The 72,089-nt window shown below is 40.3% G+C and overlaps 1 protein-coding gene across 6 annotated transcripts; it reads left to right on the top strand.

Annotated features, from left to right (window-relative positions):
• Positions 1 to 68,073: 68,073 nt before the first annotated feature.
• LOC136205401 (vicilin Cor a 11.0101-like) lies at positions 68,074 to 70,748 on the top strand. 6 transcript variants are annotated; one of them, XM_065995970.1, is made up of 8 exons: positions 68,081 to 68,488; positions 68,785 to 68,926; positions 69,050 to 69,114; positions 69,531 to 69,688; positions 69,783 to 69,949; positions 70,020 to 70,103; positions 70,207 to 70,324; positions 70,405 to 70,748. In XM_065995970.1, the coding sequence occupies exons 5-7, from the start codon at positions 69,800 to 69,802 to the stop codon at positions 70,294 to 70,296; spliced, it is 324 nt and encodes a 107-aa protein (XP_065852042.1). In that variant the 5' UTR covers positions 68,081 to 68,488; positions 68,785 to 68,926; positions 69,050 to 69,114; positions 69,531 to 69,688; positions 69,783 to 69,799; the 3' UTR covers positions 70,297 to 70,324; positions 70,405 to 70,748. The 6 variants fall into 6 exon arrangements, 5 of the variants coding, with proteins under 5 accessions (XP_065852042.1, XP_065852040.1, XP_065852043.1 ...); XR_010675929.1 differs by lacking the exon at positions 70,207 to 70,324 and having other exon boundaries at positions 68,074 to 68,488; positions 69,044 to 69,114; positions 70,405 to 70,746; XM_065995968.1 differs by having other exon boundaries at positions 70,207 to 70,748.
• The last annotated feature ends 1,341 nt before the right edge of the window (positions 70,749 to 72,089 follow it).

The following is a 72,089-nucleotide window of genomic DNA, read 5'->3' as shown; positions in this document are numbered from 1 at the left end:
TAACTAATCAAATAAAAAAAACTATAACATAAAAAATAAATAGAAGAAGAGAATAAATAAAATAAAATAAAAGAGTCTAGTCCTCGGATAATACCTTAAATTCGGTATCTGACAGTCGAAGTCGATTGATTCCACGAGTCGTGATTTTCCGTTTTTTGTATTTTTTTTGGTAAAAATTTAACTTTGGGAAATTCGGAATTTTTGAGAAAAAAAATATTTTTCTCAAAAAAATTCACTTTCTCTCTCTAAAAATGTTTAGAGTGAGAAAGGCTCCAAAAATCCCCCCCCCCTTTTCCATTGGGATCCGTGCCCCTTATATAGGGAAACGGATCCCGCAGACTTTGGGCGTCGTCCAAAGCCGTTGGGCGGCCGCCCAAGGCTTGTTGGGCGGCCGCCCAACACCACGTTGGGCTACCGCCCAACATTGTTGGGCGGCCGCCCAACAATCGTTGGGCGTCCGCCCGACGTGGTTGGGCGCTCGCGCCCGTCTACCGTTGGGCTTCCGCCCGACGCGGTCGGGCCCTCACGCAGCGGCCGCCGGGACGCGTCTCACGTCGTCGGGCGTACACGTCCCGCGGCCGTCGAGCTCGCTGTTAGACGAGGTGCCGCGGCCTAATCTCCCGGGCGGACCGGGGGGTGGACAACCTCATGGCGACGTAAGCGGTGATTGGCGCCGAAAGCAACCAATCATGGAATCAAGCTGCTCGGCAGGACCGGAGCTCGGAGATATGGAAGAGTCGCCACCCACGAATGGGAAAATGAACACCGATCCCTTGCGGGAGACCGGTGTGGGTTCGGGAAACTTAGGTACGAGCCGAGAAGGCTAGCTCCTTTCCGGAGAAAGGCTACTAGGCACCCCGACATCGCCCGGTTATGAACCACCGGCCTCCTTCTCAGCATGTTAGGCGATAACGGACTAATTGTACACTTCTTTAAGTTTAAAATTCATTTGAAACCTTTTCTTTCTCATTTTGGAAACCGTTTTGAGCATATATTATTGAAAAGCCACATTAGTAAAGAATCACCCATTTACATCAATTTAATATACATACAAAGAGAGGGGGGAAGAAAGAATTGATTTAGTTACAACGTGATTTACATGTCGTGTTGCGAGTTAATTCTACGCTAACTTATTTTCCAAAACGAATTTATTTACATGGTTCGCACCTTAATCGCCGTTGGAACGATTTAGGTGCGTTTTAAAACCCCGTTTGATGAAGTTCACCCGAATCGCCGTTGGAACGACTCAAGTGTTTGAAAACGTTGAGATAAAAACCTTTAATAAGAAAACGTGGTTAAACATACAAGTCAATTTTATTTTTATACAAATCTTTTAAGAAAACGATTCAAAACTTCATTATTTACAATGAAAACGATTTCAATTACAATGTTCGCTTAATCCGTCGTTGGAACGGACTAAGGTTTTAAAACGTGGCGTTTGAGAAACGACTTGAAATATTAAGAAAACTCTATTTATCTACATTAGAAACCTCTAAAAATTCATTGATTTAAATAATCAAGTTGAAAACTCTTTTTGTGATTTATTTTCCCCTTTTTCTTTAATGGATTCTCTACTTGTCATAATTACAATCACAAACTTATTTAAACCAAAATTCACACTAAAATAAAGCCCATTTGAAACATGGACCCATGAATGATCCAAAAGAATAAAGAAAGTAATTCTAGCATATATATATACATTTAAATCAAAAAGGGAATATGAAAATAAAAGTTAATAAAAGGAAACCATATAATACATATATGAAAATATTAGATAAAATACATTTATACTTTAAAGATGTGAAAATAGTAAATAAATCTCATAAATAAGAACATAACATTTACTCAAAATAATTTCATTCAACAGCCAATAAAATAACCCAAATATCCCAAAACTACATATATACATAACTATTATAGTTTTAAATATCAAAAAATAACATATACTAATATCTATTGATTATTTCCCAAAATGCCCAAGTAGATACCCTTCAAAATAGAATCTAATATAACTCAAATGAATAAAATAAAAGAAAACATATATATACATATACTTATGTTTAAAAATTGAATAAAGAATGATATACAAACATCCTAAATAATTATATACACTAAATATCTAAAATAGTTTGAAAAACATAAATTACATAACTATACATATATATATATTAAGGATTAAAAGTTTAGAAGTCGAGAAAAAGGGACTGAAATGGCATTTTTTACGTTTTGGCAGATTTACCGACGGAAAATCCGTCGGTAAACAGCAATTAGTGACAGAAATGGCAAATTACAGCAGCACTCTAATTGTTTCCAGATTTATTCAAAAGCTTTAAATTAAATCTAATTCAATCGTTTTGGATTTCCGAACTACCAAAAATGGACATAGTCAATAACGGAAGTTCCTAAAACGATGTTTTTATTTTAAAACATTATTTGGAAATTTCTTTTAAATTAGAAACTTATGATCTCAACGTTTTTCGATACCCGAACTACCTTTTTATCGGATCACGGTTCGTATTGGGATATCAAAACGAGGTTTTCTACTTTAAAACAAAACCGAATTTTATTCGACACGAAACGAAAAAATAAATGCGCTAATCAAATAAAACGTGATAAAATAAATAACTAATCAAATAAAAAAAACTATAACATAAAAAATAAATAGAAGAAGAGAATAAATAAAATAAAATAAAAGAGTCTAGTCCTCGGATAATACCTTAAATTCGGTATCTGACAGTCGCAGTCGATTGATTCCACGAGTCGTGATTTTCCGTTTTTTGTATTTTTTTAGTAAAAATTTAACTTTGGGAAATTCGGAATTTTTTAGAAAAAAAATATTTTTCTCAAAAAAATTCACTTTCTCTCTCTAAAAATGTTTAGAGTGAGAAAGGCTCCAAAAATCCTCCCCCTTCCATTGGGATCCGTGCCCCTTTTTATAGGGAAACGGGTCCCGGAATAATGGGCGACGCCCGAGTAAAATCGGGCGTCGCCCAAAGCCGTTAGGCGGCCGCCCAAAGCTTGTTGGGCGGCCGCCCAACGATTGTTGGGCGCGCGCGCCCAACTGCCGTTGGGCGTCCGCCCGACGCGGTTGGGCGCTCGCGCCCGCCTACCGTTGGGCTTCCGCCTGACGCGGTCGGGCACTCGCTCAACGGCCGCCGGGACGTGTCTCACGTCGTCGGGCGTGCACGCCCCCGCGGCCGTCGAGCTCGCGCTCCGCGTCGTCGGGTGTTCACACGTCGTGACCGCCGAGCGCGTGTTCCGCGCTGCCGGGCGCACACGCCTCGTGGCCGACGAGCGCGCGTCCCGTGCCGCCAAGCTCGTGTCTTGCTCGGACACCGAGCGCGTAGCATTCATGGTTGGATGCGTGCGTCCGACAGACGTCGAGCGCGCGCTTTGCGTCGTCGAGCGAGCGTCCGACTGTCGTCGAACTCGCGCCGGCCGCCGCTAAGCACTCGCACCGTGCCGTTAAGCATTCCTGAGCTATCCGATCGACAACAGCGACCGACCGTAACTTATTTATTTTATTTTTTTGAAACTTTCGGAATCAATCGCTTCAACCGTCTTGTTTCTAGGTTTTCGTCACAGGTCCTCCGACTCGGTGTTTAGAGTTGCCCCTACTTTTCTATTTTGACAGTGATGTGTGTGTTTTGAAAACGTTTTTTTGCTAACGTAACACATGCAATGTAAAACATATAAAAGTAAAAGACACGTAAAGAGTAGGAGGAAGCATACCTGACCTTCGCGCTACGCGCTCTGGTGTCATTCTCTGATTCCTTCCGTCGTTGTCTTTGGAGCGACCGTCGACGAATGTTCTTTTCTCGGAATCTAGCGTACGTTGGTTATGGGTAAGAATGGCTCAAAAGCAATTTCGATCTACGATCGTAAGTGAAATGGCTCAAAAGCAGCTCCGGTCTGCAACCGTAAATAGGATGGCTCAAAAGCGACCCTGGTCCACGACCGCGGGTAAAATGGCTCAAAAGCAACTCCGATCTGCGACCGCGAGTCGGATGGCTCAAAAGCAACTCTGGTCTACGACTGAGAGCAAGATGGCTCAAAAGCGACCCTGGTCCACGACCGCGGGTGATATGGCTCAAAAGCAACTCCGGTCTGCGACCGCGAGTCAGATGGCTCAAAAGCAACTACGGTCTGCGACCGTGAGTCAGATGGCTCAAAAGCGACCCTGGTCCACGACCGCGGGTAATATGGCTCAAAAGCGACCCTGGTCCACGACCGTGGGTAATATGGCTCAAAAGCAATTCAGGTCTGCGACCATGAGTCAGATGGCTCAAAAGCAACTCCGGTCTGCGACCATGAGTAATAGGGCTCAAAAGCAACTCAGGTCTGGGACCATGAGTCAGATGGCTCAAAAGCAACTCCGGTCTGCGACCATGAGTAATATGGCTCAAAAGCGGGGATTGTTTCTGTATTTTCTTACAACACTGTTGTCTGTATTTTGTCATTGGAGCTATCGTCTCGGGGGTTTAATGGGAACATGTTTTAGTCTGAAATGATATAGACTAACGATTGTTTTTCTGTTGACTATCGTCTGTATTTTGACTGGTGTCACTGTTCTGTAAAAATTGGCTGTTGTCTGGAGTTCATATCTTGACAATATTGGTGGCTGTCTGGGAGAAATACAGACTTAAACAGACCGCAAATCGGAGGTCTGGGCACCCGGTAATTAACTATTTACTTTTTACCTTTATGTCAAATCGTACATTTTTTCACTATTTACGGGAATGCCATTCCCTCTTCCTATATAAGGTGGTGGGGTTTCATTTCAACCCCACACCTTCTCTCTCTTATTTCTCTCTCTCGACTTTGATTTGGATTATTCTCGGGATGGATTTAGATGAATGGGATGGCACTAGAGGCATGAACGAGGTTTACGTAAACCTAGATAGAGTGGGTCCCTTCCACGACCCTACAACGCATCTGAGCCGGACACGCTGCAACGAGGTAAGTAACTTCTTCACTTTTATTTGATTCAAACTCTAGGCTTTAGCATTCCTATCCGAACACGACTTGCATGCTAATCTTTAGATTGCCTTAGAGGACTTTAGCTAGAAAACATGAATTTCTTCACTTACAAGTGACACTTGTGAGAATGCGTGCTATATGCATGTGAATAGTGACACTATGAATTTATGAATGCTAACAGTAAAAATAACGTGAATAGTAAAAACGTGAATAGTAAAAACTTAACTAATGCACGTGAATAGTAAAACGTGAATAGTGAAAACTTAACTAATGCACGTGAATAGTAAAACGTGAATAGTGCACGTGAATAGTAAAAACGTGAATAGTATAACTTAACCTATGCTCCTTGCCAATGCGGACGAGAGTGGATTAAAGAATGAACTAAACCTTACATGAACGACCCTAAAGGATAGATTTTTACAGGAAGTTGGTCCTAACTGACCAGATGTCTCTAGGTTAGATCATGAAAGAATACTTAGTCTTAACGCGTTCTCATCAACCGTATGCTTTAGGAATCGCATTTAAATTTTCCTGTCTTGTTCTTTTTAGTTTGTTGAGATCTCCGGGACCACCGCCGAGGTTCACTCGTGGTATGCTAGGCTGGGTGCCGCGGCGAGAGCCCACGTGCGTGAGTTGGGCTTCGAGACTTTTATTGCAGCGTTGCCCCGCACCAACGGGGTATGTGACCGTTTTGGCCTACGCGCCCTATGTGAGCGGTGGGTTGACTCGACCCACACATTCCACCTTTCTTTCGGGGAGATGACCATCTCGCCCAGAGATTTTTCACTGCTGACAGGGTTGCAATGGAGCAGCACTCCCGTTCCCTTTTATTTTGATATGATGCGACCACGGGTCGACCTTGCTAGGCTCGCTGCCTTGATTGGACCGGGGGTTCGCCCATGTGCCAAGTCTACTCCAGCGAAGTTTATTTCCACCGCAAGCCTTTTGAGTCGGCGAGATTTCTGCGAGACCGACGACACCGACTTGGCGGTTCGTAGTTTCTTGGTATATGCTCTGAGTGAGACGATTTTCCGCACGAAGGGCGGGAAGGTACACGCGGGTCTCATTCAGGCACTCAACGATATGGATGCGGCGGCTTCCTATGATTGGGCGGGGGCAGGCTTAGCCTTTCTCTACAAGTTTTTGGATCTGACTTGCCGGAAGCGCAAGGATTTCGGTGGTTACACCTTTGCTCTGCTGGTACGTGACGCCTTTTTGACTTGCCCGTCTTATCTTCTTTGCGTTTTTCACACTCCTAATCCTTGTTTTTACCACAGGTTTGGGCGTATGAGAGGCGGATTCTTCCCAGCCGGTCTCGACCTCGACCGAGAGTACCGAGGCCGCCTCTCATGACCCGATGGAGAGATTTCGACTTGGGTGCCGAGAGGATACGGACGGTGTCGCGACTGCTAGATTGGATCGACTCGCTGACCCTGGGACAGGTAGATATCTTCTAGTCGTGCTAGATTCTTGTTTGAACCGTTCTGACTTTCTCTTTTGTGTATATTTTTTAGATTAAGTTCAGGTGGGACAACCTCGACTTCGGTCCCGATTATATGTATGTATTGGTGATCCAGGAGCAACAGTGCGTGCTTACCGGCAACTGTGTGCGGGCATGGTATTTGGGGGACCGAGGCATCACCGGGGTTAGTGACGCACACTGGACACCGGGCGAGATTCCCGTTTCCATGTTCGCGGTGCGGACCATGCCCCTGTCGGTCATCCGTCGGGACTTGACCCATCGGTTCGTTGGTCGAGAGGTGTGGGTTCACGCCGGGGGCCGCGCTCCTTACTTATCTACTCTGCTGAGTGCGAGGGATGCCCCGGCGGCAGCGATGGAGGTGGATCCGGTGGCTGATGTATTTTCGAGGGAGGCTGTCGCGGCAGTCTTTGGTCAGGAGGAAGTCCCGGTAAGTGATTCCGCCCTTTTTTTACCTTTTATTCATGAGATGATTAGAGGTATTTATCGTGTTTTTATTTGCAGGAGGGGTCCTGGAGGAGTGCCCATCTATCTGATTTCTTTGACGGCACTCGAGCTCAGACACCTGTGTGCGAGCCACCCTACTACGTCGGCGAGTCCTCCAGCGCCGCCCGACGGGAGAGGTCTTCCCTAGGTGTGCCTGTACTGGACTACGGGAGAGACTTTGCCACGGTGTGTTATGATGAGTCCGGGGTAGCTTATGCGGGATTCGAGACAGCTCCTTTTATCTTTACCTCGAGGGTCCCGTTTGATCCTTCAGATGCTTCTCTGACTACGAGGGAGACCTGTTCGGATTATGTGGGGCCGTCTGGTTATCTCCGAGACCGCCTCAGCTTGCGCTGCGCCGATCACCTGGTATGTATCATTACTTTACTTTAGTGTAGTGGAATGTATGCATGTATGTATGATTTATGTTCTTGCCTATGCTGTTTCTTATTTTTATCTGTTTTTCCCTTCTTTTTCTTTAGAGAGATCTACATGCCCATGAGCGGAGACAGAGCGAGTTGGTGCGGGAGGCCGACGCCCGGGTTGGTCAGGTGTACCAAGAGCGGAACAACCACTGGTCGGGGGTGATGCGGCGGGAGACTGAGGGTTGCCTTGCTGCCGAGGAGAGAGCGCGTGATGAGTCGATTGGATGCCTCGCTGCCGAGGAGAGAGCACGAGTTGCCGAGGAGAGAGCACGAGTTGCCGAGGAGAGAGCACGAGTTGCCGATGAGAGAGCGCGAGCTGCCGAGGAGACACTATCTGCGGAGCGGGCATCGCATTTGAGGGAGTTTGAGGCCTATTGGGACTTCCCTCCGTATTAGGCTCATTATGTATTGCTTTGTAGTTTTTTATTAGCGTTACCCCGATGTATAGCTGATGTATAGGGAGCGGGGTGGATAGCAGGTAGGCTTTTTTTTTGTGAAAAGTAAGATAGGAAATGTATAACTCATGATTCATATTACAATGCATTCAGTAGATTATGATGATTCCAATCATTCTCGTCAAATATATTCATGCCCTTTATTTATTTACAAACAACAGAAATACTTAGCCTCTTATACATTGTTTTTGTAATTGCTCAAGTTATAACTATTGTTACCAGGACCCGCCTTTCGGTTTTCGGATCCTGGCGATTTTTCTCCTCTCCTTTTACTATCCCGGAATTTTCAAATGAGTGCCCTTTCGGGTTTTCACCCATTGGGATGTCCCTGACTGTTGCATAGGTCGCCCTTTGCGGGTTTTCAACCTGTCGGGAATTTTTCTTTCTTTTTTTTTTTTTACGAAAAGTATTTCTTAAACCTATCCAGGTTGGTAGGTTCGGAGAATTCCATGCCATCCATAGTAGTTAACTTCACCGCTCCTTTGCTTAGTATCTTCTTCACGATGAATGGCCCTTCCCAGTTGGGCTTGAACTTGCCCCTAGGGTCGGTATGCGTCACACCGATCTGCTTTAGCACCATATCCCCTTCTTTAATAGGGCTGGCCTTGACCTTTTTGTTGAAGGCTCGGGCCATCCTCCTCTGATATAGCTGCACGTGGTAAAGGGCTTCCATCCTTTTCTCGTCTACTAGTGCCAACTGTTCATATCGCTTCTTCACCCATTCCGTCTCGGGAATCTCTGCTTCCACTGCGATTCTCAACGATCGCTTTTCAATCTCAATCGAGAGAACGGCTTCTGCACCGTATACTAAGGAGAACGGTGTTGCCCCAGTCGAGGTTCTAACTGTCGTGCGATAAGCCCATAATGCGAGTGGGAGTTGCTCGTGCCAATTCCGATGTGATTCCACCGTTTTTACGAGAATTCTCTTAAGGTTCTTATTAGCTGCTTCTACTGCCCCATTAGCTTGTGGACGGTACGGAGAAGACCTGTGATGTTCAATGCCATATTTTCGGAGGAGACTTCTTACTTCCCCCTGAAACTGGACCCCATTATCTGTAATCATGTGATGAGGCACTCCGAACCTGGTGATCAAGTGTTTCTCAATGAACTTTCTCATCTGCTTGGATGCCAATTTGCTAAACGACTCTGCCTCTACCCACTTGGTGAAGTAATCGATGGCGATTGCAATAAACTTGTCCCCATTCGAAGCGTTAGGCCTTACCTCACCAATGATGTCAATGCCCCAAGCAGCGAATGGCCAAATAGGTGCTAACACATGTAATTCCATGGCTGGCAGATGACTACAATCGCCGTGGATTCGACAATCATGGCATTTCTTCGCATACTCGTTACAATATCTTTCCATAGTGAGCCAATAGAAGCCTGGTCTGATGATTTTCTTAGCTAACACTGCTCCTCCCATATGGGCCCCACAAATTCCCGAGTGTACAGATTCCATCGCTTCGCGGGCTTCTCCTGCATCCAAACACCTTAGTTGTAACCCATCAATGTGCCTTTTGTAAAGTAAATCGTTGTGGATGACGAACTGCTGAGCCAATCTTCTAATCACAGCTTGATCTCTAGGTTCTGACTCTGCCGGATATGTTCCACTCTTCATGAAGTTCACGATGTCGAAATACCATGGCTTTTCATCTGCCCCTAATAGCATTACGTCTTCGTAGCATGGTTTGTGAGATCTCCTCAATACTAACGGTTTCGAGGCGAGGTTCCGGGGATTGTCCCAAACTGACACCAAAGTGGCCAAAGCATCCGCTGCCTGGTTCTGTGCTCGAGGGATATGATGAAAACGACATTCCTTGAATCTTTGTGCCAACCCATCTAGTTGGTCTAGGTACGGACGTAGCCTTTCTTCCCTTACTTCCCAGCTTCCTTGTGCCTGTTCGATGATCAACTTTGAATCACCCCAAATTTCGACATACGATGCTCCCAGTGCTGCTAATGACTCTAAACCATAAATGCATGCTTCATATTCGTCCATATTATTGGTGAGAGGGAAGGATAACTTCTTCGCCATCGGGATCCTTTCTCCTTCCGGTGAAATAAGTAGTATTCCAACTCCGGCTCCATTTGAATTAACTGCTCCATCGAAGAACATTTTCCATGGTATAACTTCTATTGCGTTCAAGTGTTCATCGGGGAAATCATAGCTTATCTCCTCCTCTTCTGCATTCAGGGGTTGGTTGGCCAGAAACTCTGCCACGGCCCTCCCTTTGACAACCTTCTTCGTTACATATTCAATGTCAAACTCGGATAAAAGTAGTAACCATCGGGCTAACTTCCCTGTCAAAGACGGAGTTCGGTACAGATACTTCACAGGGTTCATCCGAGAAATAATGATCACTTTATATGATTGAAAATAATGCCGTAGTTTCTTCGTTAGCCATACTACCGCCACACACGTCTTTTCGATCATGTTGTACTTGAGCTCGTACTCCAGGAACTTCTTACTCAGATAATACACCGCGTGCTCCACACCGGTGTCTCCCTCTTGGGCCAGCATCGCCCCAATAGATCGTTCTTCAATCGCTACGTAGAGGAGAAGCGGTTTTCCTAGTTTAGGCGGTCTCAGCACTGGCGAATTAGACAAATAGTTCCGGACGCTCTCCAAAGCTTGCTGACATTTATCATTCCAAATTGTGGGTTGGTCTTTCCTTAACAACTTAAAGATTGGCTCGCAGATTGCGGTGAGTCTTGCTATGAACCGACTGATATACTGAACCTGCCCCAGAAACCCTCTCACTTCTTACTCATTCCTTGGTGCCGGCATTTCCTATATAGCCTTCACTTTAGCGGGATCTACTTCGATTCCTTTATTTCCGATTACGTAGCCTAAGATTTTCCCCGATGACACGCCGAAAAAGCACTTCTTCGGGTTTAACCTTAGTTTGAATTCCGCAATTCGGGCCAAAAACTTCTCCAGTGCAACAAAATGCCCCTCTCTTGTCTCCGACTTGACCATCATGTCATCCACATAAACTTCTACCTCCTTGTGTATCATATCATGGAACAAAGCTTTAGCCATTCGCTAGTAAGTTGCCCCGGCATTTTTCAAACCAAACGGCATCACTCTGTAACAGTATGTCCCCCACTCAGTTGTGAACGAGGTTTTTGCTTTGTGTTTTTCGGCCATCTGAACTTGCATGTAGCCCATGAAACCGTCCACATTCGTGTGTAAGACGCTTGAAGCTGCACTATCGATCAATACGTCAATATGAGGTAATGCGAATTCATCCTTGGGGCATGCCTTGTTAAGGTCTCGATAATCGACACACATTCTCACTTTGCCGTCTTTCTTTGCGATGGGCACCACATTTGCGACCCAAGGGGGATAGTCAATTACTTCGATGAACCCTGCTTCTAACTGCTTCTTCACTTCCTCTCTGATCTTATCTGCCCATTCTGGTCTCATGCGTCGGAGCTTCTGTTTTACGGGCTTCGCCTCGGGATATGTTGGAATGCGGTGAGTTACAATTGATTGATCAATTCCTGGCATGTCTTCGTATGTCCAAGCGAACACTATTTCGTATTTTTTAATTATTCTCTCGAATTCTTTCCTCTCTTCAATAGTTAAATCTTGAGCAATTTGTATAAGTTTAGGATTTTCATCCGTACCAAGATTGAAAGTTGACATTTCTATTGTATTGATTTCAAATGTAGGCATGTTATATGAATGAGAATGCATGGTATGATCATGATCAACATCAAGCAAGTAAGCAAAATCAGAATTCATTTCATTGATAGTATTGGCGATTACATCCTTTGATTCGAACAAAGCAGTAATACAATTTTCATCATCAAGGTTCTCGGGTTTCTCATATGCTTTGGAGGTACTGGGTTCATTCGCCGCTCCTGCAGTTGCTTCAATGGTGATGACTTGCTCCTCGGCATTCAAGTCTAACATCATAATCTCCTCGACAAAGCAACTCGCCTTTCCTTTGCCCCAATCGGTCACATCATTGAAGATTTCAAAACATGGCAGAACCTTCCCTTCGGTGCTAGTCCACGACTCGGGAGTCCCCGAATAGACCTTTCCATGCCCCTCATTCACGAAGTATTTTCTTAGGCCCACTTTTCCTTCACTACTTGCATTGGACGGACCTTTGTGCTCATATCCCAAACCCCTCCGGGTTTTCTGACTCTTAAAGTCCGGAAATTCTGGCAACCTCTGATGGTGTGCTCCTAAGCCCATTCCTGGGATGAAACCTCCCTTCATCATCTTCACCACATCGGTGGTCATGCTAGACTCGTAGATCCCAGAAACTTGGAATCCGGAGAAAAGCTGAGGCTCGATCCCCAATGCCGCCACTGAGCTCAATTTTTCTGCTCTGATTGTCACTATCTCTTCCCCGAAGGGAAACTTGATCATTTGATGGAGTGTGGAGGGCACACCTCCCAACTTGTGGAACCATGGGCGTCCCAACAATACAGCAAAGGTTACCGGGATGTCCAGCACTGTGAACTCAGTTTCTTCTTCATTTCGGCCCCACTTTCAACTTGGCCTTAAAGACTCCTTCAATATGCCTACGACTATCATCATAGGCCCTAATCACAGTTTCCGAGGCCGTCAAGTCTCCTCTTTCCACTCCCAGTTTAGACAGGAGTTTCAACGGGCAAACATTAATAGCCGATCCATCATCGACCATCACACAGCTAGTCTTCTTCCCGTTAATCTCAGCTCGGATGTACAAAGGCTTGTTGTGAGCTTTTCCCTCCTCTGGGAGATCCTCGTCAGTAAACGTGATCTCGGTTTTCTTTCGAACCATAATTGCCCCTACTAGCGCTGCCGGCTCAGTATCGGTAGAAATGACCAAACTCTGCAGCTCTTTCATCAGGTTCTCACGATGATACTTAGAATGGCATAAAACTTCCCAGACTGTGGACTTAGCTTGTGTCTTCTTCAATTGTTCAAGAACTTGATCATCGGGCTTAGGAGCCGACCCTTCCCCTATCTCAGTCTCTACCATAGGTGCCTTTCCCTCGGCCACTCGACCTGATCTTGTCATGACGGCGATTTCCGGCTCATCATCAGATTCATCCCAAATGTTAATAGGAATCCTCCGATTAGCATCTTCCTCGTCCGAAGAGCTCTCCCAAATGTCCACAATCATTAAATCCATAACGTGAGGAACGTTCGGATTCAAATAAAAAGGATCCGCCGATCCATACAATGCCCAGCCTATCAGATCATCATAATCCCAGAAGGACACTCTACTCATCCTTCTAGCTGCTAACGGAATAGCTCCTCTCTGTATACACATAAGCTGCACCTTATCGCTCATTGTTTCGTGACACTGCTCATAACGGTGCCTCCACCTTCTAGCATAATCTACAAATGGTTCCTCGGGGAATTGCCTAATCCTATCCAGATCCTCCAGGGATCCCGTCCATGGAACATACATCTCATATCTTGCCACAAAGGCCCTCCTAAGCGGTACCCAATGACCCATTTCCTCCTCTGATAGGCCTTGGTGCCACAACAAGGCTTCTCCCATTAACGTTTCCGGGAAATGTTCATGTAATTCACACTGCGTTGCGGAATAACCTCGCATGCTCAACAGGATCCTGGTATCCACCATACCTAGGCATCGCTAACACCGCATCAGGTGTTTGGTAAGACGGGGAATCTGGGGTTTGCTCTGCCAGCATCCATACTGTATACTCCTTGATAAATCTTTTCCTCATTGCCGCCCAATCGGTCTTAACATACATCGGCAACGACATGTACCACATTAACGGTTCACCCATCAACGAATTACAAAACAAGCTAGTGATCTCTTCTTCTTTAAAACCCAAGGGCACCATGGCCGATAAGTAGAAGTGAAGGTGCTCCATAAGGTCCTTGTTGCCATTATACTTGCTAACCCTCGGTAACGGACGCTTGATAGGTCCAATCTGCATTGCAAAGCGCTCTGCGGTCTTGTCCTCGGCTCTTTGGTACTTTTCTAAGAATAAATCTAATAATTGATCCCAACCATGCTTGCAAGAGTCGGGTAACGAGTGGAACCACCCCAAAGGCTCGCCTACCAGTGAATGGTGAAACCACTGAGCAATCTCGTCCACCCCGAAGGATTCAACAAACATGTCGCGCATATATTCACGCAAGTGCACATCGGGATCACCTCCACCACTAAACAGACCCAATTCTGGCACAATAGTCCGAGACGACCCTTCTCTAGTCTCTTCAGCACTATCTTCATCATACGGTGCTCCACTGTCCATCTCTTCATCCATCAGTTCACCCTCCTGTTCCTCACCAAGGAAGGACACATATATACCATTTCCTACATTGCTCTTTTCGTCGGAGTCCAACAACTCCTCTACATTCTCCTCGAAGGATTCCATCACTACACCTTCTGTCAGACCAACTCCGATCATGCTCACCCTATGATTAGGCAGTGGATTACGCCTAGTGGAAGGGTTCGCTGACGAAGGATCAGCTATCTTCTTCTCCTCGATTAAATCTTGGATTTCGTGTTTCAGCCTCTCACAATTCTCAATTGTATGCCCATAACTGTTGTGGAACTCACAATACCCTCTAGCCTGTATCTGCGGAGTAGGTGGAGCTTTGTTATAAGGAGTAAGGGCTTTCAACAATCCCTTTTTCTGCAAACGTTCAAAAACTTTTGCGTAAGTCTGATCAAACTTGGCGAACCGCCTCTTTTCGATAGTATTAAGATCAAGCACTTTCACTGCTGCGGATTCCGTACTCGCACTTGGCCCTTCGGCACTATATCCAAACTTCGTCCACTTGGTATAAGCTTTCTTTGGCTCTCCATCCCCCTCAACGGTCAAGGCACAACTGTACATCTGGTTAAAATCGGTAAAAGGCATATACCGCAGCTCATTCTTGATATACGGCAACGTGTTGCCGACTACCATTCGGATCTGATCCTGCTCAAGCGGCTTCTGCTTCATAACCGCGGCCTTGGCCCTCCATCTTTTCACAAAATTGGAGAAAGATTCCCCAGTCTGCTGCTTAGTGTTCTCAAGCTCCTTCAAAGTGACCTCAAGCATGGTGTTGAAGCTATACTGTGCAATGAATGACTTCGCTAACTCTTTCCAATCCCTCTTCGTCACCATTGGCAATGCATGAAACCATGTGAGGGCAACCCCCTCTAGATAAGTGTTAAATAGCCCCAGGACTTGATCCTCAATCAGGATCGTGTGCTTCATCACAGCAACATACTGATTCATGTGGGCGGTGGGATCCCCAGTTCCATGGAACTTCTTCATGTCAGGGAGCCGGAATTTCAAAGGCAGAGCAGTTGCCGACAAACAATTCTTCAAGTTATAAAAGTCCTGACTCCCAGAACTTCCCCCGCGTAAGTCCTGCACCTCCTGCGTGATGTGCTGTTTCCACTCCTCTTCCTTAGCTTTCTCTTTCTCAAGCTATTTTCGGATATAATCCTGATAGTCATCCTCATTCCCGAAGCGAGGGCCATCGTTCACCTCATTCTCAGCGTGCTTGCTGCCACTCTTGTCCTCCTTCATGACCAACTTAGCTATATGGGCCACTATCGCAGCCAATTGCTCATTAATGTTGTTCACAGAGTTTTCCAATCCGGCCACTTTTTCGTCGGTTGCAGACATACTGACGGAAGAATGAGAATATTCGGACGAAGATGCATTAGAAGCCACAATTGCTGATTCGGGACTGTCAATCTGTAGCTGATCAAACTGCCTAACTAGCCTTCTGCTCTCTCGGTACCACAACCGCTTAATGATGACGTCTGCGCGAACGGTATCCATTAGTATGTATGCATGATTTTATATGCATGATTCGTGGTGTGTGCGTTTATTATTTATGGATATATAAGATAAGAAGAACAAACGTTAGTCTAATTACACGTATCACAACATCTCTCTTCCACCCTTATTCCTCCACACACTCGATGGTCCAGGTCTCTTTCCTAGGATTTTGGTTTTGGGCTCACATTGCGGTCCAGGGGACGCGTGATGCCGTCGATTATTGCGGAAAAGTAAATCATCCATCAGACAACACAGTTCGTTTTGACGTATCAACGTTTAGTGACTAAGAAATCGACCAAGTTGGATTGTCCTTTCGGAATAACTCGTCTTTTGTCCTTTCGCGAGACGCATTAATTCGGGTTTTAACTCCCTTTGAGCGCATCTCAGTCTTTAGACGTGGTACAAGTTATTCTTTTAGTCCAATCGTTCGTTATTACCAATGACTCGTTCCCTTTTATTCGCGGGGATTCGTGTCTCGATTTTTGGATTACAACGGGATCTTTTGGATCCATCGAGAGACGTAACCACGTGTTTATTTAGTGATGGGATCACTTTTGAATTTAGGGAACGGACTCATTGCGTAACGCGTTTGTTTTTAGCGTTAAGACTCTGTTTGCTCGTTTTGGCTACGTGAAAAGACGGCGAGTCTTATTTGAGCGTACGGTAATCTTTCGGCTAATTACAACTCTTTATTCCTTCCAATCTACGGGATATATCATCCTAGCGTGGTTATAGAAAATCAACGTTTCGTTGAATCGCGTGCTTATTCGAAGCAGGGATATTACCGTTCTTTTTCATTTAGGCACGAGTTTAAGCAAACGTGCATATCGGGCCATATTTCTTGTAGTTTTGGTAACGGTCAAAATGATCGAGCCATTAGTCAAATCCACAGCCTCGTCCATATGGTGCGATAATGCGGTTTAGCTTAATTCGGCTTTGTGACTTTAAAAGGCGTATATACCAGTTCGAGGCACGTATTTAACGGCATTGGTTTATTTTCTTTAACTACTCTCGGGATTGACATATATCGTAGATACAGAAGGGTTTTGATCGTTTATTTATTTTTGTTTTTCTTTTATTTTCTTAGTCACTTTTGCGGATACGTTCATTTCTCTTAAGAACGACACAAGACATAACGCAAGAGCTCGTCTTTTATTCGAAAGGGACGGGTCACGTTCGCGAAACTCTTTACGTTACAGCAGGGTCATTCGAAACAGAAATGTTCTTCGTTTTCGTTTCGTCATAATTTCGTTTTATCCCAACCTATTTAAAGGATGTGAATAACGGCTACCGTTAATATAGTCTTTTGAATCGAGATATAACTATCCTTAATATCAAACCGATCCATACTAATACGTGCTTACATCATAACGCATTTCCTGAACATGTGCCTTCGTCGGGACACGGAAAGGGACCAGGCGGGTCGCACAAGTTCATTCATACGAGATGACTAAGTCGTCTTTAGTTCGAATCGTTTCGATGTTTTGGGGTAGTTTGTATATCGATTTAAGAGTATATATTAACGTATCGTTTCATTTTCTTTACATATGTTAGGATTGGACACGTATCATGGCAATTTGAAAACACGAACTGATTCATTTATCACATCAAAAATGGTAACGGGTAATCCTATGGCAACTTCTAAGGCTACTATATGCTGATACGACTGATCGTGGGACCTCACAGGACCGCACAAATTCGCCCCTAACGAATGGATGGGGACCCTTTGGCGCCTTACTGTAAGGGGGAACTTACACTAGCCTCTTTCGAGCGACGAATGGACTCTCGCTAGAGGTTTCGCGGAAATTACCCAAAAGGTTTGCAATAATGCTTATGAATGCATACGAAAAGAAATAATACGATCCGTCCCCATTAAGGGCTTAATACACGCCTTCCGGAATCAAATTTCTCGCTTCCCCAGCAGAGTCGCCACTTGTTAGACGAGGTGTCGCGGCCTAATCTCACGGGCGGACCGGGGGGTGGACAACCTCATGGCGACGTAAGCGGTGATTGGCGCCGAAAGCAACCAATCGTGGAATCAAGCTGCTCGGCAGGACCGGAGCTCGGAGATATGGAAAAGTCGCCACCCACGAATGGGAAAATGAACACCGATCCCTTGCGGGAGACCGGTGTGGGTTCGGAAAACTTAGGTACGAGCCGAGAAGGCTAGCTCCTTTCCGGAGAAAGGCTACTAGGCACCCCGACATCGCCCGGTTATGAACCACCGGCCTCCTACTCAGCATGTTAGGCGATAACGGACTAATCGTACACTTCTTTAAGTTTAAAATTCATTTGAAACCTTTTCTTTCCCATTTTGGAAACCGTTTTGAGCATATATTATTGAAAAGCCACATTAGTAAAGAATCACCCATTTACATCAATTTAATATACATACAAAGAGAGGGAGGAAGAAAGAAGTGATTTAGTTACAACGTGATTTACATGTCGTGTTGCGAGTTAATTCTACGCTAACTTATTTCCCCAAAACGAATTTATTTACATGGTTCGCACCTTAATCGCCGTTGGAACGATTTAGGTGCGTTTTAAAACCCCGTTTGATGAAGTTCACCCGAATCACCGTTGGAACGACTCAAGTGTTTGAAAACGTTGAGATAAAAACCTTTAATAAGAAAACGTGGTTAAACATACAAGTCAATTTTATTTTTATACAAATCTTTTAAGAAAACGATTCAAAACTTCATTATTTACAATGAAAACGATTTTAATTATAATGTTCGCTTAATCCATTGTTGGAACGGACTAAGGTTTTAAAACGTGGCGTTTGAGAAACGACTTGAAATATTAAGAAAACTCTATTTATCTACATTAGAAACCTCTAAAAATTCATTGATTTAAATAATCAAGTTGAAAACTCTTTTTGTGATTTATTTTCCCCTTTTTCTTTAATGGATTCTCTACTTGTCATAATTACAATCACAAACTTATTTAAACCAAAATTCACACTAAAATAAAGCCCATTTGAAACATGGACCCATGAATGATCCAAAAGAATAAAGAAAGTAATTCTAGCATATATATATACATTTAAATCAAAAAGGGAATATGAAAATAAAAGTTAATAAAAGGAAACCATATAATACATATATGAAAATATTAGATAAAATACATTTATACTTTAAAGAGGTGAAAATAGTAAATAAATCTCATAAATAAGAACATAACATTTACTCAAAATAATTTCATTCAATAGCCAATAAAATAACCCAAATATCCTAAAACTACATATATACATAACTATTATAGTTTTAAATATCAAAAAATAACATATACTAATATCTATTGATTATTTCCCAAAATGCCCAAGTAGATACCCTTCAAAATAGAATCTAATATAACTCAAATGAATAAAATAAAAGAAAACATATATATACATATACTTATGTTTAAAAATTGAATAAAGAATGATATACAAACATCCTAAATAATTATATACACTAAATATCTAAAATAGTTTGAAAAACATAAATTACATAACTATACATATATATATTAAGGATTAAAAGCTTAAAAGTTGAGAAAAAGGGACTGAAATGGCATTTTTTACGTTTTGGCAGATTTACCGACGGAAAATCCGTCAGTAAACAGCAATTAGTGACAGAAATGGTAAATTACAGCAGCACTCTAATTGTTTCCAGATTTATTCAAAACCTTTAAATTAAATCTAATTCAATCGTTTTGGATTTCCGAACTACCAAAAATGGATCATAGTCAATAACGGAAGTTCCTAAAACGATGTTTTTATTTTAAAACATTATTTGGAAATTTCTTTTAAATTAGAAACTTATGATCTCAACGTTTTTCGATACCCGAACTACCTTTTTATCGGATCACGGTTCGTATTGGGATATCAAAACGAGGTTTTCTACTTTAAAACAAAACCAAATTTTATTCGACACGAAACGAAAAAATAAATGCGCTAATCAAATAAAACGTGATAAAATAAATAACTAATCAAATAAAAAAACTATAACATAAAAAATAAATAGAAGAAGAGAATAAATAAAATAAAATAAAAGAGTCTAGTCCTCGGATAATACCTTAAATTCGGTATCTGACAGTCGAAGTCGATTGATTCCACGAGTCGTGATTTTCCGTTTTTTGTATTTTTTTTAGTAAAAATTTAACTTTGGGAAATTCGGAATTTTTGAGAAAAAAAAATATTTTTCTCAAAAAAATTCACTTTCTCTCTCTAAAAATGTTTCGAGTGAGAAAGGCTCCAAAAATCCTCCCCCTTCCATTGGGATCTGTGCCCCTTTTTATAGGGAAACGGGTCCCGAAATAATGGGCAACGCCCGAGTAAAATCGGGCGTCGCCCAAAGCCGTTGGGCGGCCGCCCAACGCTACGTTGGGCTACCGCCCAACGATTGTTGGGCGATCGCCCAACAATTGTTGGGCGGTCGCCCAACAGCGTTGGGCGAGCGCCCAACGCGAGGTTGGGCGCGCGCGCCCAACTGCCGTTGGGCGTCCGCCCGACACGGTTGGGCGCTCGCACCCGCCTACCGTTGGGCTTCCGCCCGACGCGGTCGGGCACTCGCTCAACGGCCGCCGGGGGGCGTCTCACGTCGTCGGGCGTGCACGCCCCCGCGGCCGTCGAGCTCGTGCTCCGCGTCGTCGGGCGTTCACGCGTCGTGACCGCCGAGCGCGTGTTCCGCTCTGCCGGGCGCACACGCCTCGTGGCCGACGAGCGTGCGTCCCGTGCCGCCAAGCTCGTGTCTTGCTCGGACCATTCATGGTTGGATGCGTGCATCCGACAGACGTCGAGCGCGCGCTTTGCGTCATCGAGCGGGCGTCCAACTGTCGTCGAACGTGCGCCGGCCGCCGCTAAGCACTCGCACCGTGCCGTTTAGCATTCGTGAGCTATCCGATCATCAACAGCGACCGACCCTAACTTATTTATTTTATTTTTTTGAAACTTTCGGAATCAATCGTTTCAACCGTCTTGTTTCCAGGTTTTCATCACAGGTCCTCCGACTCGGTGTCTACACTCGCACTCCGTGCCGTAGGTCATTCACGTGTCGTGACCGCCGAACGTACGTTCCGCGCTGCCGGGCGCACGCGCCCCGTGGCCGACGAGCGCGCGTCCCGTGCCGCCAAGCTCGTGTCTTGCTCGGACACCGAGCCCGTTCAACTCATGGTTGGATGCGTGTGTTCGACAGACGTCGAGCGCGCGCTTTGCGTCGTTGAGCGGGCGTCCGACTGTCGTCGAACGCGCGCCGACTGCCGCTAAGCACTCGCACCGTGCTGTTAAGCCTTCACGAGCTATCCGATCGACAACAGCGACCGGCCGTAACTTATTTATTTTATTTTTTTGAAACTTTCGGAATCAATCGCTTCAACCGTCTTGTTTCTAGGTTTTCGTCACAGGTCCTCCGACTCAGTGTCTACAGTTGCCCCTACTTTTCTATTTTGACGGTGATGTGTGTGTTTTGAAAACGTTTTTTGCTAACGTAACACATGCAATGTAAAACATATAAAAGTAAAAGACACGTAAAGAGTAGGAGGAAGCATACCTGACCTTCACGCAACGCGCTCTGGTGTCGTTCTCTGATTCCTTCCGTCGTTGTCTTTGGAGCGACCGTCGACGAATGTTCTTTTCTCGGAATCTAGCGTACGTTGGTTATGGGTAAGAATGGCTCAAAAGCAATTTCGATCTACGATCGTAAGTGAAATGGATCAAAAGCAGCTCCGGTCTGCAACCGTAAATAGGATGGCTCAAAAGCGACCCTGGTCCACGACCGCGGGTAAAATGGCTCAAAAGCAACTCCGGTCTGCGACCGCGAGTCGGGTGGCTCAAAAGCAACTCTGGTCTGCGACCGGGAGTCAAATGGCTCAAAAGCAACTCAGGTCTGCGATCGTGAGTAAGATGGCTCGAAAGCGACCCTGGTCCACGACCGCGGGTAAAATGGCTCAAAAGCAACTCCGGTCTGCGACCGCGAGTTAGATGGCTCCAAAGCGACCCTGGTCCACGACCGCGGGTAAAATGGCTCAAAAGCAACTCCGGTCTGCGACCGCGAGTTAGATGGCTCAAAAGCGACCCTGGTCCACGACCGCGGGTAAAATGGCTCAAAAGCAACTCAGGTCTGCGACCGTGAGTAAGATGGCTCAAAAGCGACCCTGGTCCACTACCGAGGGTAAAATGGCTCAAAAGCGACTCCGGTCTGCGACCGCGAGTTAGATGGCTCAAAAGCGACCCTGGTCCACGACCGCGGGTAAAATGGCTCAAAAGCAACTCCGGTCTGCGACCGCGAGTCAGATGGCTCAAAAGCAACTCTGGTCTGCGACCATGAGTAATATGGCTCAAAAGCGGGGATTGTTTCTGGATTTTCTTGCGACACTGTTGTCTGTATTTTCTCACTGGAGCTATCGTCTCGGGGGTTTAATGGGAACATGTTTTAGTCTGAAATGATATAGACTAACGATTGTTTTTCTGTTGACTGTCGTCTGTATTTTGACTGGAGTCACTGTTCTGTAAAAATTGATTGTTGTCTGGAGTTCATATCTTGACAACATTGGCTGCTGTCTGGGAGAAACGCAGGCTGAAACGGACTGCAAATCAGAGGTCTGTGCACCTAGTAATTAATTATTTACTTTTTATCTTTATGTCAAATCGTACCTTTTTCACTATTTATGGGAATGTCATTCCCTCTTCCTATATAAGGTGGTGGGGTTTCATTTCAACCCCACACCTTCTCTCTCTTCTTTCTCTCTCTAGACTTTGATTTGGATTATTCTCGGGATGGATTTAGATGAATGGGATGGCACTAGAGGCATGGACGAGGTTTACGTAAACCTAGATAGAGTGGGTCCCTTCCACGACCCTACAACGCATCTAAGCCGGACACGCTGCAACGAGGTAAGTAACTTCTTCACTTTTATTTGATTCAAACTCTAGGCTTTAGCATTCCTATCCGAACATGATTTGCATGCTAACCTTTAGACTGCCTTAGAAGACTTTAGCTAGAAAACATGAATTTCTTCACTTACAAGCGACACTTGTTTATTTTTGTGTGAGAATGCGCGCTATATGCATGTGAATAGTGACACTACAAAATTATGCATGAATGGTAAAAACGTGAATAGTAAAAACTTAACTAATGCACGTGAATAGTAAAAACATGAATAGTAAAGACTTAACTAATGCACGTGAATAGTGAAAACTTAACTAATGCACGTGAATAGTAAAAACGTGAATAGTGCACGTGAATAGTGCACGTGAATAGTAGCACGTGAATAGTGAAAACTTAACTAATGCACGTGAATAGTAAAAATGTGAATAGTAAAAACGTGAATAGTGAAAACTTAACTAATGCACGTGAATAGTATAACTTAACCTATGCTCCTTGCCAATGCGGACGAGAGTGGATTAAAGAATGAACTAAACCTTACATGAACGACCCTAAATGATAGATTTTTACAAGAAGTTGGTCCTAACTGACCAGATGTCTCTATGTTAGATCATGAAAGAATACTTAGTCTTAACGCGTTCTCATCAACCGTATGCTTTAGGAATCGTATTTAAATTTTCCTGTTTTATTCTTTTTAGTTTATCGAGATCTCCGGGACCACCGCCGAGGTTCACTCGTGGTATGCTAGGCTGGGTGCCGCGGCGAGAGCCCGTGTGCGTGAGCTGGGCTTTGAGCCCTTCATTTCAGCGTTGCCCCGCACCAACGGGGTATGTGACCGTTTTGGCCTACGCGCCCTATGTGAGCGGTGGGTTGACTCGACCCACACATTCCACCTTTCTTTCGGGGAGATGACCATCTCGCCCAGAGATTTTTCACTGCTGACAGGGTTGTGAGGGAGCAGCACTCCCGTTCCTTTTTATTTTGATATGATGCGACCACGGGTCTACCTTGCTAGGCTCGCTGCCTTGATTGGACCGGGGGTTCGCCCATGTGCCAAGTCTACTCCGGCGAAGTTTATTTCCACCGCGAGCCTTTTGAGTCGGTGAGATTTCTGCGAGACCGACGACACCGACTTGGCGGTTCGTAGTTTCTTGGTATATGCTCTGAGTGAGACGATTTTCCACACGAAGGGCGGGAAGGTACACGCGGGTCTCATTCAGGCACTCAGCGATTTGGATGCGGCGACTTCCTATGATTGGGCGGGGGCAAGCTTAGCCTTTCTCTACAAGTTTTTGGATCTGACTTGCCGGAAGCGCAAGGATTACGGTGGTTACACCTTTGCTTTCTGGTACGTGACGCCTTTTTGACTTGCCCGTCTTATCTTCTTTGCGTTTTTCACACTCCTAATCCTTGTTTTTACCGCAGGTTTGGGCGTATGAGAGGCGGATTCTTCCCAACCGGTCTCGACCTCGATCGAGAGTACCGAGGCCGCCTCTCATGACCCGGTGGAGAGATTTCGACTTGGGTGCCGAGAGGATACGGACGGTGCCGCGACTCCTAGATTGGATCGACTCGCTGACCCTGGGACAGGTAGATATCTTCTAGTCGTGCTAGATTCTTGTTTGAACCGTTCTGACTTTCTCTTTTGTGTATCTTTTTTAGATTAAGTTCAGGTGGGACAACCTCGAATTCGGTCCCGATTATATGTATGTATTGGTGATCCAGGAGCAATAGTGCGTGCTTACCGGCCCCTGTGTGCGGGCATGGTATTTGGGGGACCGAGGCATCACCGGGGTTAGTGACGCACACTGGACACCGGGCGAGATTCCCATTTCCATGTTCGCGGTGCGGACCATGCCCCTGTCGGTCATCCGTCGGGACTTGACCCGTCGGTTCGTTGGTCGAGAGGTGTGGGTTCATGCCGGGGGCCGTGCTCCTTACTTATCTACTCTGCTGAGTGCAAGGGATGCCCCGGCGGCAGCGATGGAGGTGGATCCGGTGGCTGATGTATTTTCGAGGGAGGATGTCGCGGCAGTCTTTGGTCAGGAGGAAGTCCCGGTAAGTGATTCCGCCCTTTTTTTACCTTTTATTCATGAGATGATTAGAGGTATTTATCGTGTTTTTATTTCCAGGAGGGGTCCTGGAGGAGTGCCCATCTATCTGATTTCTTTGACGGCACTCGAGCTCAGACACCTGTGTGCGAGCCACCCTACTACGTCGGCGAGTCCTCCAGTGCCGCCCGACCGGAGAGGTCTTCCCTAGGTGTGCCTGTACCGGACTACGGGAGAGACTTTGCCACGGTGTGTTATGATGAGTCTGGGGCAGCTTATGCGGGATTCGAGACAGCTCCTTCTATCTTTACCTCGAGGGTCCCGTTTGATCCTTCAGATGCTTCTCTGACTACGATGGAGACCTGTTCGGATTATGTGGGGCTGTCTGGTTATCTCCGAGACCGCCTCAGCTTGCGCTGCGCCGATCACCTGGTATGTATCATTACTTTACTTTAGTGTAGTGGAATGTATGCATGTATGTATGATTTATGTTCTTGCCTATGCTGTTTCTTATTTTTATCTATTTTTCCCTTCTTTTCTTTAGAGCGATCTGCATGCCCATGAGTGGAGACAGAGCGAGTTGGTGCGGGACGCCGATGCCCGAGTTGGTCAGGTGTACCAAGAGCGGAACGACCACTGGTCGGGGGTGATGCGACGGGAGACTGAGGGTTACCTTGCTGCCGAGGAGAGAGCGCGTGATGAGTCGACTGGACGCCTCGCTGCCGAGGAGAGAGCATGAGTTACCGATGAGAGAGCACGAGTTGCCGATGAGAGAGCGCGAGCTGCTGAGGAGACACTATCTGCAGAGCGGGCATCGCATTTGAGGGAGTTTGAGGCCTATTGGGACTTCCCTCCATATTAGGCTTATTATGTATTGCTTTGTAGTTTTTTATTAGCGTTACCCCGATGTATAGCTGATGTATAGGGAGCGGGGTGGATAGTAGGTAGGCTTTTCTTATGAAAAGTAAGATAGGAAATGTATAACTCATGATTCATATTACCATGCATTCAGTAGATTATGATGATTCCAATCATTCTCGTCAAATATATTCATGCCCTTTATTTATTTACAAACAACAGAAATACTTAGCCTCTTATACATTGTTTTTGTAATTGCTCAAGTTATAACTATTGTTACCAGGACCCGCCTTTCGGTTTTCGGATCCTGGCGATTTTTCTCCTCTCCTTTTACTATCCCGAAATTTTCAAATGAGTGCCCTTTCGGGTTTTCACCCATTGGGATGTCCCTGACTGTTGCATAGGTCGCCCTTTGCGGGTTTTCAACCTATCGGGAATTTTTCTTTCTTTCTTTTTTTTTTTTACGAAAAGTATTTCTTAAGCCTATCCAGGTTGGTAGGTTCGGAGAATTCCATGCCATCCATAGTAGTTAACTTCACCGCTCCTTTGCTTAGTATCTTCTTCACGATGAATGGCCCTTCCTAGTTGGGCTTGAACTTGCCCCTAGGGTCGGTATGCGTCACACGGATCTGCTTTAGCACCATATCCCCTTCTTTGATAGGGTTGGCCTTGACCTTTTTGTTGAAGGCTCGGGCCATCCTCCTCTGATATAGCTGCACGTGGTAAAGGGCTTCCATCCTTTTCTCGTCTACTAGTGCCAACTGTTCATATCGCTTCTTCACCCATTCCGTCTCGGGAATCTCTGCTTCCACTGCGATTCTCAACGATCGCTTTTCAATCTCAATCGGGAGAATGGCTTCTGCACCGTATACTATGGAGAACGGCGTTGCCCCAGTCGAGGTTCTAACTGTCGTACGATAAGCCCATAATGCGAGTGGGAGTTGCTCGTGCCAATTCCGATGTGATTCCACCGTTTTTACGAGAATTCTCTTAAGGTTCTTATTAGCTGCTTCTACTGCCCCATTAGCTTGTGGACGGTACGGAGAAGACCTGTGATGTTCAATGCCATATTTTCGGAGGAGACTTCTTACTTCCCCCTGAAACTAGACCCCATTATCCGTAATCATGTGATGAGGCACTCCGAACCTGGTGATCAAGTGTTTCTCAATGAACTTTCTCATCTGCTTGGATCCCAATTTGGTAAACGACTCTGCCTCTACCCACTTGGTGAAGTAATCGATGGTGACTGCAATAAACTTGTGCCCATTCGAAGCGTTAGGCCTTACCTCACCAATGATGTCAATGCCCCAAGCAGCGAATGGCCAAATAGGTGCTAACACATGTAATTCCATGGCCGGCAGATGACTACAATCGCCGTGGATTTGACAATCGTGGCATTTCTTCGCATACTCGTTACAATCTCTTTCCATAGTGAGCCAATAGAAGCCTTGTCTGATGATTTTCTTAGCTAACACTGCTCCTCCCATATAGGCCCCACAAATTCCCGAGTGTACAGATTCCATCGCCTCGCGGGCTTCTCCCGCATCCAAACACCTTAGTTGTAACCCATCAATGTGCCTTTTGTAAAGTAAATCGTTGTGGATGACGAACTGCTGAGCCAATCTTCTAATCACAGCTTGATCTCTAGGTTCTGACTCTGCCGGATATGTTCCACTCTTCATGAAGTTCACGATGTCGAAATACCATGGCTTTTCATCTGCCCCTAATAGCATTACGTCTTCGTAGCATGGTTTGTGAGATCTCCTCAATACCAACAGTTTCGAGGCGAGGTTCCGGGGATTGTCCCAAACTGACACCAAAGTGGCCCAAGCATCCGCTGCCTGGTTCTGTGCTCGAGGGATATGATAAAAACGACATTCTTTGAATCTTTGTGCCAACCCATCTAGTTGGTCTAGGTACGGACGTAGCCTTTCTTCCCTTACTTCCCAGTTTCCTTGTGCCTGTTCGATGATCAGCTTTGAATCACCCCAAATTTCGACATACGATGCTCCCAGTGCTGCTAATGACTCTAGACCATAAATGCATGCTTCATATTCGGCCATATTATTGGTGAGAAGGAAGGATAACTTCTTTGCCATCGGGATCCTTTCTCCTTCCGGTGAAATAAGTAGTATTCCAACTCCGGCTCCATTCGAATTAACTGCTCCGTCGAAAAACATTTTCCATGGTATAACTTCTATCGCGTTCAAGTGTTCATCGGGGAAATCATAGCTTATCTCTTCTTCTTCTGCATTCAGGGGTTGGTTGGCCAGAAACTCTGCCACGGCCCTCCCTTTGACAACCTTCTTCGTTACATATTCGATGTCAAACTCGGATAAAAGTAGTAACCATCGGGCTAACTTCCCTGTCAAAGACGGAGTTTGGTACAGATACTTCACGGGGTCCATCCGAGAAATAATGATTACTTTATATGATTGAAAATAATGCCGTAGTTTCTTCGTTAGCCATACTACCACCACACACGTCTTTTCGATCATGTTGTACTTGAGCTCGTACTCCAGGAACTTCTTACTCAGATAATACACCGCGTGCTCCACACCGGTGTCTCCCTCTTGGGCCAGCATTGCCCCAATAGATCGCTCTTCAATCGCTACGTAGAGGAGAAGCGGTTTTCCTAGTTTAGGCGGTCTCAGCACTAGCGGATTAGACAAATAGTTCCGGACGCTCTCCAAAGCTTGCTGACACTTATCATTCCAGATTGTGGGTTGGTCTTTCCTTAACAACTTAAAGATTGGCTCGCAGATTGCGGTGAGTCTTGCTATGAACCGACTGATATACTGAACCTGCCCCAGAAACCCTCTCACTTCTTTCTCATTCTTTGGTGCCGGCATTTCTTGTATAGCCTTCACTTTATCGGGATCTACTTCGATTCCTTTATTTCCGATTACGTAGCCTAAGATTTTCCTTGATGAAATGCCGAAAAAGCACTTCTTCGGGTTTAACCTTAGCTTGAATTCTGCAATTCGGGCCAAAAACTTCTCGAGTGCGACAAAATGCCCCTTTCTTGTCTCCGACTTGACCATCATGTCGTCTACATACACTTCTACCTCCTTGTGTATCATATCGTGGAACAGTGCTGTAGCCATTCGCTGGTAAGTTGCCCCGGCATTTTTCAAACCAAACGGTATCACTCTGTAACAGTATGTCCCCCACTCAGTTGTGAACGAGGTTTTTGCTTTGTGTTTTTCGGCCATATGAACTTGCATGTAGCCCATGAAACCGTCCACATTCGTGTGTAAGACGCTCGATGCCGCACTCTCGATCAATACGTCAATATGAGGTAATGCGAACTCATCTTTCGGGCACGCTTTGTTAAGATCTCTATAATCGACGCACATTCTCACTTTGCCGTCTTTCTTTGCGATGGGCACCACATTTGCGACCCAAGGGGGATAGTCGATTACTTCGATGAACCCTGCTTCTAACTGCTTCTTCACTTCCTCTCTGATCTTATCTGCCCATTCTGGTCTCATGCGTCGGAGCTTTTGCTTTACGGGCTTCGCCTCGGGATATGTTGGAATGCGGTGAGTTACAATTGATTGATCAATTCCTGGCATGTCTTCGTATGTCCAAGCGAACACTATTTCGTATTTTTTAATTATTCTCTCGAATTCTTTCCTCTCTTCAATAGTTAAATCTTGAGCAATTTGTATAAGTTTAGGATTTTCATCCGTACCAAGATTGAAAGTTGACATTTCTATTGTATTGATTTCAAATGTAGGCATGTTATATGAATGAGAATGCATGGTATGATCACGATCAACATTAAGCAAGTAAGCAAAATCAGAATTCATTTCATTGATAGTGTTGGCGATTACATCATCTGATTCAAACAAAGCAGTAATACAATTTTCATCGTCAAGGTTCTCGGGTTTCTCATATGCTTTGGAGGTACTGGTTCATTCTCCGCTCCTGCAGTTGCTTCAATGGTGATGACTTGCTCCTCGGCATTCAAGTCTAACATCATAATCTCTTCGACAATGCAACTTGCCTTTCCTTTGCCCCAATCGGTCACATCATTGAAGATTTCAAAACCTGGCAGAATCTTCCCTTCGGTGCTAGTCCATGACTCGGGAGTCCCCGAATAAACCTTTCCATGCCCCTCATTCACGAAGTATTTTCTTAGGCCCACTTTTCCTTCACTACTTGCATTGGACGGACCTCCGTGCTCATATCCCAAACCCCTCCGGGTTTTCTGACTCTTAAAGTCCGGAAATTCTGGCAACCCCTGATGGTGTGCTCCTAAGCCCATTCCTGGGATGAAACCTCCCTTCATCATCTTCACCACATCGGTGGTCATGCTAGACTCGTAGATCCCAGAAACTTGGAATCCGGAGAAAAGCTGAGGCTCGATCCCCAATGCCGCCACTAAGCTCAATTTTTCTGCTCTGATTGTCACTATCTCTTCCCCGAAGGGAAACTTGATCATTTGATGGAGTGTGGAGGGCACACCTCCCAACTTGTGGAACCATGGGCGTCCCAACAATACAGCAAAGGTTACCGGGATGTCCAGCACTGTGAACTCAGTTTCTTCTTCATGCGGCCCCACTTTCAACTTGGCCTTAAAGACTCCTTCAATATGCCTACGACTATCATCATAGGCCCTAATCACAGTTTTCGAGGCCGTCAAGTCTCCTCTTTCCACTCCCAGTTTAGACAGGAGTTTCAACGGGCAAACATTAATAGCCGATCCATCATCGACCATCACACAGCTAGTCTTCTTCCCGTTAATCTCAGCTCGGATGTACAAAGGCTTGTTGTGAGCTTTTCCCTCCTCTGGGAGATCCTCGTCAGTAAACGTGATCTCGGTTTTCTTTCAGGCCATAATTGCCCCTACTAGCGCTGCCGGCTCAGTATCGGTAGAAATGACCAAACTCTGCAGCTCTTTCATCAGGTTCTCACGATGATACTTAGAATGGCATAACACTTCCCAGACTGTGGACTTAGCTTGTGTCTTCTTCAACTGCTCGAGAACTTGGTCGTCGGGCTTAGGAGCCGACCCTTCCCCTATCTCAGTCTCTACCATAGGTGCCTTTCCCTCGGCCACTCGACCTGATCTTGTCATGACGGCGATTTCCGGCTCATCATCAGATTCATCCCAAATGTTAATAGGAATCCTCCGATTAGCATCTTCCTCGTCCGAAGAGCTCTCCCAAATGTCCACAATCATTAAATCCATAACGTGAGGAACGTTCGGATTCAAATAAAAAGGATCTGCCGATCCATACAATGCCCAGCCTATCAGATCATCATAATCCCGGAGGGACACTCTACTCATCCTTCTAGCTGCTAACGGAATAGCTCCTCTCTGTATACACATAAGCTGCACCTTATCGCTCATTGTTTCGTGACACTGCTCATAACGGTGCCTCCACCTTCTAACATAATCTACAAATGGTTCCTCGGGGAATTGCCTGATCCTATCTAGATCCTCCAGGGATCCCGTCCATGGAACATACATCTCATATATTACCACAAAGGCCCTCTTAAGCGGTACCCAATGACCCATTTCCTCCTCTGATAGACCCTGGTGCCACAACAAGGCCTCTCCCATTAAAGTTTTCGGGAAATGTTCATGTAATTCACATTGCGGGAATCCGGCGTCATACATATGGTTGCGGAATAACCTCGCATGCTCAACAGGATCCTGGTATCCACCATACCTAGGCATTGCTAACACCGCATCGGGTGTTTGATAAGAGGGGGAATCCGGGGTTTGCTTTGCCAGCATCCATACCGTATACTCTTTGATAAACCTCTTCGTCATTGCCGCCCAATCGGTCTTAACATACATCGGCAACGACATGTACCACATTAACGGTTCACCCATCAACGAATTACAAAACAAGCTAGTGATCTCTTCTTCTTTAAAACCCAAGGGCGCCATGGCCGATAAGTAGAAGTGAAGGTGCTCCATAGGGTCCTTGTTGCCATTATATTTGCTAACCCTCGGCAACGGACGCTTGATAGGTCCAATCTGCATCGCGAAGCGCTCTGCAGTTCTATCCTCGGCTCTTTGGTACTTTTCTAAGAATAAATCTGATAATTGATCCCAATCATGCTTGCAAGAGTCGGGTAATGAGTGGAACCACCCCAAAGGCTCGCCTACCAGCGAATGGTGAAACCACTGAGCAATCTCGCCCACCCTGAAGGATTCAACAAACATGTCGCGCATATATTCACGCAAGTGCACCTCGGGATTACCTCCACCACTAAACAGACCCAATTCTGGCACAATAGTCCGAGACGACCCTTCTCCGGTCTCTTCAGCACTATCTTCATCATACGGTGCTCCACTGTCCAACCCTTCATCCATCAGTTCACCCTCCTGTTCCTCACCAAGGAAGGACACATATATACCATTTCCTACATTGCTCTTTTCGTCGGAGTCCAACAACTCCTCTACATTCTCCTCGAAGGATTCCATCACGACACCTTCTGCCAGACCAACTCCGATCATGCTCACCCTATGATTAGGCAATGGATTACGCCTAACGGAAGGGTTTGCTGATGAAGGATCAGCTATCTTCTTCTCCTCGATTAAATCTTGGATTTCGTGTTTCAGCCTCTCGCAGTTCTCAATTGTATGCCCATAACTGCTATGGAATTCACAATACCCTCTAGCCTGTATCTGCGGAGTAGGTGGAGCTTTGTTATATGGGGTAAGGGCTTTCAACAATCCCTTTTTCTGCAAACGTTCGAAAACTTTTGCGTAAGTCTGATCAAACTTGGCGAACCGCCTCTTTTCAATAGCATTTAGATCAAGCACTTTCACTGCTATGGATTCCGTACTCGCACTTGGCCCTCCGGCACTATATCCAGACTTTGTCCATTTGGTATAAGCTTTCTTTGGTTCTCCATCTCCCTCAACTGTCAAGGCACAACTGTACATCTGGTTAAAATCGATAAAAGGCATATACCGCAGCTCATTCTTGATATACGGCAATGTGTTGCCGACTACCTTTCAGATCTGATCCTGCTCAAGTGGCTTCTGCTTCATAACCGCGGCCTTGGCCCTCCATCTTTTCACAAAATCGGAAAAAGATTCCCCAGCCTGTTGCTTAGTGCTCTCTAACTCCTTCAAAGTGACCTCAAGCATGGTGTTAAAGCTATACTGAGCGATGAATGACTTCGCTAACTCCTTCCAATCCCTCTTCGTCACCATAGGCAATGCATGAAACCATGTGAGGGCAGCCCCCTCTAGATAAGTGTTAAACAACCCCAGGACTTGATCCTCAGTCAGGATCGTGTGCTTCATCACAGCAACATACTGATTCATGTGGGCAGTGGGATCCCCAGTTCCATCGAACTTTTTCATGTCAGGGAGTCGGAATTTCAAAGGCAGAGCAGTTTCCGACAAACAATTCTTCAAGTTATAAAAGTCCTGACTCCCGGAACTTCCCCCGCGTAAGTTCTGCACTTCCTGTGTGATGTGTTGTTTCCACTCCTCTTCCTTAGCTTTCTCCTTCTCAAGCTGCTTTCGGATATAATCCTGATAATCATCCTCGTTCCCAAAGTGAGGGCCATTGTTCACCTCATTCTCAGCGTGCTTGCTACCACTCTTGTCATCCTTCATGGCCAACTTAGCTATCTAGGCTGCTATTATTGCTAACTGTTCATTAATGTTGTTCACAGAGTTTTCCAATCCGGCCACTTTTTCGTCGGTCGCAGACATACTGACAGAAGAAGGAGTATACCCGGATGAAGATGAATCAGAAGCCACAATTTCTGATTCAGGACTGTCAATCTGTAGCTGATCAAACTGCCTAACTAGCCGACTGCTCTCTCGGTACCACAACCGCTTAATGATGACGTCTGCGCGAACGGTATCCATTAGTATGTATGCATGATTTTATATGCATGATTCGTGGTGTGTGCGTTTATTATTTACGGATATATAAGATAAGAAGAACAAACGTTAGTCTAATTACACGTATCACAACATCTCTCTTCCACCCTTATTCCTCCACACACTCGTTGGTCCAGGTCTCTTTCCTAGGATTTTGGTTTTGGGGCTCATATTGCGGTCCAGGGGACGCGTGATGCCGTCGATTATTGCGGAAAAGGTAAATCATCCATCAGACAACACAGTTTGTTTTGACGTACCAACGTTCAGTGACTAAGAAATCGACCAAGTTGGATTGTCCTTTCGGAATAACTTGTCTTTTGTCCTTTCGCGAGACGCATTAATTCGGGTTTTGACTCCCTTTGAGCGCATCTCAGTTTTTAGACGTGGTACGAGTTATTCTTTTAGTCCAATCGTTCGTTATTACCAATGACTCGTTCCCTTTTATTCGCGTGGATTCGTGTCTCGATTTTTGGATTACAACGGATCTTTTGGATCCATCGAGAGACGTAACCACGTGTTTATTTAGTGATGGGATCACTTTTGAATTTAGGGAACGGACTCATCGCGTAACGCGTTTGTTTTTAGCGTTAAGACTCCGTTTGCTCGTTTTGGCTACGTGAAAAGACGGCGAGTCTTATTTGAGCGTACGGTAATCTTTCGGCTAATTACAACTCTTTATTCCTTCCAATCTACGGGATATATCATCCTAGCGTGGTTATAGAAAATCAACGTTTCGTTGAATCGCGTGCTTATTCGAAGCAGGGATATTACTGTTCTTTTTCATTTAGGCACGAGTTTAAGCAAATGTGCATATCGGGCCATATTTCTTGTAGTTTTGGTAATGGTCGAAATGATCGAGCCATTAGTCAAATCCACAGCCTCGTCCATATGGTGCGATAATGCGGTTTAGCTTAATTCGGCTTTGTGATTTTAAAAGGCGTATATACCAGTTCGAGGCACGTATTCAACGGCATTGGTTTATTTTCTTTAACTACTCTCGGGATTGACATATATCGTAGATACAGAAGGGTTTTGGTCGTTTATTTATTTTTGTTTTTCTTTTATTTTCTTAGTCACTTTTGCGGATACGTCCATTTCTCTTAAGAACGACACAAGACATAACGCAAGAGCTCGTCTTTTATTCGGAAGGGACGGGTCACGTTCGCGAAACTCTTTACGTTACAGCAGGGTCATTCGAAACAGAAATGTTCTTCGTTTTCGTTTCGTCATAATTTCGTTTTATCCCAACCTATTTAAAGGATGTGAATAACGGCTACCGTTAATATAGTCTTTTGAATCGAGATATAACTATCCTTAATATCAAACCGATCCATACTAATACGTGCTTACGTCATAACGCATTTCCTGAACATGTGCCTTCGTCGGGACACGGAAAGGGACCAGGCGGGTCGCACAAGTTCATTCATACGAGATGACTAAGTCGTTTTTAGTTCGAATCGTTTCGATGTTTTGGGGTAGTTTGTATATCGGTTTAAGAGTATATATTAACGTATCGTTTCATTTTCTTTACATATGTTAGGATTGGACACGTATCATGGCAATTTGAAAACACGAACTGATTCATTTATCACATCAAAAATGGTAACAGGTAATCCTATGGCAACTTCTAAGGCTACTATATGCTGACACGGCTGATCGCGGGACCTCACAGGACCGCACAAATTCACCCCTAACGAATGGATGGGGACCCTTTGGCACCTTACTGTAAGGGGGAACTTACACTAGCCTCTTTCGAGCGACGAATGGACTCTCGCTAGAGGTTTCGCGGAAATTACCCAAAAGGTTTGCAATAATGCTTATGAATGCATACGAAAAGAAATAATACGATCTGTCCCCGTTAAGGGCTTAATACACGCCTTCCGGAATCAAATTTCTCACTTCCCCAGCAGAGTCGCCACTTGTTAGACGAGGTGCCGCAGCCTAATCTCCCGGGCGGACCGGGGGGTGGACAACCTCATGGCGACGTAAGCGGTGATTGGCGCCAAAAGCAACCAATCGTGGAATCAAGCTGCTCGGCAGGACCGGAGCTCAGAGATATGGAAGAGTCGCCACCCACGAATGGGAAAATGAACACTGATCCCTTGCGGGAGACCGGTGTGGGTTCGGGAAACTTAGGTACGAGCCGAGAAGGCTAGCTCCTTTCCGAAGAAAGGGTACTAGGCATCCCGACATCGCCCGGTTATGAACCACCGACCTCCTACTCAGCATGTTAGGCGATAACGGACTAATCGTACACTTCTTTAAGTTTAAAATTCATTTGAAACCTTTTCTTTCCCATTTTGGAAACCGTTTTGAGCATATATTATTGAAAAGCCACATTAGTAAAGAATCACCCATTTACATCAATTTAATATACATACAAAGAGAGGGAGGAAGAAAGAAGTGATTTAGTTACAACGTGATTTACATGTCGTGTTGCGAGTTAATTCTACGCTAACTTATTTCCCCAAAACGAATTTATTTACATGGTTCGCACCTTAATCACCGTTGGAACGATTTAGGTGCGTTTTAAAACCCCGTTTGATGAAGTTCACCCGAATCGCGGTTGGAATGACTCGAGTGCTTGAAAACGTTGAGATAAAAACCTTTAATAAGAAAACGTGGTTAAACATACAAGTCAATTTTATTTTTATACAAATCTTTTAAGAAAACGATTCAAAACTTGATTATTTACAACGAAAACGATTTTAATTACAATGTTCGCTTAATCCGTCGTTGGAACGGACTAAGGTTTTAAAACGTGGCATTTGAGAAACGACTTGAAATATTAAGAAAACTCTATTTATCTACATTAGAAACCTCTAAAAATTCATCGATTTAAATAATCAAGTTGAAAACTCTTTTTGTGATTTATTTTCCCCTTTTTCTTTAATGGATTCTCTACTTGTCATAATTACAATCACAAACTTATTTAAACCAAAATTCACACTAAAATAAAGCCCATTTGAAACATGGACCCATGAATGATCCAAAAGAATAAAAAAAAGTAATTCTAGCGCATATATATACATTTAAATCAAAAAGGGAATATGAAAATAAAAGTTAATAAAAGGAAACCATATAATACATATATGAAAATATTAGATAAGATACATTTATACTTTAAAGAGGTGAAAATAGTAAATAAATCTCATAAATAAGAACATAACATTTACTCAAAATAATTTCATTCAATAGCTAATAAAATAACTCAAATATCCCAAAACTACATATATACATAGCTATTATAGTTTTAAATATCAAAAAATAACATATACTAATATCTATTGATTATTTTCCAAAATGCCCAAGTAGATACCCTTCAAAATAGAATCTAATATAACTCAAATGAATAAAATAAAAGAAAACATATATATACATATACTTATGTTTAAAAATAGAATAAAGAATGATATACAAACATCCTAAATAATTATATACACTAAATATCTAAAATAGTTTGAAAAACATAAATTACATAACTATACATATTTATATTAAGGATTAAAAGCTTAAAGGTTGAGAAAAATGGACTGAAATTGCATTTTTTATATTTTGGCAGATTTACCGACGGAAAATCCGTCGGTAAACAGCAATTAGTGACAGAAATGGCAAATTACAGCAGCACTCTAATTGTTTCCAGATTTATTCAAAAGCTTTAAATTAAATCTAATTCAATCGTTTTGGATTTCCGAACTACCAAAAATGGATCATAGTCAATAACGGAAGTTCCTAAAACGATGTTTTTATTTTAAAACATTATTTGGAAATTTCTTTTAAATTAGAAACTTATGATTTCAACGTTTTTCGATACCCGAACTACCTTTTTATCGGATCACGGTTCGTATTGGGATATCAAAACGAGGTTTTCTACTTTAAAACAAAACCGAATTTTATTCGACACGAAACGAAAAAATAAATACGCTAATCAAATAAAACGTGATAAAATAAATAACTAATCAAATAAAAAAAACTATAACATAAAAAATAAATAGAAGAAGACAATAAATAAAATAAAATAAAAGAGTCTAGTCCTCGGATAATACCTGAAATTCGGTATCTGACAGTCGAAGTCGATTGATTCCACGAGTTGTGATTTTCCGTTTTTTGTATTTTTTTTAGTAAAAATTTAACTTTGGGAAATTCGGAATTTTTGAGAAAAAAAATATTTTTCTCAAAAAAATTCACTTTCTCTCTCTAAAAATGTTTAGAGTGAGAAAGGCTCCAAAAATCCCCCCCCCTTCTCCATTGGGATCCGTGCCCCTTATATAGGGAAACGGGTCCCGGAGACTTTGGGCGACGCCCAAGCAAAATTGGGCGTCGCCCAAAGCCGTTGGGCGGCCGCCCAACAACGTTGGGCGGTAGCCCAACGTGGGCGATAGCGCCCGTCTACCGTTGGGCTTCCGCCCGACGCGGTCGGGCGCTCGCTCAGCGGCCACCGGGGCGCGTCTCATGTCGTCGGGCGTACACGCCCCGCGGCCGTCGAGCTCGCGCTCCGTGCCGTCGGGCGTTCACGCGTCGTGACCGCCGAACGCACGTTCCGCGCTGCCGGGCGCACGCGCTCCGAGGCCAACGAGCGCGCGTCCCGTGCCGCCAAGCTCGTGTCTTGCTCGGACACCGAGCCCGTTCAACTCATGGTTGGATGCGTGCGTCCGACAGACGTCGAGCGCGCACTTTGCGTCGTTGAGCAGGTGTCCGACTGTCGTCGAACGCGCGCCGACCGCCGCTAAGCACTCGCACCGTGCTGTTAAGCCTTCACGAGCTATCCGATCGACAACAGCGACTGGTCGTAACTTATTTGTTTTATTTTTTTGAAACTTTCGGAATCAATCGCTTCAACCGTCTTGTTTCCAGGTTTTCGTCACAGGTCCTCCGACTCAGTGTCTACAGGCAGTTCTCACAATGTCATCACTAAAGGTGCATTCGCCAAACTAAAGGTTGATCCGATCCAAATAGAAACAACCATTGTTGACATCATTGGAGTGACGGGTCACACTATCCAAACCAAGGGCCAGAGGTTGCAGCCCTAATTTCCATCCGTCGGCTGACAATGTACATTCCCACCAGCAAAGGAGGAGTAATGATTAGCGGGAACCAAAAGGTGGCTAAAGAGACTTATACTCGGCGTCACTATCAATCCGCCCACAATCCAAAGAGGACGAAGGTGAGAAATATTAACTTGTCACTACAGCTTTAGGCGACACAGAAACGCTCCTTATTGCTGATGGAAAGAGGGTGCGGATCGCCAAAGGATTAAAACTTGAGATCAAAGAGGATGTTAAAAAAGTTCTCATTGAGTCTGAAAGCGTATTTACATAGGAGAATGAGATCCCCACAGGAGTAAGCCCAGATGTGATTACTCATAAGTTAAACATCATTGAGGATGCGGTTCTAGTTGCTCAGAAAAGACGGAACCATGGGCCTAAAAATCAGTATTTTTACATATTCTTATATGTGCATTAAACTGTTATAGTATCCTATATTTTATAATTTATTCTTTCTCGTCATACTTCTTATATTCATTTGCCTAGCTTTTAGTGCTGATATACGCCCAGTGGCTGGCGAATGAAAAGTTCCACAGGTGGATCAATTACCTCAAAGATAGGACAATTGATCCCATCACGGGCGGATCCCCTTTCCATAAAGATAAGAAGCACAGACCCTCAGGAGCTTTCAAATGAGCTCAACTCTCTCCTCAAAGACAGGAAAAGGATTGACCACCATCAAAAGCGGGTTAAAATCGTCTCAAACATGAGATCATTACACCCTCAACTTTCTCCTCAAAGATAGGAGAACACTCTCATGGGCGGATCCATCTTTAGATGATCACCATTTGAGAAAGAGTTAAAACATTCCTTGGACGCAAGGACTTTACACTCTCTCACTCCCTTCCCAAAGAAGGGTTCACAAGTCCTACGGGCGGATCGCTTCACCTCAAAGATATGTAGCAAGTTGATCCCTTAGGCAGCTTTACTTCCTCTAGAAGGAATAGAACAGCTTCAAACCTTCACAAAGGTTCGCACAATGGAGTATGGCTGGCCACCTACTCCATATTAAATCCTACAAACTTATATATTTACTTACGCAAACGTAAAAGTAAATGGCGACCATAAGGATTAAAACAATTGTACTTAGTTTTACAAACAATCGGACAATAATCTCAGCGGCGGATCGATCTACCTCAAAGATAGGAAACAATTGATTGCCGTCGGAGACAGAGTTAAAACATTTCTCAGACGTGAGAACTTTACACTCTCAAATACTCTTCCCAAAGAAGAGTCTCAAGACCTGGCGGCGGATCGATTCACCTCAAAGATAGGAAGCAAATCGATCGCCTAAGGCAGCTTAACTTCCTCACCAGGAATAAAAGCTTCTAAACCTTCACAAAGGTTCACACATTGGGGTACGGCTGGCCACCTACCCTAAACAATTAGAGAAATCCTAAACCAGATTCTAGAAAATTACTTGCTAAAAGATATAATGCATTAGTAAAAATAGTTCTGGAAAGCAAAGGGTTCATCCAACTAATGAAGCCTCGTCTTCATCTCCAAATAATGAAGCCTCGTCTTCATCTAATGAAGCCTCGTCTTCATCTCCAAACAATGAAGCCTCGTCTTCATCCAATTAATGAAGCCTCGTCTTCATCCAATTCATGAAGCATCATCTTCATCCAATTAATGAAGCCTCGTCTTCATCCAATTCATGAAGCCTCGTCTTCATCCAATCAATGAAGCCTCGTCTTCATCCAATTAATGAAGTCTCGTCTTTATCCAAACAATGAAGTCTCGTTTTCATCAAAGTAATGAATCCTCATATTCATCATAGAAATAACAAAGTCTCGTCTCCACAAAATGCACAAAAGTCCCTAAATGGCTGATCATTCTTACTGATCCCTAAGTGCGGGTCATTCTCCTCAATATGGCAGAACTGAATAAAAGAAGTCCCTAAGGCGAATCATAATCCTATGTCCTAGGAACAAATGGTCCCCTAAAGGGCGGGTTATTCCCTTTCTAAAGGAAATATAACTCTCAAGAAGCCCCTAGAGGATAACAATGGATACGGTTGGCCACCTATCCACAAGGAAGCAAAAACCCCTAAAAGTGCATCATATCCATATATGATCCCACATAGGGCGGATCTTGTTCATAAGATCCCGCATAAGGAAGCCCCAAAAGGCGCATCATTTCCATATATGATCCCCTATCTAGGGCGGGTCCACTTTCCTCCAAGATAGAAAAATAAAACACCATTTAGACAGCCCTAAAGAGCTTTTTATACCTTTAGGGGGGGCTTCTGATAACAACCCAAATTATTCTTGAATAAGGAATAAGGGAAAATTAATAGAGATAATGACAAACCATTATTTCTTCTAAAAGAGATATTTATGCATGATTAATGTGGAATTAATGATAATTAATGCAGGGGTGAATATGCAAATAATGAGGAAAAGGAAAGAGTTTCTAGCATTATGCCACACCACGTGGACCATCCATGAATGGGAATAAATACAATTAAATGGCAATTAATAGCAATTAAAGGGGAATAAAGACTTGACTGTTCGAATACCTCAACTCTGAGGGTTTTAATGATAAATGCTGGGATTAATGGAGAATTGATAGCAATCAAAGATGAGTAATGGCACAACTCTTCACCTGCTTCCCTATTAATGCTGAAGGTTACAGAAACCTATATAAATACCCCAGCTTCCTAGGATCAAAGGTACACTTACTGATTCTCTACTTTTGTGCTTACAGTTTATTCTCAGAAATATTACTCACTTTGGCATCAGAGTGTCCCCGGTCGATCCCAACGGCGCCTCACAAGGAAGTGCTCCGATCAAGGATTTTTCCACAAGTTATCATATATATAGGGTTTTTAAATTGCTAAAGTAGATCTAAATCTAGCTAGAGGTTGTAGTGCTCTTGGCTTCTGACCAAAGCCTCTTACACAATCAAATTCTGTGCATAAAATATTCCTTTACTCGCATAATGAATACTTGTTGTGAAATATTTTCCCACTAAACACCATTTAGGTATTTTTAGCTTGTTCGGCATTGTTGGAATTTCTTGTATAACATATTTCACAAGAAGTATTCATTATGTGAGTAAAGGAAAATTTGATTCGTATAATTTGTTTATGTAAGAGGGTTTGACCAAAAGACAAGATCACCACAACCTCTAGCCAGATTTACATCTCCTTTAGTAATTTAAAAACCCTTATAAATGAAATCATATCAATTTAAGCAACTAATTATAAGAAACACATCACGTTAGATAATAAATCAAATTAAATTTCAAACAAATATAAAAAAAACCCTAGAATACTGGAAATGCAGATTTTAGTAAGCAATAAAGAATTAAAGTCACCTCTCAATAGTGCAATTCAGCTGCTTCTCTCTCCTCGACAATCCTGTGGATCTTTAATTATGCAGGTCCTTCGCTGCTTCTCTCTGAATAGTACAATCATGTATGTCTTTCTCTACTCATACATCTCCTCTCTGATCATGCCTCTTCTTACTTTCTTTTCTTGTATGTCTTTTTTCTTCTAATAGCGTGATTGAACTGGAAACCATAGACCTACATGATTGTTGGGGAGAGAGAAGCATTAGAATTGCACTGATGAGATGTGACTTTAATTCTTTTTATCTTACTAAAATTTGCATTTCCAAGATTCCTAGGGTTTTAGTTTTCCATATTTGTTTGAAATTTAATTTGATTTATTATCTAATGTGATGTGTTTTTATAATTAGTTGCTTCCTTCATATGTTTTATATGTAGGCGTTTTTAAATTGCTAAAGTAGATCTAAATCTAGCTAGAGGTTGTAGTGCTCTTGTCTTCTGATCGAAGCCTCTTACACAAACAAATTTTGTGCATAAAATATTCCTTTACTCGAATAATGAGTACTTCTCGTGAAATATTATCCCACTAAACACCATTTAGGTGTTTTTAGCTTGTTTGACATTGTTGGAATTTCTTGCATATTTAGTATTCATTATGTGAATAAAGGAATATTTGATTCGTAGGATTTGTTTATGTAAGAGGGTTCGACCAAAAGAAAAGAGCACCACAACCTCTAGCCAGATTTACATCTCCTTTAGAAATTAAAAGACCCCTATAAATCAAATCATATCAATTAAGCAACTAATCATAAGAAACACATCACATTAGATAATAAATCAAATTAAATTTCAAACAAATGTAAAAAAAACTCCTAGAATACTGGAAATGCAGATTTTAGTAAACAAGATGCATATAGAAAGAATGCATACCTTGAGTTTGGTAGATGATGAAAAACCAACAAAGAGCGAGATGCTTCTCCATCATAATGTCTAGAGACTTGGAGAGGAGTAAGAAATTTATATTATTGTGTTATTTTTAAATTTTATATTGTTATCTTTTTTAATAACCAACAAGACTGACGACTTGCAGTATAGTCGTTAATCTCAAACTTAGTCCTTATAATAACTACTAACATAATTTAAGACTAAAAGTTAGTCATTATGTGGGCGAAAATTTTGCCGCTCAATTCTTACTACCAATAATTAGATTACTAACTAATGTTGGTTGGGAACATAATCACAAAAAAAAATTTAGTCCTTAATTTTAGTCATTATATCCTTGTTAATTAGTTTAGCACATATAGCTAGAATTGCTTCACATTGATGTAAATGTATATATTCTTATGGTTGTAATTTACTTTACTGCACTTTATATTTCTGCAAATATATTAATTATGAATAACGGGTGATTGAGTTAAACTAAATGGCTTTAATTAAAATTCTAAAAACAGTTTTCAAAGCGAGAAAAAAAGGTTTTCAAATGAATTTGAAAGTTAAAAGAATAGGCAATTAGACCGTTAGCACCTAGTAGTGTTAAGTAGGAGGCCGGTGGTTCAAACTGGGCGATTATGGGGTGTCTAGCCTTTCTCTAGAAAGGAGCTAGCCTTCTCATATCGTACCCAATTTCCCGAACCCAAATGGTCTCCCGCAATGGATCCGGTGATCTTTTTCCCATTCGTGGGTGGCGACCCCTTCTGTCTCCGAGCTCTAGTCCCGTCGAGTAGCTTGATTCCTAGATTGGTTGCTTTTGGCTCTAATCAAATCGTTGTCATCAACGGTATCATCCCCTCAGGTCTTCCGGGCGAGGCTTGATATCTACAGACGCCAAAAGAAAATCTTTAATTTATTTGGAACATCAATATTCCAGACCCTTTTCCATTGTGAGTCAGAAAGAGTAGCAGCAGAAAACCCAGAAATGTTGGAGGACCTATGAAGGAAAATCTGAGCTCTTCGATAGCCTGACTTGACCAATAACTCTCCTGACTTAGAGAAGTCCCACAGAAGGTAGTCAGTTGCATTGGTGAGGTTTAGCTTAATTCCCAAAACACTATTAACATCATCAAAATGGCATCAATTTCGCACTAAGGTCTCGTTCCAGCAGTCAAATTGAGCATTAATAAGCTGATGAAATTGAATAAGAGGAGGAGACTCGTCGCTTTTATCTCTCACTTTGATGGAATGGGTAGAAGGTAACCAAGGATCCTGAAAACAGTAAATAGAACGACCATTATCAACCTGCCATTTGAAACCTAGTTTCAAAAATGGAATTCCATGAAGGATGATTCTCCAACCCCAAGATGTATTAGAACCTGGCTGAGCATCAAGAAATTCATTGAAAGGAAAATATTTGGCCCTGAGGAGCGAAGACAATAGAGAATTGGGATGTTTAATGGTTCGCCAACCTTGCTTTGTAAGCAGGGATAAATTAAAAGCTCTCAAGTCTCTGAAGTCAAGTCCACCTTCTAATTTATTTGTGTATATATCCTTCCACGAAATCCAATGGATTTTTCATTTATCCATATACTCTCCCCCACCAGAATTTGGTGACGATCTTGTTAATTTCTTTACAGACAGAATTTGGCAGTTTGAAACAATAGAAAATATAGGGATGGCAGTTGCAACTGCCTTGATAAGAACTTCTTTCCCTGCAAGGCTTAATAACTTCCCTTTCCAACCCGCTAAACGTTTAGACACTGATACAGATTGAAAGCGATAAATGAAGGTTTTAATCGTAAACCAACAAAGAGGTTCTTCTCTAGCTAAACTAGAAGGAGTGAATCCCAATAACAAGGTATAAACCTTAAGTTCTCAAAGAGAATGATTTTTTATTGATAAAAAGTTGGCTCATCCTTACAAAATGGGGGTTTAAATACATCCTCCTAAAGATAAGAAAAGGACAAGCACTACCCCTACTAGGGTTACAATGAGGTTAACAACAAAAGGGTAAAATAGGTAATATGCCCCGACAATCAGTACAAATGTACAGGTACGGAGTGTCAGGGTTGTTGGTGAATTCCTTCGGGAGGAAGTAAACCTGGAGATCCGCCCAGGAGTAGCTTGAGGATCCTCCCCTGGTCTGATGTTGATACGCTCCCTTGTGTACTCCTAGATCCACCCCGCTTGTATGTCCTTGAGATCCGCCCTCCTAGGTACACCCTCCGTGGATGTGATGTCTGAGGATCCGCCAAGACGCGCGTGATCAGTGATCCTAGTTAGGATGTCCGCATCATTCTCTCCTTCTTTAAAAGGTCTCGGCACTGGCTCGTCATTGTTGAACTCCAAAGGACCATCCGGCTTCCACGGGCTAAGGTCACGGATGTTGAACGCTGGTGAGATTTTACCAAGCCAATTCAGCAATGCTATATGATAGGCATTGGCATTGACCTTCTTGGTGACCTTATATGGCCCGTATTTCCTAGGCCGAAGCTTGCTGCTTGGGGCGTTGGCGAGTCTCTCTTTGCCCAAATATACCATAACCTCATCCCCAACTTCAAACTGTAGGTCCCTGCGGTGCTCATCCGCCTTAGCCTTTAATTTTTTATTTCTCTCCTCAATAGTCTCTCTCACCTCTTGGTGCGTCTGTACATAATCCTTGGCCAGCTGGTTGGCAGTCACGTTTCCTTTAGGAAGATGGGCTATATCAAGGACGTGATTCGGGGTCTTCGTGTATACTAACTCAAATGGGGATCTCCCGGTTCCCGAATGTACAGAGCCGTTGTAGGCGAACTCAGCTTGGGCTAAAACCACATCCCACATCCTGGGCTTATCCTTACATTTGCTGCGCAGTAAGTTTCCCAAAGTTCTATTGACAACCTCTGTCTGTCCGTCTGTTTGAGGGTGGGCGGTAGTGCTAAACTTCAGAGACGTATCAAACAGAGCCCACAACGTCCGCCAGAAGTGACTGAGGAACTTCGTATCTCGATCCGAGATAATGCTCTTAGGTACGCCATGTAGCCTGACAATCTCTTTGAAAAATAGCTTAGCAGTCGCTGAGGTATCATTAGTCTTGCGACATGGTATGAAATGGGCCATCTTTGAAAACCGATCAACCACGACAAAGATGGAATCCATGCCTCTCTGAGTTCTGGGTAACCCTAGGACAAAATCCATGGACAGATCCTCCCATATGGTTTCTGGTACAGGCAAGGGTAGCTGCAAGCCAGCATTTGTAGTGCGCCCCTTGGCGGTCTGGAAAATATAGCATCGTTCTACTAAGTAGGTGATGCGGTTTCTGCGAAACCTCACTAAGGGATAAGTGTACCCCGTCGTTATCAAGTAATAAATTTCTGGTTTAAGTCCAGGTTATCGTCCACAGGATTTATTTCTGCAAGTATCAAGCTACTCGGTCTCGGATGTTATCTAGGCTTAGGGGGTTTTGAGTTTGGTTTGTTTAATTAATCTCCTCCTAGGTTGAATTATGCTAATCCTAGCTAAGTTATCTAATTCTAACTAAATTATCTAATTCTAGCTAAGTTATTCTAAGCCTAACTGAGTTACTCTACCCCTAATTGATCTTTCATCAATGAAACTATTCGAAGGAACATGGTATGAACGATAATAATAAAGATAGATTATCAAGTCTAATGAATAAAAACCTAATCTGAGTCACTTGTATTCAAGGCGATTAACCCTACTTACCCTCCTGGGGTCCTTAGCGCGTGATTTCCTAAGGCCGAAACTAGGTCTAAGGCTCAGTAAATTGGCGCTTAATCAACTAAGAGGTTGTCAATCTCCTAGGCTCTGACTAGGTCAGATTCAGCTCGCAATATGTGCCTACTAGATTTTGGGGCTTTTGAATGAGTTAAACCAATTGAATAAAGCGTAAGACAGAGATTAGACAAATAATCATAGAACAAAACAAGAGCTAAATTATTATTAAAGGCGAAGATAATTGTCACAAGATACAATAAGTCAAGTTCGGCAACTGTATCAAAGAGTACAAACATGGAAAGATAAAAGGAGATACAAAAATCCCTTTCAGGGAACCTGTTTACTCTGCAGCCGGCGACTTGATCTTAAGGACGGACCTTGGTAATTCCTCGGTAGAAAGCTTTGAAGGAGCTTCAATGGAGGTTGAGGAAGATGGAGAAGATGAAGAGGAATTACAAGGGGAAAGCTAAAATAATTTACAAAAACGAAAGATATCTAATTTACATTGGAAAAACCCTATTTATAGACGCGGCTCGGCCCTCTTTTTGACCTATTTTCGTGTCCTCATTGATGTAGGAAGTCGTGGGGTCCATCGTGGCTTTGTGGGGGCGGAATTGGTCTTTTTGACCAATTCCCGCAGGGCTACTCGCGACGAGCAGCGCCCTGCTCGGCGAGCGACTACCGGGGGTCCCCGAGACTCGATTTTTGCCTGAAATTGATCATGTTTTAACCTGCACACGCACATAAACTCCAAACAACATTAGTCCAAGGGCTAAATTGACCCGCCAATCGCTTATTTGAGCAAACGCTTCGTTTGGTGCGACTTTTGACGGATCAATTAGCTTCAAAAGATAACGGAATTATAATATGCATGCCATTTTGGCCGTATTTGCCTAAATTGATCATAAAACGAGCCTAAACAACGAAAAGTAAATAAAACGTTTCCAATTTCTAACTAACTCACACAAAAGCATTTAAATGCGAGAATTGCTCGCTTATTAACTAACTAACGCTAAAACCCGTCCTAAAACTGTACCCAAAGATAGGGGTTTTTGACCCCTATCAGTAGGCAACATCTCTCCTCATCTTAGGCTAGAAATAACGGGAACTCACTGCTTCATATGTCTTGTCTCACCCAAAATGCCCTCCCAGGGATCCGCCATGTAGATCACGAACAACCTTCTCGCGGATGGAAGTGCAGGGTAGGCAAAGTTGGTTGCCCCTCATGAGATACTCATCCATCAAGTGATACGCCCCATCCCCATGCTGGTGCTTACACTTTTCCCAGATACTGCCAAAATCAGGATCCGCCAAGTATTCTCCTCTGATGTGTTCAAAACAATCGGTCTCCAGGTTTACTATTTTTATTAGTGACACCCTTCGACTCAAAGCGTCCGCCACCTTATTCTATTTTCCAGCCTTATGGATAAGCTTATAGGGGAAATTATCTATGAAGGCGGACTACCGGGCATGCATGGAGCTTCGAAGTTGCTTCTGACTTCCCAGGTACTTGAGAGCTTGATGGTCAGTGTAGAGGATGAATTCTTTTCCTACCAAGTAATGCTCCCATACCTTTAATGCCCTAACTACGGTATAAAATTCTTGATCATACGTTGCCCACTTTTGCCGTGCTTCACAGAGCTTCTCACTGAAATATGCGATGGGCCGCTTTTCTTGCATCAAGACACCACCAATCCCAACTCCACTAGCATCACACTCAACTTCGAACAGTTTATCAAAATTGGGATACGCCAGCACGGGCGCTGTACTCAACTTTTCCTTGATCAGGGCGAAGCTTTCCTCTTGGGAGTCCGCCCACTCGAACCCCCTTACCTTCTTCAAACATTCCGTCAACGGGGCAACTATAGAACTGAAGTTTTTAATGAATCGCCGATAAAAGGTTGCTAGCCCATGAAAACTCCTGATGTCCCCCACGTTCCTCGGAGTAGGCCATTCTCGGATAGCTCTTACCTTCTCCCCATCAACTTGGATTCCATCGCCACTGACCACGAACCTAAGGAAAACCAGGCTCTTCATGACAAAATCACATTTCTTAGTGTTGGCGTATAGATGGTGTTTCCTTAACAGGTCAAATACTGTCCGCAAGTGCTCCACATGTTCCGCCAAGGTCTGGCTATGAATCAGAATATCATCAAAATACACAACTACAAATTTGCCAATTACCGGGCGGAGCACCTGATTCATCAGCCTCATAAATGTACTGGGGGCTTTAGTCATCCCGAATGGCATTACTAACCACTCATACAATCCATCTCTGGTCTTGAAAGCAGTCTTCCACTCATCCCCAGCCCGAACCCGTATTTGATGATAGCCACTCCTGAGGTCAATCTTGGAGAAGACTTTGGATCTGCCAAGCTGATCCAGCATATCATCCAACCTCGGGATTGGGAACTTGTACTTGACGGTGATCTTGTTAATGGCTCTGCTGTCAACACACATCCGCCAAGACCCATCCTTCTTAGGTGTAAGTAAAGCTGGAACGGCGCAAGGACTCATGCTTTCTCTAACGTATCCCATCTCAATGAGCTCTTCCACTTTCTGCCTCATGATATCATTTTCCTTTGGACTCATTCGATAATGGGGGAGGCTTGGTAAACTAGCCCCGAGCACAAGATCGATATGATGTTGGATGTCCCTCAAAGGTGGTAACCCACTTGGCAGCTCTTCAGGGAACAGATCTTGATATTCGCCAAGTAGGCGGGTTACTTCATTCGGCATCTCTCTTTCGCCCCTTTGGGAGGATTCGTGATTCGCCTTCACCATTACAACATACACCATCTGGCTCTCCTCACATTCGCTAACGAATGATTTGTGTGTGGGGAAGACCACCAAGGTAGACTTCTCATCGGCCTTTGGTTCTCTCATCATTGGCGTAAGTACGAACTTCACCCCATCCTTCATAAATCTATAAGTGTTCCTTCTTCCAGCATGGATGGCGTCATTATCAAATTGCCATGGTCTGCCCAATAATAGGTGGTAGGCATCCATATCGACCACGTCATAGCAGACTTCATCCCTATACTCACCGATCTCAATAGGGACCTTACACTTCTGGGTCACTCTGAGTTCACCCACATCCTTGATCCATCCAACTCTGTAGGGGTCAGGATGCGCCTCCACCAACAATCCAAATTTCCGAACGGTGCTGCTGCTCACAATGTTCTCCTGGCTACCACTATCAATTATTACGTTGCATCGCCCACTGTTCACAAGACAGTGAGTCCTGAATAGTTGGTGCCTCTGATCGCCCTCTACCCGTCTGAAGACTAATAATCGCTGTATCACATGAATGGCGTGTCTCTCCTCATCCGCCTCGTCATCGTATTCCCCTAAGGGTTCACAAAACACTTCATCCCTCTCTTCATAATCATCTTCATATCTTTCCACCACGTTTGCGCTCTTCCGCCTAGGACACTCGTTGGACCTATGGCCTGGCTCATTGCACCTGAAACATTTTAAAGGGGTTGGCCTGGCGAATGGGTTGTTGTTCTTAGGTGGTATGGGTACCTCCTTGTAAGGCATAGTATCTCCCCCAGATCCTCTTCCAACGTTGCTAAACTTTGCCCCACTGGCACTCGCCACCTGTTTGCCTTTGTCATAGGGCTTCATATTGCCTCCTCCTCCAGGCGTATACTCAACAGTGGCGGATCTCCTGGATCTCCCGGTTAGTTGAGATTCAGCCTTGAGGGCTAAATTCCTGGCATCTTGTACCCGAACCACCATCTATGTGCCAATACGATCCTGGATGTTGTATCTCAACCCTTCGAGATACCTAGAGGTCTTTTGGCTTTCAGTTTCTGACAAGTTGGCCCTTGCTGAAAGCCTCAAGAACTCTGAGGTATATTCATGGACACTTCGGGTCCCTTGAGAGCATCCCCTGTAGGAGCTGTAAATATACTGCTCATAATCCGGCGGTAAGAACCGCTCCCTCAACATCGCCTTCATCCGTAGCCAAGATCTAATCGGATCTCTGCCCCCTCTTCTTCTCTCTTCCCTCATCTGATCCCACCAAACTGATGCGCCACCCTTCAAGCGATACGCCACCAGTCCCACTTTCCTCTCATCAGGAATCCCAGCATACTCAAAGAAACGTTCAACTTCTGATAACCAGTCTAAGAATCCCTCTATATCCAGTTCGCCTCCAAAAGATGGTAAGTCTATTTTTAGCTTAAAGGCATCATCTCTATCAAAGTTTCCTAGACCTGGGTATACTCTAGCAACATCCACACGTCGGTTGTCCACAGGCCCAACATCCCTCGTAGTTCTAACGGTATCATCATCCCCAATACCCTCAAAGTCATCACTATCACTATCAGCATTATGCACAAGGACATAGTTGGGTCTTCTTACCTCAGGATCCCTAGGACCCATTTGTGGAAGCTGCGGTTCAGGGACTCCTTCCTTTCTCTGGGTTGATCCTCCTGTGGTAGGTCGGATTAGAGCCAGAACCTCCAGTTTGAAGTTTTCTAGGGAGGTGGCCAGCTCCAGGAACCGTTGGTCGGTTTGCCTCTGCCACTCGTGGCTGGCCTGGATCTGTTCCGTGAGGTTCTCTCTCAGCTCCTCATACCTCCGGTCACTGGTCTCCATGGAATCTTGCGGTTGTCGGGGTTGAACCATTGCCAAAAGAAGTTTCGGGTCAGGAAACGATTGGCTCTGATACCAACTGATACAGATTGAAAGCGATAAATGAAGGTTTTAATCGTAAACCAACAAAGAGGTTCTTCTCTAGCTAAACTAGAAGGAGTGAATCCCAATAACAAGGTATAAACCTTAAGTTCTCAAAGAGAATGATTTTTGATTGATAAAAAGTTGGCTCATCCTTACAAAATGGGGGTTTAAATACATCCTCCTAAAGATAAGAAAAGGACAAGGACTACCCCTACTAGGGTTACAATGAGGTTAACAACAAAAGGGTAAAATAGGTAATACGCCCCGACAATCAGTACAAAGGTACAGGTACGGAGTGTCAGGGTTGTTGGTGAATTCCTTCGGGAGGAAGTAAACCTGGAGATCCGCCCAGGAGTAGCTTGAGGATCCTCCCCTGGTCTGATGTTGATACGCTCCCTTGTGTACTCCTAGATCCACCCCGCTTGTATGTCCTTGAGATCCGCCCTCCTAGGTACACCCTCCGTGGATGTGATGTCTGAGGATCCGCCAAGACACGCGTGATCAGTGATCCCAGTTAGGATGTCCGCATCAGACACACAACTCTTTGAGTTCTCTAAACACTTGAACTTTAGATCGAGAGATAACTGGTAGGCCGAGGTACTTGTCTTGTCCGCCCAAATTTGAAACTCCAAAAAGAGGAGCTAACCGGTGACGCTCACTAGAAGGAGTGTTCGTGCTAAAGAAAATAGATGATTTATCTAAATTAATCTTTTGTTTGTTGCCTGCATAAAAAGAAATGGGAGCATTTTTAACACTCATAATATCATTATCATAAACTTTGCAGAATAGAGTAGCATCATCCGCAAATAACGGATGTAAAATAGTGGGGGCACATCTGCAAATCTTAGCAACAGTAAATTGTCATCAGATCCAGCTTAAAGAAGAAGTTGAGTTAGATATTTGGAGTATAAAATAAACAAGTATAGATATAGAGGATCCCCTTATCTAAGACACCGAATTGTATCCTACTCCTCAAATATTAAGTTCGAGATAGAGGAGAGGGTCTACCTAGGAGTTTCAAATTGAATCAAATTGAGTAATCGGATAAAATATATATAGAAACAATAATAATATATACAAAAGTCAACATGGGCTTCATATGGACTTATTGATCTTGGTTGAAAAAATCACTTTAAAACATGTTTAAAATGATCTATTGGCTATTTAAATTTGTTTAAATTGATCTATTACTCCTTTGAACTTACTTACAATGATATATTATCTTTATGAACTTATTTATGGTAATATACATTTCAATTTTTTTAAATTATTTTTGGCTCTGCCACATGACTTATAGAGTTAATTATGTTATTAAAAATAGGTTCAAAAGGCTAACAAGACACTGTGTAAATTTAAGGTCAATCGATTCTTCTGGACCAAATTTTGGACTCATATATATCCAGATTTTTTGTTTTCTTTCTGTTTTTAGCAAGAAAATAAACCTCTCCTTTACTTTGTTTTGCTTTTTCCTTATTGAATATTTTTTTTGTTGATACTATGTTAAATTAGTTTATTCTTTGTTTGTAATTTTTTCTTTTTTTATCTCTATATGGGTGGTTGTCGTCTGTCTCCCTATATGAGTGTTATCATATTTTCGTTCGTGGAAAACCAGAAGAGTTTTTTCCATCATCACACAGATCTAGGTCATTGAAAGATCATGAAGTCATTACTGGAGAAAAAAGACTACGAAGTCGATTATGGATGGATTGTGTTTCTCGATGTTGTGTCAAAAACAGTTTCAAACATTATCTACTATTTCTCTATCAAGATGCAAATTCAAACTTCTCCAATATACTTCCGGATTGTATTTTTTTAATTTTTTATATCGACATGTACTATTTTTTCTAGGATAAAGTGTAAAAATAGTCCTAACGTTTACAACCATGAGTAATTTTACAATTAACGTTTAAAATTGTGCGATTTTACCTCTAATATTTACAGCCACGAGTAATTTTACCCCTAACGTTAGCAAATTGGGTCGATTTCAGACCTTATTATAAAACACATATATTTTGTTCTTTATTCTGCAGCAATTGCATATTAGTTGGTTCTAAAAAAAGATTTCATATTTTTTTAATTTAATAATAGAATTAGAGGTTAATATTTATAAATTCGGTAAAATATTTGAATTTTTTTTCCCAGCTCATTCAAAAGACAGTATATTTTTTAAAAAAAAATTAAAAAAATTCATGTCTAATCATATGTTTATGAACTGTTATTAATGAGTTATAAAATGACGCATATGTGATGTCACGTCCGTGTCTAAATTTCTAGAATTTATACCTAGATATTAATATATATTATAATTATTGCGTGTGTGATTTTTATTTGGTGCTATAGGAAAAGTTTGGGGTTAATTTGATGGTTTTATGTGTAAATTAAAAATTTAGGGTAATTTTTAAAAGATTATAGAAAGATGGAGGATCAAACCTGATATTTACCAAATTTGGGATATATAACCTCATTTCTTTTCATTTCTTTTCTTTTTCTTTTCCTTCATCTTTATCTTCATAGTTCCTAAACCGTTTCTCCACTGTTTCTTTGATTTATGGAGTTTCGACCGTCCGAATCACTTGAAATTTAAACCATACACTACAAGAAATTTGGTCTATAACGAGAGTTAATCTCGTCGTTAATTAAATAAATACCGTCGTTATTAACTTATAACGACCGTATATACCGTCGTCCACCCTCGTTAAAACCTTCGACGTTAAAGGTATTAACGACGGTAAACCGTGTCCCGTCATTTAAACAAAACAACGAGTGTATGCAGCCTGTCCTTACTACTCAATAATTAGGACAGTAATGACTGTCGTTGTTAAATGATTTCACCGTCGTTATTAAGACGTATTAATGGGTGAATAAACGGTCATTATTTACATAATTCACCGTCGTTATTATGACATTTTAATGAGTGAATAAACGGTCGTTATTTCCGTTCTTCACCGTCATTATTATGAAACGTTAATGATTGAATATACGGTCGTTATTTCCAAAAATCACCGTCATTGTTACTATACTTTAGCGAGTGAATAGACAGTCGTTATTATAACCTTTTAATAAGAAAATAAACTGTCGTTATTTTCAATTTCTACCATCATTATTATAACATTCTCACGAGATAATAGACCGTCATTATTTCTATATGTACTGTCATTAGAAGTGATATTTCACAACTAAGAGATCAGTAATTATATCACGAATTAATGTGTTGTGACACTAGAATCATCTAAATACACAATAAATACAAATTCAATAATTGAAACGTAAATTCAATAAAATATAAACCAATTTGTCATTTAACAAGATTGAAAATAAAAGTGAAAAACTATGAACTGAAATATGTTCTTGTTCTTTCTAAAATAGGAAAACAAATCATCTTGTTTCGTACATTAATATGATATAATCAAAGGCATATATAATCTCCATGACATCTATAAAGCTACTTCAACAGTTTGTTCCAAATCTCATCCCAGAAGAATAATCCAACCGAACAGAACAATTAGCTCCGCTGTTACAAATGTAAACATCCAATAATAAGGGAAAGGTATAAGAGAAAAGAATAAGCAAAGACTTAGACAAAGCGTATTTGTCTATATTAGTAAGATGGACCAAAATAAACATTATTGGCATAATATTGAACATTATTGGTCTATATTAATCATATACTCCTATATTATAAGGTAATAAAGTTTGAAGATAAATAAACCTCAAGTACTTTTTCACTATCCATACTTTTTCTTTTGTGGGTGAAGTTAAATATATACTAAAACTCTCAAAGTAAAACAAAAACTTACTTGAATTTTGGGGAATAAATGAGAAGCTAGACGCCCTGGAGAAAGAAAAAATGAACTTAAAATTAAAAGATATAATGTAAAATATTATGAACTAATTTTCTGCCACATGTTATACATCATAAAAAAAATGCCTATAAATAATTAGGCAGAATAAACAAGAGAATATGAGACATGTAATTACCAAATCATGCATCAAGAGTAAAAACTGTAAAAATGTATATTAGAATAGAAATTACAGCCTATTAAAATATATATTAAAATTTATTCGAAGTGTCGTCTGATGCTTAAGTGACTTTTCCATCAAAATCGTGTTCTTTTGGGATGACAGCATACTGTAACCGTAACATCATCTGAGACGCGAGCGCATTTTTTATTTCGCCTTCCGATGACATAGAATTAAAATACTGTCACGAAACATATTCAGACGACACGAAAACAAATGTCTGTCATGTATCTTATGTCATGTGAAAGGGAAAATGGCATAGTGCATTTCCAGGGGGTTTTAATCGCCTTAATCGGACTCCGTATGAAGAAGTTAGGCTGGAAACAACATATGTTGGTCATTTTAGCTTTAAACCAGAATTTGGTTTTTGTTTTGATTTTTCTCCTTATTTGAGGGACACTGCTACTGGTTTAGATAATAAGTCAGTGGTAATGTCTCACCGTCTTATCTGGTCTTATTTTGGATCGGGTATGATATTTTGGTATCAGAGTAAGTGTATATATAGGTAATATAATGTAATTACTTGTATTTCTTGTGTTGCACACATGACATTCATGCATATCATATATCTACATATAATTATAATGGTGTCTTTATCATATAGATGCATCCGAGATGACCACGTGGCCGACCGCCTCTAAATAGAGGTCAAGGTAGAGGTAGAGATGAGGAAAGAAGATAGTTAGGATGGGATCGTGAGGGCATAGGGGATAGTGAAGCCTCTGATGCAAGAGTTCCACCCATTGACCAACCTCAAAGACAACAACGACCATCACCTCCACATCAACATGTTAATCTTCAAGCTGAACAACCTGCACCACATGTGGCTCCGCAAGTTGCAATGCCACAAGTAGTACAAATTGAACCCCAAGCTTTAGTTGAAGCTTTTGTTACCATAATGGAAACACGGGAAGCACATAAAAGGCCTAGTGAACTGATTAAGGATGACAAAAATTGTGGGGCATTCGATTTCAAAGGTACAATTGACCCTGAGGAAGCTGATAATTGGTTAAAGGCTACAGAAAAAGCCTATAGTACTATGCAGTTACAGGATGAGGATAAAGTCAGGGTTGTGTTTGGTTTATTACATGGACCAGCAGACACATGGTTAACTCGAATTAGGGGTTTGTATCTGGAAGGTTTGAATTGGGGAGTTTTCAAACGTGAGTTCATGAGAGAATATCTGACTGAATCATTCCAAAAGGCAAAGAGAAATGAGTTCTTTAATTTGAAACAGGGGACTATGGATGTGAAAGAGTATATGGGCAAGTTTGATGATTTATACCGTTATGCTAGTCAGTGGTTTCCTACGAGGAAGTGAAATGTGAGAGATTTAAGGACGGATTGAGTGCATTTTATCAAAATGAGCTGAGTTTATACGAGGGTGTACATTATCATGGTTGGGTAGAGAAAGCATTACAGAAAGAAAAGTTAAAGGGCAAGTTAGAATCTGAGACTAGTCAGAAGCAGTCAGGGGAGTTTGGGAGATCAAAGTTTGCTAGAGGAGGATCATCTCAGTTTCAGGGTAGTCAGATACAAAGTCAGGGTTCAAGAGGAGCGTTTGTGAGTCGTAGTACTTTTCGAGCACCTGATACTATTAGTCAAGCTTCATAAAGTACTTCAGTTGCTAGTAGTGGTAACATTTCAAAGTGTGGTCAGTGTGGGCAATTTCATTCAGGTGAATGCAGAAAGAGAACGTTACAGTGTTTTCAGTGTGGCGGAAGTGGTCACTTAAGAAGGGATTGTCCTTTAGGGAGGACAACTGAACCTCAGAGAATAATTGTTTGTTATGAGTGTGGTGATGAAGGATATGTACGTACTAGTTGTCCTAAACTGAACAGAGCTGGTAGGGGCAGAGGATTACAGACTGACAGAGGAAGTAGAGGTAATTTGTTTGGGAGGAAATAATCAGGGTAATGGTAGATGTACTAATATGGGAAGAGGAGCTGGTAATACTTCTAAAGGAGCTAGGAATCAGGGTAATCAGTCAGACAGAGCTGCAACTCAACCTCGAGCTTTTGCTATGACTTCACAAGAAGTTGTTGCATCTGTAAAAGTTATCACTGGTACGATTTCTTTATTTGGAAAAGATGCTTATCTGCTTATTGATCCTGGTTCTACACACTCTTTTGTGTCGCCATTATTTATGTCTGATATAATTTGGGAGTCAAAACTTATGCCAGAACGTTTAACTGTTAGCATGCCTATGGGAGAATCTTTAGTATGTACACATGTGTATCCTAATTGTGAGGTGAAGTTAGGAGAGTCTTTTATACATGTGAATTTGGTACCTTTGATGGTGCAAACATTTGATGTCATCTTAGGCATGGATTCATTATTTAAATATCAAGCAATGGTAGATTGTTCTAAAAAGAAAGTTAATCTAGTATTAGCTAGTGGAGAGGGATATGAGTTTCATGGTGAGAGAGGTGTACGTAGAAGTATAGTCACAGTTATGAAAATGCTAAGGAAGGGATGCGAAGCTTTCTTAGCATATGTGGTAGATAGTAATAAAGAATCTCCCAAATTAGAAGATGTGCCAATTGTGAATGTGTATTCAGATGTATTTTCGGATGAAATACCAGGGCTACCACCAGTAAGAGAAGTAGAGTTTGCAATTGATTTGCAGCCTGGTACCGCTCCTATATCACTTGCACCATATAGAATGGCACCGGTAGAAATGAAAGAATTGAAAGTGCAGTTGCAGGAGTTATTGGATAAGGGATATATTCGACCTAGTGTATCACCATGGGGAGCTCCAGTTTTGTTTGTAAAAAAGAAGAATGGAACAATGTGGTTATGCATTGATTATTGTCAACTGAATAAGGTTACTATTCGTAACAAGTATCCATTACCTAGAATTGATGATTTGTTTGATCAATTTCAAGGAGCAACCATATTTTCAAAAATTGACTTGAGAACTGGGTATCATCAAGTGAAGGTCATGGAAGAGGATGTTCAGAAAACAACTTTTAGAACTCGTTACTGGCATTATGAATTTTTGGTTATGCCATTCGGATTAACTAATGCACCTGTTGCATTTATGGACCTTATGAATAGGATTTTTAAACCTTACTTAGATACATTTGTGATTGTGTTTATCGACGATATCCTTGTGTATTCTAAGGATAAGGAAAACCACAGTAAGCATTTGAGAACCGTTTTGCAGATTCTAAGGGAGAAGCAATTATATGCAAAATTTAGCAAATATGAGTTTTGGCTTGATGAAATTATGTTCTTGGGTCATGTGGTATCAGCTAGGGGAATTTTAGTTGATCCTAAGAAAGTTGAAGCTGTAGCTAATTAGGAAGAACCGTCGAATGTACATGAAGTACGTAGTTTCCTAGGTTTAGCGGGTTATTACAGAAGATTTGTAAAAGGATTCTCACTTATAGCTTGTCCGATGACACGATTACTGCGGAAGAGTGTTAAATTTGAGTGGACACCTGAATGTCAGGAAAGTTTTGATATATTAAAGTCAAGAATTATCAGTGCTCCTGTTTTAGCACTACCTATGGTAGGTGAAGGGTATACAGTGTACCGTGATGCATCAAGGCAAGGTCTCGGAATTGTATTGATGCAGAATTATAAAGTTATTGCTTATGCGTCACGATAATTAAGGCCACACGAATTGAATTACTTGACACATGATCTTGAATTAGCTGCCATGGTGTTTGCTTTAAAGATTTGGAGACATTATCTTTATGGTGAAAAGTGTCTAATATTCACTGATCATAAAAGTCTGAAATATATAATGACACAGAAGGAAATGAATTTGAGGCAAAGGAGAGGGATTGAGTTATTGAAAGACTATGACCTGACTATTGAATATCATCCTGGTAAAGCTAATGTCGTGGCTGATGCTTTGGGTCGTAAAAACATTGGAAGTTTGAACTATATAAGATCAGTGAGAATGCCTTTATTGCTTCATATGAGAGCTTTGAATGTTGTTGAGCGATTTCCGCAAGTGCACGGTTTCGCTTGTAGTAATAAAAAGATATCGAACCCACAGGGAACGTTTTTTAACGAAAACTTATTTAAGTGTAATTTAAATACGACTTAAGGTTTACAGAAATAGATGATCGTTAATTGAATTTGGTTTTTTATATTGATTGAGTAAGAATTAGGATAGAATATGTAGAATGTTAGAAATCAATTCTATTTTGAATATGAATCACAAAACAGAAACGTTAGTGTTTAAAATAAGAGATTTATTGTGTTCATTTGCATTAAGCAAAGAAAACAACTTTAAACCCTGTATAAACTATAAAAATGTAATAACGTAAACTCTTTCAATTAAAAGGCTTTAAACCGCAGACAATCCTCCTACGGTCGGGTTAGATTGCTACCTTAACCAAATTAATTCTTAAAGAATGAATTTGCCTAAGTGTTCAACAAAGTTTCCTTCTAATGATTTTGAAATTAACTACGTTTTAATGAAAACACCAGAACTCACTTCCGATCATTTACAGAAGTGCTACATAAAAATTTATTGAATTGCATGAACTTTATTAGATGAAGTATGAATTTGATACAAGTTTACAGAGAATAAAAAGCATGGAAGCATTCAAACTACATGAGAGTTCTGGGTCGTCAATCCTTTCCTCAAACCTCATTAGAGTTTGTCAGGATCGTGGGTCGAATCCGCTACTTAATCTTCTCGCTGAATCTTCGGAATAGAGACGGGTACTTCTACTACCAAAATGTAAACTAATATTGAACTGGTCTTATTCTAAATCTAATTGCTACTATGTTTGAAATTAATTGGTAAACAATGTGTGTACATCAGATTGTTTTTACAAAATTAAACTTCTAACTTTAAATCGTTTTGACTCAGAATTCCTGCATAAATTTTGTACTAAAATCTTCTCTTCAATTTTTTCAACTCTGAAATCAACTCTTTATTTATAGAGTTTGAAGAGTCGAGTTTAAGGGACGTGTCTGCTGCGAAGAGACGTTCTTATCCAATCGAACGGACGCGTTTCTTTGAAAACAAACATGTGTAAGTCGTGCTGCCTGAAAATCTGAAGTTACCGAGAATGGAAATTCTCAGCCGAGAATGGGGAAGCAGTTTTAAGTGTTCAGAACGCAAAGGAGGAAGAGCTGGCCGACGCGTGTCGCGACCGAGAATAGGGAATCTCGGTCACGACACGGGAGTTTTTCTCCATCTCCGACTTCGTTCCTCGTCTTCGTTTCGGTGCCTTTGATTTTCGTCGTCTTTGACTCCTTTTGTAGGGTTTTTCCTTCATTTCTGACCTCTTTTCGTTCCTATTTGGATTTTACCAAATATTTAGGTACCTTGTATGAAAGAAACATATTTGGATGTAAAAGTACGCTAAATAGATATAAACAGCACGAATTCATATCAAAACTGATGTAAATATTGATGATATTGTAGGTATATTTTGGGCTTAACAAATGTTGAACTAGTTTGTGGAGATGAGACAGTATTATGTGCAATGTTGAAGGTGAGACCGATTCTTCGAGACAGAATTAAAGAAGCTCAAAATCAAGATGAACTTTTGGAGAAAATTAGAAAAGACGTTATAGAGGGGAAGAAGATTGAATATAAAGTAACAAAAGATGGCATGTTAATGTTTGGAGACAGAATGTGTGTTCCGAATGTTACCGATATCAAGAAGGAGATATTAGAAGAAGCTCATGATTCGTCATATGCAATGCACCTTGGGAGTACTAAAATGTACAGAAATCTTCGAGAGCATTTTTGGTGGAAAGGAATGAAAAGGGAGATAACTGAATATGTGGGTAGGTGTTTAAGCTGCCAATAAGTCAAAGCAGAACATCAACGACCTGCTGGTACTTTACAACCACTTCTTATTCCTGAATGGAAGTGGGAACATATTACAATGGATTTTGTCAGTGGATTACCTCGTACGCAACATGGTAATGATTCTATATGGGTAATTGTAGATAGATTAACAAAATCATCCCATTTTCTTCCGGTGAAAGTGACTTTTTCTTTAGAGAAGCTGGCACAGTTGTATATCAAGGAGATTGTTAGACTTCATGGTATACCAGTTTCTATTATTTCTGACAAGGATCCTCGCTTTACATAAAGGTTTTGGCCTAGTTTCCAGAATGCATTAGGAACAAGATTGAATTTCAGTGCAGCTTTCCATCCACAGACTGACGGTCAAACTGAACGTACCATTCAAACTTTGGAAGATATGTTGAGAGCTAGCATTTTGAATTTTCAAAGTAGTTGGGATGTGCACTTGCCTTTAATGGAGTTTTCATATAATAACAGTTATCAATCTAGTATTGATATGGCACCTTATGAAGCCTTATATGGAAGAAGATGTAGAACTCCATTATGTTGGTCTGAAGTAGGCGAGAGGCAGTTATTGGGGCCTGAGATAGTGCAGTTGACAACAGAAAAGGTGCAAATCATATGACAGAGGTTAAAAGAAGCACAAAACAGACAAAAGAGCTATGCAGATTTGAAACGGAGACCAATTAAATATGATGTGGGAGACATAGTATTTCTGAAAGTATCACCGTGGAAGGGTTTACTTCGGTCTGGCAAGAAAGGAAAGTTGAGTCCTAGATACATTGGCCCATATGAAGTTGTGGAAAGAGTTGGGCCAGTAGCATATCGATTACAATTGCCTCAGAATCTGTCCAATATACATGATGTATTCCATGTTTCAATGCTACGGAGGTATCAGAGTGATCCGAATCACATCATTCAAGAGCAGCCAATTGAATTGTCTGCAGACTTGTCCTATAAAGAGGAACCAGTAGCTATTCTAGCTAGAGAACAGAAAGTCCTCAGGAACGAAACCATACCACTTGTTAAAGTCATGTGGCACAGACACTCTCGTGATGAGGAAGCAACCTAGGAAAGAGAGGAGGATATGAGACAACAATATCCCCATTTATTCACTTAGATGGGTAAGTACAATTTCGTGGATGAAATTTCTTAAGGTGGGGAGAATTGTCACGTCTATGTCTAAATTTCTAGAATTTATACCTAGATATTAATATATATTATAATTATTAGGTGTGTGATTTTTATTTGGTGCTATAGGAAAAGTTTGGGGTTAATTGATGGTTTTATGTGTAAATTAAAAGTTTAGAGTAATTTTTAAAAGATTATAGAAAGATGGAGGATCAAACCTGATATTTATCAATTTTGGGATATATATTCCCCAAATTCTTCCAGGATGTTCGATGACCTCATTTCTTTTCTTTTATTTTCTTTTCTTTTTCTTTTCCTTCATCTTTATCTTCATCGTTCCTGAACTGTTTCTTTACCGTTTCTTTGATTTACGGAGTTTCGACCGTCCGAATCACTTGAAATTTAAACAATAGCATCCTTATACATAGTTCTAAGTCCTAATCGAAGAGTTTTTGAGTTTTGCAAGTGTTTGGAGGGAAAACGTCTTAGACAAAATTTAGAGAAGAATCGATCAGGTGTGTTTTCTTCGATTAATAGCTAATGTAAGTAACTATCAACTATATTTTGAATTTTATGTATATAGATATATATAATCAAAGAATTTTCAGAAATTGATATCTTAGGGTTATACAAGAATTTTGTAAAATTGAGGTTTTCACGATCTTGCTTTTATTGTGAAATTATAGTTCAAATGAAGCTATTGACTATACTTATATGTGAATTACAGATTTTACTTGGTTATGTTGATTTGAGGTTTCGTTGGTTGATTAACTTTGGAATTTTTATTGATTAAGGATTGATATTTTGGAGAATGGAAAAATTGTGAGTTTGATTATGAACAATTGAAGTATATATATATATATATATATATATATATATATGTTTTTGGTTTCAATATATATATATATATGGAATAAAATGTTTGGTATCCATTAAGAGTAGTCCGGTTGGGTGGTTTCGTATCTAAAGACCAAATTTAGTGAGAAATATGGCCTGTGTACACAGTATGAAGACCTATCAGGTATGGCAGTGAAGTGTCGGGTAAGACCATATGGGATAGGCAATGTTAAAGAGACTTCTCGTGTATGTTGTGAATTATGATTGAAATAAAAGGGGATGAACTCAAAAATGGATACAAGATTATATGTTTTTGGGTTTTTGGTTTAGTACTTTGACTATATTATGAACTTAAGTTTTGAGTATATTTTATAAGGTTTTGATTAAATCCTTTATAAATGTATATATGTAGCTATGTTAAGTAAAGTTGGTTTTTATAGCTGATAGTTTCTTATTGAGATTTTTGTCTCATTTTTCCAAATGTTTTTAATGTTTTGTTTTAGGCGAAGAAGTGCAAGGTACCGAGAGGGGTACTCGATCCTAGGGCGAGGTTCGGTTACAACTACGAGGTTCAAGTCGTCTTTAGGGTATTGCATCCATTTTGTTCATGTACATATATGCGGATAGTATATGTTTAGGGACACTTGTATATCTTGTTTTTGGTAGTGTCATTTTGTTTGATATGTATTATCTACATGTATATATATAATTAGCTGAAGTTGAGAACTCGTGGAGTAGTGTGATATGGGATATGAGTAAATTATAACTTTGAATTTGAGATAGTAGACAATTATCTATATAGGTGTTGCGGAAAAATCCGATTCGTGTCGGAACCTTGTGCTGCATTTTTCGACCAGATATAGGTTGAATCTGTCACAGAGTCTTAAATGAAAGTTCTTTATTTTTGTCTTACGTTTCCAGGGGGTTTTGAATCGCCTTAATCGGACTCCGTATGAAGAAGTTAGGCTGGAAACGACATATGTTGGTCATTTTAGCTTTAAACCAGAATTTGGTTTTTGTTTTGATTTTTTTCCTTTATTTGAGGGACACTGCTACTGGTTTAGATAATAAGTCAGTGGTAATGTCTCACCGTCTTACCTGATCTTATTTTGGGTTGGGTATGACATGTGAAGTGTAGATGACAAGATTCATGATCGAGAAAACTGTTTGATGAATTATTTCTGAAATTAACCTAATTTGTCAACTTCAGAAGTAAAATTATGTTTGGCTACCAATTTTAGGATTAAAATTTCATCATTTTAGACCATAGGAGTAACATGACTCGTGACTGTAAAAGTTAAATTATTTTTTACACTTTATCATTTTTCTATAAATAAAACAATTATTTTTCTTCTCAAAAATATATTAAATATAGGGTAAATAATTATAAGGTCCCTGTGTTTTTACCTAATATACTATTTAGTCCCTATGTTTTTAGAAATATTTATATAGTCTCCCAGTTTTTATTTTTGTTAACTCCTTAGTCCTTATACTTAGATCAATGGTCAAACTATACTAAACAAATTTTAAAATACCAAAATTACCCTTTACATTATGTTTTAATAATAAAACATCTATTTTTCCTATTTTATATTTTTTCTCTTTTTTCCTACATAATCATAACATCTCTAATATAAACACCAACCAACAGTAATTGATTTATTAATTTTTATATAATTATAGAACTTTAATTTAATAATGTAAAATTTATTGACTAAAAAAATTAATGAAAAATATTTCAAAAATTATTAAAAATATGAGTTGACTATCATTGTAAAAAGTTTTTACAATTCTAATAAATTTTACTGAAGAAAAAAATGATTTTTAAAAAAATTATAATAATATTTAATGTTAGTTTAAAGATATTATATTAAAAAATAAAGAAAAAAATAATTAAAATTTAAGAAAATTAATAATATATTTTTTCAAGTATATTAATTTCGATATATATGTAGTTCAAAAAATTCATTAAAATTAATTAGATTAAATTAGGAACTAAAAGATAAATTTTTTATGCATATAACCAAAGGCAATTTTGGACTTTTATTCACAAAACAAATGGAAGGACTAAAAAATTGATTAAAATAAAATTTAAGGACATTATAATAATATGATGGACTTACTAGCGTGTTAAGTAAAATCATAAGGATCTTATAATTATTTACCCTTAAATATATTAAGCATAATTATGTGATATGCTCGTCATGCGCATGGAGTCATGTGGAAAATGGTACAAAATTAAATTAACTAGTCGAAAACCCGTGTGATGCTCGGGGTATGAAACTTTTATATAATTTAGATAAATAAATAAATTGACATATTTACTTTTAAATAATTTTATATCATGCTATGAAAAAAATTTATATTATGTATATTTGAAATAATATATATTTTTTAATGATAATTCAAATTAAATTAATTTTAAAAATAATTGACTATTTTTTTATAGAATTTTAACTAAAGATGAATGATTTATTTATTTTTACAAAATTCAATGATTTGTACTTTTTAGGAATTTTAATACATTTTCATATTCCAAATATTCTGTGAAACAATAATAATAAAATAGCAGATTAATTAAGAAATATATTAGAATATAATAAAAAAACTAAAAATTAAATAAACTATAATTAAAATTAAATATTATATTTACGATACAAAAGAATTACAATATAGGTTAAACAAAAATTGAATTAAACTACAATTAAAATTAAATACTATATCTACGATACAAAAAAATTACAATCTATGTTAAAATGGAAGCAACATCAATATATTATTATATAAACTATTATAATCAATACTTTTCTAATGTTGCATATGAAGAAACTTTATCAATTCAATATGTTACATATAAAAAAAATAAAATTTGTAAGAATTAGTCACAAATTCATCTTGATGATAATTATTTTGGTTGATGAATTTCATGATCACCAAGTATTCGAATTCAATTATTCATTATGCTATAATAACCCAATATATCTAATTGAATCAGTTTAAGATGATGATTTCTCCTATTTTCATCTCGTAATATCTCATCAAGACATTCAATCAATTTGTTCTTCATTACTATATAGAATATCAGTCATACTCGCAGATATCACTTATTTGACTTCATTAATATTTTCTAATAATTATATATTCTTGAATTTTGTAAGTAAGAAAAACAAACAAAAGAATTGAAAAAAAAATAAAGGGACGAAAAAGATAATTAGGAGAGAACCAGCTTCCTCTCGGGTTTTTTTTTTTTTTGAAAATAAGAGAGAATGTCGAGACATAAGCGTATAAAGAGGAGAGTGAAAATATTGTTTGCCCATTAATTAAACATTTTATTTTTTCTTAATGAAGTATTAAGTCCATAAATTAATTTTAGTTAAATAGAATTAAATCGCAATTGTAACCACTGAGTACAAAAAAAAAAAACGTTTTATAATTAATATGTGAAATTAATTATATTAATTAGAATCATTATGCTCAACATTTGAGAATTTGAAGAGATTCAAATAATAATATTTTCTTAATTAATATTTTTCAATAATTTGTCCTATGATCATATTTCATTTTCACCTGTTAAAAACTCTTGAAATACTAACAATTTTGTACGAACCATAATATAATAATTAAAAATTATATAAGCCAATGTTGCAAAAGCAATTATCTCAATATCCATATAATTAATGTACATTTTTAGGATTTTGAGCATCAAAATTTATTTTTATTTACCTTGATTTTGAATTCGTATTTAGCATAATCCACATTCTTCAAGAATAAACATCTTATCAAGCGTATTAGACGCTTACAATCTCCTTGTCTACAAAATTGGAAAAAAATAACTTCTTGATAATAATAATAATAATAATAATATAACATAATTTATATTGAAATAAACTTCATTGTAAATATAATATTCCAATATCTTTTTAATATTTTATTTAATATGTCTCAAACTTCAATGAACAACTATCGTGTGAAACTTTATATCTATTTGTACCAAAATGCATAAAAATAAAAAATACAATTCATATCAATTAGCTAAACTCAAACTAAAAAAATGAGTGGATTTCAACATGTTCCGAATTAGAAAAATTAATCTAACTTCAATTAAAACTAAAAATTGATTTCATAAAAAGCCGAAAATCTAACTTTTAGTTAGAGTTAACAATCAAAACGATAACACCTAAGAACATATACTAAAAAAGAATGCAAATATACAAAATCTTTATTTTAGTCATTTTGAAAAATAAATAAATAAAAAAAAACATGGATAAGGTAGCGAGAGGTATGGAATCTGGATAACGACAGAAATGGAATTTCATCTCTGAAAGATGAAACTATAACTACAATTGTTTAATAAAAATAAAACAACATCACAATTGAGAAAGCCAAAAATTGAGTTCATATAAAATCGAAAATCTAAATTTTAGTTAAGAGTTAGCAGTCGAAACGATAACACCTAGCAACATATACTAAAAAAGAATACAAATTTACAAAATCTTTTATTTTAGTCATTTTGAAAAAAAAAGACAAATAAAAAAGAAAACATGGATAAGGTAGCGAGAGGTATGGAACCTGGGTAACGACAGAAATGGAATTTCATCTCTGAAAAATGAAACTATAACAACTATTGTTTAATAAAAAGAAAACAACAACACAATTGAGAATAAAAATAACTACAACATATGAAAAAATCGAATAATTACCTTGATAAACATAAGAATTCACTACAAAAAAAAAAGGTCTATTACGACACTTTTTTAGCAACGCTTTTCGACACGTGTCTCTATATTTTTTAATTTAACCACTTTTTTGAATTTGTGTCGGCTTTTATGGTTACTTAACGACGCTTTTTATTATATGATGCCATTTTTTAAAAAAATAACTACACTTTTACCAAAAGCATTGGTATTTTTTTAAGTTCAAGACGGTTTAAAATTTACATCGTAAAAAAGTGTCTCGATAATTTTTTTATTTGATTTTATTTTATCTCGTATAAAAAATGCAACCACGTTTTCTAATTTGCGTCCTCTTCTATAATCATTAATGACGCTTTTAATTTTTGTCGTCATTTCTAAAAATTTAACGACACATTTGGAGAAAAACATTGGCATTTTTTTTAAAATAAAGACTATTTCATGAAAAGCGTACAAATATTTATTTTTTTAATTTGAACATTTTTTTTATTTTTCTTGCCATATTTTTAAAATATATAATGAATTTATTCACGTTAGTGTAACTGTTTTTGCTAGATAATAGCTGCTTTTTTAAAAAATTACTCAATTAAAATCCGTTCAATTGAGATATTTGTTTAATGATAAATATGTATAAAAAAATTGTGAAAGGGTCTAACCTAATTTTTTTTTTATCAATTAATAAAATCCAGAAAAAGAAAAGAATATCTCAAACTCATCTCATTTGTTTTCTAACCCGCCGTCAAGCCACCAATAGTCACTCCTCCTCTACGGTTACCGGTGATCTCTCCCTCTTTCTCGTTGTTTTGTAATTTGATTCTTTAGTTCTTCTTCTCGGTTTTCTCTTCTTGTCGTTGCCGTTGTCGTTCTTCTTTGGACTGGCGACCTTCTTCGCCATTGTAACCGCCGGACATGGTGAATCTTTATGCAAATGTTACTGCTTTCATCAGCGCTCCTACCATATGCGAACTTTTCAGTCTTTCTATATATTCCAGATCTATAACTTTGGGAAGAAAACTGAAAATCTAATTTGATGACCTGCTCGTGCTTCACGTTTTATCCTCTATTGTTGTCGCACTCCGTTCCTTCATCATCCGTCCAGGTACGTTCTCTTAATTTTCTGGTTTCTTGGTTGTGGATCTCTAGTTTCCTAGAAATCGAATTGTGGATTGATCGATTCTATTTATCTTTCTCTATTTCAGATTCCTTTGATTTTTATTAGGTTTTCTAACTTCACTACTAATTTTAGTTTTTGATGTCTTTGTAAGCCATTTTCAAGTTTGATTTAGGCTGAGACAAATTTCTATTAAAAAAATGATAATCTTGGGTTTTCTTTTAGTTTGATTTAGATTGAAAACCTTCTGTATTGATTTGATGTGATTTTTTTGTGGAACATAGAATGGGAACTACAGGTTTGGTGAAGTGCAAAGGATGGAGCAAATGGGAAAGGATTTGGAAATTAAATGGTGGTTCCTCCCGCAATCGCAAAGCTTTCACCCCTTCCCCCGTATGATCGTGGTGCAACATTGGCCTTCCCCTTGTCAGTAAAAAGTTATTTGATGGAATTCAAAATGCTTATTTATGCAATTTATGTCTGAATAATATGAGAGCATATCCTTTTTTATCCAAGAATTTCTATTTTGCTTATTTTTTTTAGCTCCAGGAACTGAAAGCAAAGGAGAAGGAATTCCAAGCCAAAGACTATGTGAGTTGAAGAAAAGGGAACAGGTGATTGATTCTACTATTGTGTCTTCCAAAACTTATTGGGTTATATGGATATGCTTTGTCCTAAATTGTTTATTTAGTTTTGCACTTTAGCTGGATATCTTAATCCTTCATTCTTGAGCATTATACATTCTTTTATAGGGTAGGTTGAATAATATTAGCATTTTTTAATACTCCCCAAACATAATATCTGAAAATAATTGATGTTATAAAATTTGAACAACATATTATATATGTGAATGGAACCAATCAGGGGCAGGCAACATAGCTTTGAACAATGAAAGTTTGCAAAGTGATTTGTCTTATAAATTGCTTTTAGTTATATTTGTGTTATATGTTTGTGTTTCCTAAATATATATTTGATAGAAAGAGAGAATCCTTATATCTTCGAGGACCAACATTTTCACTTCCATAATCAGGACTCAACACAGAAGAGTTGTTCTTCAGAAATTCATTGATAAATCAGGTCTTCTGCGTGGAATCGAGCATTATCATGTGGCAATTCTAGAAGCTAATCCTTAAACTTTCATAGCTCCTACCCATTTGGATGCTGAGAGTGTTCTCTTTGTGGCTAGAGGTACAACAAATTCAATTTATTTATTTATTTTAATTTTATTCTTCTGCAATTCATGCTCAAGCTACTACTGCCTTATTGATGAAATTGATTCTAGGGCGAGGAACTATAACTATGGTCCAAGAGGATAAGAGTGAGAGCTTCAACATAGAACGAGGAAATGTGATAAGGGTTGAAGCAGGTACTCTTGTATATCTCATCAACAACGATGAACTTCAAATCGTCAAGTTCCTCTCTCATGTTAACCTTCCTGGAGAGGCCGAGGTAAATCAGGTGTCCAGATTATGCAATTAACCAATTAAAATTTCCCCCTGAATTACATACTATGATGCAGGCATTCCAATCAGCAGGTGGTGAAGATCAACCAGAGTCATTTTACAGAGGATTCAGGTGGGAATTGCTTGAGGCTGCTCTAAAGGTAAGAGTATTTCAGTTTTGTTGTAATTAAATAAGCTATTATTCTTATAATAGATCTTCCTCTTCGAATAATTTCTGCAAATTTATCATTTTCCCGTGTCTAGATTGGCTTCTGGGTCTTTGCTTTCCCCTATCTAGATTGGCTTCTGGGTCTTTGCTTTCCCATGTCCAGATTGGCTTCTGCATCTTTGTAGCAGCTGCTCCTTTTTTGAGCAAGCTTTCGTATTTATTCTCACTTAATCTATGGTATATTAAAGAACAAACTTTTCAAGCATTTAACTTTATCTCTCTCATATTTTCAGGGAATGCATCCTAATTGCTAATGAATGGAGGAAAACAAATGCAACTGCATTTCAAGAAGTTAATTTTACCGTGATTTAAGTAGATCGTTTCATCTACTTAAGTAGATCGTTTCATCATCTTTCAAGCAAGCATTTGACTGACTTATAAGCAACTCTTTTGTAGTGGAATTGCTATATTTTTTGGTTTTATTAGAACTTTCAAGGTTTAGTAGAATTGTTTTTTTTCTAATGCTGTTGAAAATAGGGACATATTTATGTTGATGATGTAATAATGGTTATATATTGCAATTTGAGGGGCTTTTGTTACAAATAAATGATGTTGCATTTATTCTTAATGTAGCTAAATGAAGACATTAATGTAATTATGTCGTAATTTACAGATTTTTAATCGCTGTGTTGTTGTATTCAAGACGCTTATATATGAAATATTTTTATAATGAGAACGTAATAATATTCAAGCGTTATAATTTAGAGACAATATTTTAGTTAAAAATGTCGTTGCATTTTATAGCTAAATGTAGACGTTTATATAATTAAATGTCGTTAATCTTGAGATGCTTTTAAATTAAAGTGTCGCAGTATTTAATACGTAATAAATATTTTCTGAAGTGATATAACGACATAACAAAAATTATGTGTCGTTAATTTAGCGATGCTTTATTAAAAGCGTAGTTGAGATTTTGAAAATTAAAAATATATAAATATGAAAAATCGACGACACTAAAATGTAAGCATTGGAAGCATGCCGACGTTTTTCCGTGATAATGTCGTCAGACTGAATTTACCTACACAAGGTTTTATGCGTCGTTAAAACTAACGACACGCGATTTAACGACGCTTATGACGACGTTTTGAAAAGTGTGGGTAAGCACTTAGGGACGCTGAAAAGCGTCGTTAAACCATTTATTTTAGCGTCGTAATAGACCCTTTTTTTGTAGTGATTTCTTGTAATTTTTGACACTTTTGTGTTTTCCGGTTTTAGTTGTTCATGCATCTTCTATTTCTGTCGGATTTCTTCAATTGAAGCTATCAGTTTAGAAAAAAAAAAGACAAATAAAAAAGAAAACATGGATAAGATAGCGAGAGATATAGAACCTGGGTAACACCAGAAATGAATCTGAAAGATGAAACTATAACAACTATTGTTTAATAAAAATAAAACAACAACATAATTGAGAACAAAATAACTACAACATATGAAATAATCAAATATTTACCTTCAGAAATATAATACCATCTATTGTGACCAATGAATATAATGGTGGAATACTATCTATCATGCTTTATATAGAAGTTTATTTGTGACTTTTGGATTTCCTTTGCTTTGTGTTTTTTCATCTTCCCGTAACTCTTGTTTTCTTTTATTATTTTAATTAATAGGCTAATTATTTAATATATTATAAATATAAATTTGTTATTTTTAATTAATTAAATATTTATTTTTAATTAATTAAATATTGTTAATCTGATTTTTTACTACGTTGACAACTCATCAAAAAGACATCTAAAACACTTCTTCTCATTTCTCCCTGCTTCCGTAATTATATATAGTATAGATTGCTTTAGTACAAAGGTACAAAAATAACAAGGAAAAAATATCATGAGGCCCCTGATCTTTTATTGTTTGGTGCATTAAGCTTTCGATCTTTTATTTAGACATATTGAGCCCTTCATCTTTCATATAT

Source organism: Euphorbia lathyris, chromosome 9 (assembly GCF_963576675.1).
Source record: "Euphorbia lathyris chromosome 9, ddEupLath1.1, whole genome shotgun sequence".
NCBI classification, from domain to species: Eukaryota; Viridiplantae; Streptophyta; class Magnoliopsida; order Malpighiales; family Euphorbiaceae; genus Euphorbia; species Euphorbia lathyris.
The sequence above is the reverse complement of the archived record's forward strand: the minus strand, read 5'-3'. Positions and strand labels throughout refer to the sequence as shown.

What these genes read in the sequence shown, in the direction of transcription:
- LOC136205401 (XM_065995970.1), top strand. Translation starts at nt 69,800, where the DNA reads ATGGTCCAAGAGGATAAGAGTGAGAGCTTCAACATAGAACGAGGAAAT. An exon ending in ACCTTCCTGGAGAGGCCGAG is followed by an intron (nt 69,950 to 70,019) that starts GTAAATCAGGTG and finishes ACTATGATGCAG; the next exon opens with GCATTCCAATCAGCAGGTGG. An exon ending in TGCTTGAGGCTGCTCTAAAG is followed by an intron (nt 70,104 to 70,206) that starts GTAAGAGTATTT and finishes TCCCGTGTCTAG; the next exon opens with ATTGGCTTCTGGGTCTTTGC.